Source organism: Camellia sinensis, chromosome 4 (genome assembly GCF_055761805.1).
Source record: "Camellia sinensis isolate YWXY chromosome 4, ASM5576180v1, whole genome shotgun sequence".
NCBI classification, from domain to species: domain Eukaryota; kingdom Viridiplantae; phylum Streptophyta; class Magnoliopsida; order Ericales; family Theaceae; genus Camellia; species Camellia sinensis.
In genome coordinates, this window is record NC_138964.1 from 174,564,911 (window position 1) to 174,636,999 (window position 72,089).

Here is a 72,089-nt window from a genome sequence, read left to right on the forward strand (position 1 = left end):
TTAACTAAGTTAGAACCTTTTTATTGTAGGATGCCGGGGTCATCAGACATTAACTCTAACGAGGAAAATTCGGTGGAAAACTATGACATAGAATCTGACCCAAGTGAAAAAGTGGAGATACCTATAGAAGACTATGAATCCATAGAATCTGACCCAAGTGAAGAAGTGGAGATGCCTATAGAAGACTATGAATTTGAGCTTGAGCTTGACCCTGAACCTGATCCTGAACTTGAGCCTGAGTCTGAGTCTGATGAAGTTGAAGAAGTTGTACCAATATACAACCCCCCGGAGGTTATTATGATTGAGTCAGACACTGAAGATGAGTCTATGGAAGGCAATACCGAGGAGAACACTGGAGATACAGGAGCCACGTTTGAGGGTTGGGATGTGCGAAACGGGTTGCAGATTGGCTCTTTTGTATATGTCAGACTTTATCCCCTAGGAGGTTGTGCTTGGAAAGCTGAGAGTTGGGTGGGTACCTATATCGGACCTGTCCAAATTCTAGGACAAAAGACTCCCTGGGTATATCAATTAGGCCCTTTCCGAATGGTTTCACCGATAAGGTGGGCGACCTTTTTGACTTTTGGAGCCTTCAGTGTATCATGCCCGACCCAAGCAGAATTGTGAGGAGGGATGGGTCAGTGGACTTCAGAGACTGGAGGACCTATCGGGAGGAGCCGGTGCTGCTGCTGGGGCATCGTGTGTGTGAAACTGCTATCTTCGTAAGGGTGCTGTGGCGATTCATGGGACTTTTTCAAGCCCCATGGGAGCCGGAAGCCCTGGTGTGGAGAGACTTTCCTTGGCTATTTTAAGGGGTCTTAAGGGAACTATAAACTAGGCTAACTGATTGTTTTGTATGCTCACATGTAAAAAAAAAATTGCCTAGTTTAGAATTGTGAGTGTAGGAGTTAACTCCGATTGTAGGGGCTATCTCTTGCCCGTAGTATGTTATTTAATCTTTTCCTTTGTTTTATTTGTATTTTGCTAATTGTAGCTTATCTAATCTAATTAACGAAGTCTTTTTTTTTAACTATCCTTGCACATAAATATAATAATAATAATAATAAATAAATGAATAAATCACAAGAAAATCCCATCATGCAGAATGGCTGGACGAACAAAAAATAATAACAACGGTAATGGTGATGGAGTGCCTGATGGCGATGTCGCTCGAATTATACGCGCGATTGTTGATAGGGTAGGCAATATACCACCCCGAAACCAAGATCAAAACAAATCGGAGATGATAGCAAAATTTGAAAAGCTACGTCCCCACAAATTCCTTGGTGGATCAAACCCCCATGAAGCTGAAGCTTGGTTAAGACAAATTAAGAAGTTGCTAGATACTTCTGACATCCGAAATGAACAAGATAGAGTGACCATGGCAGCATTTCAAATGGAAGAGAAGCAGATCATTGGTGGGAAATGATCAAAAGTACTCGACAAGTAGAGACATTAACTTGGAGACAGTTCGAAGACCTGTTCATGGAAAGGTATTTTCCTAACTCGCTAAAACAAGAAATGATTCAAGAGTTCCTCCCACTGAAACAAGGAAAAATGTCAGTCGCTCAATATGCGAACCGTTTTGAAGCTCTTTCACGGTACGCTTCAGCCATAGTAGCAAATGAAGAGGATAAGGTTAGGCGATTTGAATGGGGCTTGGACACAGACATTAGAGGAAGATTGATCGCAGTGCAACTCTCCACCTATGCCCAAATGGTGGATCGAGCTTTAATTGTGGAACGAGAGTTAGCAGATTCCGAACGCATTCCAAATCAGCGATCAAGGAACAACAACCAACCACGCGGAGGAGGCCCAGTCCGCAACACCAGAAACCATCCTGTGCCAGCACCCTATGCCGGAGGAATGCAACAGCAACAAAGGCAGAATCGAGGAAACCAGCAAGGAGGAAACTTTGTAAATAAGTGGAAAGAAAGATGTTTCAGATGTGGTCAACAGGGGCATCGTCGAAGTGAGTGTCCTCAAGGTGGAGAGTATTTTATGGATCAGCGAGGGGCACAACAATACAACAAATGCCAACCTGGGCAAGGTTCTAAGCCTACTCAAAATGCTCAGACCAACAAGGGGCAGCCACAAGCCTCTAGGAATGCAGACCGACCAAGAACACAACCACAAGGAGCTGGAAATGGGAAGAAACCAGGAGAGACTAACCAACAAGCAGTAGGGAGAATGTATGCTCTCCAAGAAGAAGAAGATGTTGATAACCCATCAGTAATTCAAGGTATGTTAATCCTTATGAATTCTTGGGTTAAAGTATTATTTGATTCTGGAGCTTCGCATTCTTTTATATCCACTGCATGTGTGACAAGTTTGGGTTTAGAACTAGAAGCGTTAGAGATAGCTATGAGTGTCGCTTCACCCTTAGGAGGTCAAACCCGAGTAAATCTAGTATGTAAATCTTGCGAGCTAGAAATCTCCGGTTCACATTTGATCTGTGATCTAAGAGTTATGGATATGTCTGATTTTGACGTCATCCTAGGAATGGACTGGTTGTCAGTTCATCGAGCCATTATTGATTGTTACTGTAAGACAGTGACAGCATCCTCCCTTAACGGCACGAAAGTTCAATTTAAAGGAGATAGACAAGATTCTCTAACTCCAACATGTCGCAAGTCGCGAGGGCATGATCAACTAACCGAATGGTTGGCGAGCCTTATTTTGGAAGATGAAAATCGAGAGGATCCAGGATTACCCCATGTGGTGTGCGAGTACGTTGACGTTTTCCCTGATGAATTACCGGGATTACCCCCAAAATGAGACGTAGATTTCATGATTGAGCTTCAACCTGGGACTTCGCCAATTTCAATAGCACCACATCGTATGGCGCCAGCTGAACTTCGAGAATTGAAGGAGCAGTTGCAAGAACTGTTGAATAAAAAGTTCATCAGACCAAGTATGTCTCCTTAGGGAGCGCCAGCATTATTCGCGAAGAAGAAGGATGGAACCTTAAGATTGTGCATCGATTATCGACAACTAAATCGAGCCACCATTAAAAATCAATATCCTTTACCCAGAATTGATGACTTGTTCGATCAATTAAGAGGTTCAAAATGTTTTTCCAAAATTAACCTTAGGTCGGGATATCACCAACTTCGTGTCAGAGGAGAAGATATACCCAAAACTGCGTTTCGAACCCGTTATGGCCACTATGAGTTTGTGGTAATGCCATTTGGTTTGACAAATGCTCCTGGGGTATTCATGAGTTTAATGAACAAAATTTTTACCCCCTATTTAGACCAATTTGTGGTAGTATTCATTGATGATATTTTGATATACTCACGATCGGAGGAAGACCACGAGCAACATCTGAGAACCGTTTTGCAAATTCTAAGAGAAAACCAATTGTATGCTAAAGCTAGCAAATGTGAATTTTGGTTGAAGGAAGTAAAGCTCTTAGGTCATGTTGTGTCTGAATCAGGGATATCAGTGGATCCTGCTAAAGTAGAAGCAGTAATGGGGTGGAAACAACCTAAGAATACGTTTGAGATTCGTAGTTTCTTGGGATTAGCAGGTTATTATAGGAGATTCATTCAGGATTTCTCCAAATTAGCCAAGCCGATGACACGCCTAACGCAAAAAGGAGTAAAGTTTGAATGGAACGAAGCGTGTGAGCAGTCATTTCAAGAACTCAAGAAGAGACTGACAAGCGCTCCCATATTAATCATACCCGAACGCGACGTTGGGTACACTGTTTACTGTGATGCCTCTAAAGAAGGGTTAGGTAGTGTGTTAATGCAAAACGGGAAGGTAGTGGCTTACAGATCAAGACAATTGAAGAATCATGAGAAAAATTATTCTACTAACGATCTGGAGTTGGCAGCTGTGGTCTATGCACTTAAGACTTGGCGACATTACCTTTATGGCGAAAAATTTGAGATATTTACTGATCACAAAAGCTTGAAGTACTTGTTCACACAAAGAGATTTGAACATGAGGTAGAGACGCTGGATGGAGTACCTTGAAGATTACCAATTTACCTTGTCTTATCATCCCGGAAAGGCTAATGTTGTAGCAGATGCACTAAGTCGAAAGAAAAGGGAGATTGTAGCCAACATATCAATTAAAGAATGGGAAATGGTAAGCACTATGAATGGGTTTAAGTTACAACCAGAGACTCAGAATGGGAAGGGTAGGTTGTTTACAATAGTTACAACACCCCAACTTCTTACCAAAGTGTTGGAAGCCCAAAGATTTGATCAGGAGACCGACTTCATCAAGGCCCAATTAGTGACCGAGGAATCTTCACCGGATTGGACACTCCATCAAGATGGTAGTTTAAGGTATTTAGGTAGAATTTTTGTGCCAAACATCGAACAATTAAGAGAGGAAGTACTTAAAGAATTTCACCATTCGATTTTTGCGGTTCATCCGGGAGGAAATAAGATGTACCAGGATCTTAAGTGACAGTATTGGTATGGCACCGTATGAAGCTTTGTACGGACGGCCTTGCCGATCACCAATATATTGGACAGAAGTCGGAGAAGCACCTCTTTTAGGGCCAGAGTTAGTTCAAGAAACTACCGAGAAGGTGAAACTAATTAGGCAAAGGCATGAGACCGCTCAGAGTAGGCAGAAAAGCTATGCAGATCAAAGGAGAAGACCTTTAGCATTTAAAGTTGGAGATCATGTGTTTCAGAATATACAGCCTCGCCGAGGAGTTGTTCGTTTCGGAAAGAAGGGAAAGTTGTCACCTCGCTTCATAGGGCCTTTCGAAATTTTGGACAAAATAGGAGAAGTGGCGTACCGTTTGGCTCTACCGCCTCAACTGGCTGGAGTACATAATGTTTTCCACGTCTCTATGCTACAGAAATACGAGCCACACCCTTCTCACATCATCAATTGGGAGGAAATTAATCTTGATGAAGACGTGACATTTGAAGAAAAGTCTGTCAAGATTTTAGATCGTCGCGAGAAGAAATTACGAGGCAAAACTATACCATTGGTTCGAGTTCTCTGGAGACATCGTGGGACGGAAGAGTCAACGTGGGAGCGAGAAGATATGATACGTGTCAATTACCCTCAACTTTTCGAGTCTAAAGGTACGAATTAATTTCGAGGACGAAATTTTTTTTTACGAGGGTAGATTGTGAAAACCCATATTTAAATTATTCTTGAAAGAAAATAAATAAATAAATTAATTAATTAATTTTGTCTACAGTCTATCTGAATTGTATATTAGTGTAAAAGCTAGTTTTAAATTGACTCAATTCAATCACTAACAAAGACCTTATTAAGAATAAAAATGTTGTGGATGTTTAATAACTATTGTTATAATTTATTAGTTAAAAAAAAAAGGGAGGAATCTGATTCGGTGGCAATATATGCCACATGCAAGCTTGCATGTAAGCTTGGTAACTTCCATCCCATTATCATTCTTGGGTTAAGGAGAAGTGTAGTGGGGAGTATAATGAGAAAGAGAAAAAAAAAGAGAGAGAGAGAGAGTGGGGGAGCTCAGTATATATACACCATGAATGGCTGAGCAAAATCTCATGCAAAGAGAGGCTTGGTCTGCTCTTTCGTACAAGTGAGGGAAAATTAGAAAAAAAAAAAAAAAAAATCTCAGCTAACGGTAGAAGGAGAAGAAGAGAGGAAGGTTAAGGAAGCAAAAATTTTCTACCATTTTATCAACCATTTGAATCCTACTATTAGGTAAGAAAATTCTCTCAATCCTCTCATTTTTTTTACATAATTGAAATTTTCAGATTGTGTACATATGATACATTGTCTAGATTGTGTTGAAGATAATCTATGTTGAATCTGCCAGCATGTTGCTCGAATTTTTAGACAATTTTATACTCAGAATTTCGAGATGATTTCTTCTACAAAGTTGTTGATAATGATGTCTAGTTTATCTAGAAATTTTTGGAAACAATTTTTGAGCTTTCTACGAATTTATACAAATTTTTAACTAAATCTGAAACTGTGTTGACAATAATATGTTTTTAATCTGCCAGCATGTTATCCGAATTTTTAGATAATTTTATACTCAGAATTTTTAGATGATTTCTTCTACAAAGTTGTTGATAATGATGTCTAGTTTATCTAGAAATGTTTTGAAACAATTTTTGAGCTTTCTACGAATTTATACAAATTTTTAACTAAATCTGAACTGTGTTGAGAATAATCTGTTTTGAATCTGCCAGCATGTTACCCGAATTTTTAGATAATTTTATACTTAGAATTTTGAGATGATTTCTTGTACAAAGTTGTTGATAATGATGTCTCGTTTATCCAGAAAGTTTTGGAAATAATTTTTGAACTTTCTACGAATTTATACAAATTTCTAACTAAATCTGAAACTGTGAGACAGATTTTACCATGTATTTGAAATTTTATTTAAAATTCTATACTAAGCCAAATCTGGTAATTTCTAACTAAAAGATGAAATTTGAGAAGTCTAGTTTCATGATAAATTTTTAGATTATGGGTTTGATCTATAAATTTAAGCATGGAATTAATGTAAGGAAATATGACAAATCTGTGTCATAAACACCCTTGGAATTTGTTTAGAATTATTTATAAGTTATTTTTGGAAAATTCTTTCTAAACAATAACCATAACATGTTTATTGAGTATCCTGTAAATTGATATGAATTTTAGAGTTGTATAAGTAATGTATTTATAATTTTATTTGCAAGATATATACTCTGAAAATATTTCTAGACAGGATAAAATCAACACTTTAATATTATGCTAGTCTAATTTTGTAAATCAAAAATTTGTGCATGTGTGTATTTATGGTTTAATTCTTGTATCTAAGTTATTATTTCATACCATAGTTTAAATAAATTGTTTATTTAAATTCTGTACTTTTATTTAGTATTGTGTGACACATGCAATATTTTATGATTGGGAATTTTAATGAGTTGGTATAACATTACTTGTGGTTAAAAATTTAGAATTATTTTTGATTAATATCAAAATTAACTGAAATGATTACTGGCATATACAAAGTTAACAATTGACGGTTAATACCAGTTGTTCGGGGTAAGTCTTGGTTTAAAGACTGTACGGAATTAAGAGTTGACGGTTAACACCAGTTGTTCAGGGTGAGCCCTGATTTTGAGAATTCTCACATAAATTGTGTTGCGAAACTCTAAGATGGCACGGGACTTATTTGACCCCTTTTCGGTATTCGGTTTTTGAATAAGGGTGGATGTGCAGGTGGCACACAGGGAGGTTACTTACCCCTGGCAGACCGTTTCCTTGGGGCAGACCACGGATGCCACTACTTGGGTATATAACTCCGGATGTGGGCATCCCTGGTAGTTACAGTTGGTAACACTTAAATATTTGACCAAGGGAGGGTTTCAAATTAACCGTTGCCATGCTTAGTGGTTGGTAAGTTAAATCTCTTTGGTGAGATTTCAAATGTCACCTAATTTATAAAAATTACTGAAATTATTCTAATAGTTGTAATTTCTGTGTATAATTATATTGTTATCTCATGTTTAGAATATTATTTTTCTCTTAAAAAGAATGGTAGGTTGGTTACGTTTTCTTGTTGTGTTGCAAAACTCATGGCATATATTTTGTTGCCCTGGCGTTTAATGCCAGATTATGTTGAAGAAGGGACTGAGGCTGAAATTGGAGCTACTGCCAATATCGAACCTTAGCTGACTTAGAGTCAAGATTTTATCGAAATAAAATCTTGTTATCCCTTGTATTAGGATTTAACTATGTTGTGACGTTGGGTGTGAATTTGTAGTTTTATTTTGTTGTTGGACTTTGACTATGTAAGAACTTAAAAGTTCCTAATTAGTAGTTAAAACTTTATTTAGCTAGTTATCGTTATTTAAATCTTATGACGTTTCAAAAAAAAATTTGAGGCGTCACAGTGATCTAGTTTCCAAACTCAAGTTAGTTGATGCCTACCCACCTTGAGTTTGAGGGGGGCTGTTAATGTATATATTAGATGTAGATTTATATTTATCTCCTTATATTGTAGATATAGTTTATCTTTATCTTTCTCTCTCCCTCTATCTCTATCTCCTTGTATCTCTATCTCTTTCTGTCTCTATCTCTTTCTATACTTATCTAGGTTTGTAGACAACCTATAAATACAGGCTCTCATATTATATTCAATTCATTCAATATAATATAAATACACAATTCTCATATCTCTTTTAACCATTTCAACACTTTCGTTTGCACCTCTCAGCCTAATCAACTCTTCACACCCTTCTCTAGCTCATAACTAGACTCCTATTCCTTCCTCACCCCACTCTAGCGATCTTTCAACCTTTTCAACTCCACTCCGACGATTCTCACTCTCCTTTCCTTTATCTAGATTTCTTTTTCCACAATCTTACCTAATTTCCATTGTCTCCATCCACATAACTAACCTAGTGCCCTTCTCACCCCACTCCTGGTAGAGGATAGGCTAGCAAAGGTGGAGGGGTTGCGAATGGGTGTAGAAGGCATGTATTAAAGGCTTGAGGGCTATCGAAGGAGAGTAGTAGTGTCATGACCCGAACCTGCTCCCGTGACTTAAGGACATAACCGGCCAGTAATCATGAGATTACCTACGGCCTCAATCCAAAACAAATGTATTTTAACAGAGTTAATAGAGGCCAAACGGAAGCAGTTCAAAACTTTGTCCATAGAGCTGTGCTTACATGGCACATCCAAACAACCAAACATATATACATTAATAACTCACAACAGAAATACAGTAGCATAAGTTCTGTACAAACAGGATCATCCAAAAACTAAGTCAACCCATGAAAACTATATACAGACATATGCAAAGTCCTCACCAACATGACAAAAATAACATAGCATAGCAGAAAGGCGAAGACGAGTCTTGCGCGTGAGACATTAGGGCCGACTCTCCAAAACTCGGTTGTTCCACACAGACTTCACTGGGGCTAGGTCTGGACCTCTCTTGGCTCACCTACAAACACATGAATGAGCGTGAGCGATAGCCCAGTGAATAATATCAAATAAGAAAATACAAACGATATGTAGAACAACATACTCCGAACGGCCTTGGGCCCAATTCACATTTTTATTTAACATTTATATACGCAATTTAAGTCAAGTGACTGTGGTTTCAAACATACTGGCCTTTGGCCCATTTATCTTTCATTCCTGTCAAAATGGCCTCTGGCCTACTCATTTATGTCAAAACGGCCTCTAGCCCACTCATTTATGTCAAAACGGCCTTTGGCCCATCTATTCATGTCAAAACGGTCTTTGGCCTATCTATTCATATCAAAACGGCCTTTGGCCCTTCCATTCATGTCAAAACGGCATTTGGCCCATCCATTCTTTCTTGTCAAAACGGCCTCTGGCCCATTCATTTTTATCAGACATTTGTCCACAATTCAAACTAGCAAATCATAAGGCATAAGGCTTATAAGAAAATAAGCAATTGGACAAATGACAAGCTTCTAAATATCAATATTACTCACAGTGATCGGTTGGTTGGTTTGCCTTGGAGCTCAACCCTACACAGTCCATGAACACAAAAGGATCACCAACAATTCAATCCGTTCTTAAATTCACATTTTCCTTTTTAGGCTTTATTCTTATCTCTTTAACTCAATTACAATGCTCAATGCATGCTTAAGAGTATTTAGAAGTGAAGGAGAATGGAAAACGAAACACAGACGCATAAACAAAATTTCAGAAAACATAGTCCCTGCTCGATCGCGGACTTCCCCGCTCGAGCGGACCCAATTGGTCTGCAAAAGTGCTGGTTGCATCAAATTCACGCTCGAGCGTGAACTCGGGCGCTCGAGCAGAAGGTCTGTCCACATAGCTCCTCGCTCGAGCATGGACTTCCCCGCTCGAGCGGACCAATGCCTGCAAAAAAATACTAGGAGCATGAATTCCCCGCTCGAGCGTCGGTTCCCCCGCTCGAGCGGACATCATAAATTCTGGGTTTTCCAGAATGGTTTCTTGAGTTCAATTTCGACATTTCAACCACATTTCTTGCATATTATGGCTCCAATTTCACACATACGTGTACCCACATGATACCAACACCAAATCATAACACAATGAAGCTCCATTTCTTGAATTACATATATGCATGCCCCAAATTAACCCAAACTCATCACCAATACATCAAATTCAAATATGCAAAGCTCATACCTCCATGATCTACTCTTGCATGTGAGAAATATTCATTCATATCAACTTAATTGGTGAAGAGATGATCAAATACATGGATTTCAAACAAGATTCAACATAGATTATACACATTGTGTTCAAATATGAAAATTCATAGTAATTTCCTACATGCATGCATCTATTGACTTTAAATTCAACACATACAACTCAAATTATGTCAATTCTCACTCTTGATTACCCAACTAGCTTGAATACACAAAATCACAAGTCCAAACTTATGAATCAAGGGATAATTACTCACCTAGGAGCTTAATCCTTACAATCTATGGTAAATTCTTGAGTGTGCCTTCAAGATCACCAAGCTTTGAGGCCAAAACTTCAATTTTCCTTCACCCTCTCTCCCTCTAGCCGACCCTCTCCTTTTCTTAGTGTTTATGATTAGCCAAGTAAAGCTTAAAGGAGAGAAATTGGGTGTGTAGTGCCCATATTAAAAGCCTCTCTTGTTATATTATTTTAATATCAAATAATAAAGCACTAAGTCACTAATTAAATCAATTTAATTTGATCCGAATCAGTTTTCAATTAAATTTCACCGTAGGCTCTAAAAATTATGTCAATCACAATGGCGCAATCAATTCCGGGTTCTGTGGCCAATAAGGCCTTCAATTTAATTTCTCAAGTAGACAATTAAACAAATATTCCTACGATGAACAGATAGAAATTCAAAACCACATATTTTCACCTAATGACATATGAAATCATATTAAAACACGTAATCACATTTATATTAAGAACCAATTAACATAATAAGGGACAAGATTATCACAAGTAGGGCTTCCAAATAAAGTATTGGTGGGAGGTAAGGGTCCACAGAACAAGGGGTATAGTTGAAATTAAGTTGGGGGTTCAAAGAAGTTGACTTAGGAATTGATTTAGCTAGGTGCAGATCTAAAGAAGTGTAGGTCTAAAGAAATTCGGTGGGAACTATTAGCAAGGTCCATTCTCTTTTGAATAAACTATTTTGTCTTATCTAATTTTTTAACTCATGTTATTAATAGGACTAAATTGATACAAAGTGCGAATTAAAAGGGGAAATTGATAAAAGTGAAATTATGAACAATACAACATATAAGAGTTTTAAAGACCAAATGTTTGTCGTCTCGAAAAGTAAAAAATAAAGTTTTTAGCGACAAAATTTTGAAAATGTCACTAATAAATAGTTTTTTAGGGACAAAATAATTTAGTCTCAAAATGATTTTTTTTTAGACAAAAAATTTGGTCCTAAAAGGATAATAATTCATCACTAATGTCTAATTTTCGTTGCTAAAAATATAATAATGACAATTTTCACAATAAAAATATTTGGTCCCTAAAAAATAATTTTATCTCTAAATTTTGATTTTTATAACCTTAATTTCTTGTAGTGGAAACTAAATTGATACAATACAAGAAACAAATCGTAAAGAGCATGAATATAATTTGCCTCTTTTTATTGGAAATTCATTCACCTTTGACAATTAGAATCTTGCACGAGCTAGTGAGAGGAAGTAATTTTTGTCATTTAAAAAAGGTTTTGTAGATATATATTTGTTATATTGGTCATGTCGCAATTCTTAACTCACTATGAAGATTTGCACTGCAAATTCACGACTAGAAAACAAAAAAACCGAGGAAAAAACTTTTGCTTTTCGGCTTTAGTTCATTCATTATTATTTTGGTTTTTTAGATTTCACATTTATAACTTTATATATAATAAAGAAAGAGATTAAGAAGTGGGTTGGCTTTTTAGCTTTTTGGCTTTTTTGGCTATTTTAGCCTGGGCTAAAAAGCTTGGTTTGGGAAGGGCTTTTTGACTTTTTTGACTTTTTTTGTGAGAGAAGAATGTAATGATTATAGGTTGGATGTGATGTTTTGTTTGTTATGGCTAAAATAGCCTATTTTGTTTTTTGTGGCTAAAATAGCCAAAAAAGCCTGAAAAAGCCCTTGCCAAACACAGGCTAAATGATTTTCCAAAAGAAACGCAAGGACCATTACTCTACATTTAAAACACCCCATTGTCATAGTTTTTCTTTGCTTACATATTTGGTAATCCTTGAAAAACAAGAAGAAGAAAAGTGCCCTCCATTTTCACTCACCATAAGAAGTTCACCTCTTGTTCCCATTAGAGCAATTACAAAAAAACTCTTTACCTTCCCTGGCCATAAGATAAAGGCCATTAAGGCATGGCATCCAAGTATTACAAATTTGGAAGCATGATGAATGCGTTCTTCTTCTATGGGGTAATGCTTATTGTAGCATTTACTACTCAAGAGCCAACTATCACAGTAGCTACAAAGGAACCACTAGTTAAGATGAATCCCTCAGATCCACCTGCATCACCATTTACAATAGATGAACAAATCAAGACTGAGCCTTTAGGTTCGCTTGAACCATCAAGTTCACCTACATTGCCAGTTACAACACACCAGTTGGCTGAGGCTAGGCTCTCAGATCCACCTGTATCACCAATACTTGAAACTGAATCCCCAACTCCACGTGTATCTCCACCTGCATCACCATTTACAATAGATGAACAAATCAAGACTGAGCCTTTAGGTTCGCTTGAACCATCAAGTTCACCTACATTGCCAGTTACAACACACCAGTTGGCTGAGGCTAGGCTCTCAGATCCACCTGTATCACCAATACTTGAAACTGAATCCCCAACTCCACTTGTATCTCCACATGCATCACCATTTACAATAGATGAACAAATCAAGACTGAGCCTTTAGGTTCGCTTGAACCATCAAGTTCACCTACATTGCCAGTTACAATACACCAGTTGGCTGAGGCTAGGCTCTCAGATCCACCTGTATCACCAATACTTGAAACTGAATCCCCAACTCCACTTGTATCTCCACCTGCATCACCATTTACAATAGATGAACAAATCAAGACTGAGCCTTTAGGTTCGCTTGAACCATCAAGTTCACCTACATTGCCAGTTACAACACACCAGTTGGCTGAGGCTAGGCTCTCAGATCCACCTGTATCACCAATACTTGAAACTGAATCCCCAACTCCACTTGTATCTCCAATTGTAACGAACCAACTAGTTGATGCTAAGCCTTCTGCTTCTCCTGTATCACTAGAATTTGAAATTGCGCATTCAATGCCTCTTGCATCACCACCAATTAAAATGTATCAACCGATTAAGACAGATAAAGATGAGGATGAAGAAGAAACGGAAGAGGAGGAGGAGGAGGAGGAGGATGATGAGGATGAAGAGAAAGAGAAAGAAGAAAAACACAATAATGGAAAAAAGTGTGCTCATGGTAGAAAGATGGTAATGCTCGGTTATTAGATCGTACTAAACATAGAAATGGCATTGACAGAAGTGAAAGAATAAGAATTGTGGATTCAAATGTTTTTAGTTCTTAACATACGAAGAAATTTGTGTAAAGCAAGAAACAAGAGAAAAAAAGAGAAAAGAGTAAATAGATAGACTACTAGAAAAAAATATATATATACATCTATACTATTATAAAGTGAACAGGAACTTTGGTGTCTTGAAGCTTTACTCTCTTCATGCCATGTGGCAGTATTTTTTATTTTTTAAAAAAAACTTAAACAAAGAGATGGGCAAGGCTTGAACCCATGACCATGGGTTTAAGTACGAGAACTCATACCACTTAAGCTAAGTACACATTATAATATTAATTTCATTATTATTGTTTTTTATTCCTACTTATTTAAATTGCACACACATCGTGTGTGCCACCCACTAGTATATATAAGGTGTGGATATTTAATATTTAAGTTTTATTTTAAAATTGTTAAATTAACTCTTTTGCCCTCACTTTGTCGATGTGGTTAATAGAAAGTGAAATAAATAGAAGTCATTGCAAAATTTTTGAAACCTTCTGCCATTTTCACGTCATGGGAAGTAGGTGAAATTAACTCTAATAATAAAAATAAAATAAATAAATAACACTCATGGTTGGTTGGCTCATGTCTTTAACAGTCTAGGTCGGGAATTCTATTTGCACCAAAAAAATTATTCAGTACGCCTAATTTCTCATTACTCTTTATTAAATTATTTAAGATTATAATTTTTATGTTTTTTTCCACAAATTACCTTCAATAAAAAATCATAATTTGCGGTACACCTAAATAATAAAAAAATCAACATTAGGTACCACACAAGCTTGAAGATCAACAAAAGAAGCCTCGCATAGCTTTTAACCGCTGATACTATTTCCTCTTCGGATTGAATCAATTTTTTGTAGGTTTAAGATATAAGATTTATTGTAAAGATTGTTTCTCATTGGTTTACCTTTTTATTTTCTAATTCTCTTTCTATAATACATACGAAACCCAATCGTGGTAAACATGTTTTTTTCTCTATTTTTTCTCTAAGAAAACGCTCTGCGTCAATTGTTTGTTGTAGCTCTGGAGGCGATCAAATGCATTTTCTTCTCTTAATTAATTTATTTAAATCTTTATGAAGTACGTCATTGGGATTGAATGAGTGTTGATTTAGAGTAGTTTCAAATGATGATGATGTTGAAAAGGGATAGATTCGAGTGAAATAAAAATTGTGGTAGATTGGTGAAGAAACTCTAACAAGAACAGATCTTATATGGTGTAATGTTTTGTAGATTAAACAAGACATTGACTGGAATTTTAGCCAAAGGAAAAAGAACTTACCTGTTCGTCAAAGTTTTGAAATTTCGTTACTTTAAACCCAGTTCTTCCATAAATTCTAAAACTTTTTCAATTGAATACATATAAATAATTAGAATATACTATGAGGAAAAATATAATATTTTATTTTAAAATTTAATATATATTATCCATATTAATAAATTTATATTATGATATAATAGAAATTAAAATTTCAAAAGTTTAGTTGAGTATATTGAGTTACCATTTGAGTACAAAGAGAATCACCCGTCTAGGCCATGTGAACAGTTGTGGGCCTTATGTCATATGCCCATTTTAAAAAGTGGCACAAAAGGATCATACGGCCCATGTCACACTGACCATACTATAAATAGCTAAAAAGGCTTTTCATATTAATTGTCATAAAACAAAGGAAATTGACGAGATTATAAAGGCGTACTTTAAGAAATGGGTTAAAATTCTCTTCTTAATTTTTAATTTATTTTTTTTATAAAAAAAAATGTTAAAAAAATTAAAAAATTAACTTTTAACTATCTTCCTAAAATATCTCAAATTATAATATGTTAAACATAAGTTGGTTCTTCAAGAATTATAAGGACAGAATTGATCTTGAGGATCAAAATTTTAAAGAAAAATTATTTATAAGTCCTATTAGGGAGACTTATGCTACACATAGTTCTACTAAAAAACTTATGTTCTTATAAGTTCTATGGAAAGTTTGTTGACACATTTACCCTCAATATTAATTGTTAATATCATAAATAATAGTAAAACCATATATAGAAAATTGAATGTTACTATAGATAATATCTATATAAACGTAACGTAACGTGACACCTATGATCTATGGTAACATGCAATTTTCTCATATCTACATAAACGTAACGTAACGTGACACCTACATAAACATAACATGACACCTATGATCTATGGCAACATTCAATTTCCTATGCATAGATCATATTTAGATGAAATGTAACGTGACACCAACATAAATCAGTAACATTTTCACATTCAATTTAAAAAAATAAAAACTCATTAAGTTTGCGAAACGTAACGTGACATATTACGTTACGTTTATGTAGGTGTCACGTTACGTTACGTTTATGTAAGTGTCACGTCACGTTACGTTTATGTAGGATCTTGTGGAACACATTCCTATCTAAATAGGACTTGAGACTCTATAAGAAATTACACAAGATTTAACCTACCATAAGTATCTGAAAAATGACTTATAAATAAGGCTCCCAAATTTTAATGCATAAATTTATTTATGCAATTCTTTTAGTTCTCTTTTACAGGATGGTGCAAAATATTAGAAATCACTCTTCAACTATTAAATAATAAAAATATGTATTTGATCGCTATAGTCACACCTTTCTCCATTATGTTGGATAATAGATTTCAGTCAATTACATTTTTGACTTACTTAGCCATCTCCAACATTTATTTAAATTTATCATCAAATTTAAATTTAATGAAAAAAATCTTAAAAAGTGAGTTATAACGTTTTCATCAAATCAAATAAAGGGAGAGTTACTTTTTTCATCAAATTAAGAAAGTTTTATCATTTCATCAAATTTGTAGGTGACAGTTAGGCCGGATATCAGCCCTAACGTCCTACCGGACAATCGATTTTGAGATGAATTTAATGAAATTTACTCTAAATTGGACGACTGTCCAAATTTGATAAAATCATTAGAGTGCATCATATCAGATTAAACTTTTCATTAAATTTCTACTCAAATTTAACAAAGTATTGGAGATGCTTTATAAATTATATGTATCTAATTTGAAAAAGTGACAATCAAATTCTATACGATAGATTGTCAAGATATAATAATAGTACTACCATGGGTAAAAAAAATCCTATTTGTAACTGGACTTTATGTGGAGTAGAAAATTAATTGGCCTATACATATAGACATATGTTGTAATTTCGATTCATTCAATTATAATGAATTCGTATAAGTTATTCAACAGAGAAAAATTAAATAAATAAATAAATATATTTTAATTTTTAATTTTCATAGATATAGATGTTTAATTTTTATCAAAATTTAATTTTAGAAATAAATTTAAAAAAATTTAAATTATGAAAGATAAAAAAAATAAAAATAAATAAATACATTTTAAAAGTCAAAATAAAAAAATGACGAGACCGAGTGAAATTTATCGAAAATTTTATAATTTGTGTCATAGTTTAACATGGAGTCAACAAAAACAGGCCTGTGGTAGGCCTTTACAATAACAGCCCACTAGGTTCTGTTCTGTGGTAAGCTTTAAAATCGCAATTTAATAAAATCACAGGCCGAAAAGCGTTCTATTCTAGGGTTTATACATCCACTCTTTCTCTCTCGTCAAAATTCGAAGCCAGCTTCGAGCTTCGTTGCTGCTTCTCTTTCTCTCTCTCTCTCTCTGAGGCATTGATTAACAATTCAACAAGGTAAGAGTTCCTAATTTTGTATATTCCACTGTTTGATTGATTTTCACGGCTTTGACCGCCATTTGTGTCCCAATCGAGAGCTCACTGCTTTAATGGTGATAGGGTTATGAATGTACAAGCAAAAGATTTTTTTTTAAAGTTCCATTGTTGTTCTACTTCAATAATTGGCTGATTGGATACATATATACGTGTATATATGTATATATATATATATATATTTGTACTAGCGGCCGGGCACTGTCGTTTGAAATTATGATATGAAATTCATATTTTTCTCTAATAGAAAAGCACCAGAAATTATTTATTCTGAAAAGCAAAAATCGTAAAGTAACCTAAACCAAAGCAAACCAAGCCTTAACTCCCATTAAATGGGATTGGGTGCATGAATCATTCTTCGCTACTTGACTCTATGCAAAGCCATTTTGTTAGTTAAATTAAGGAGATGTATATCTCTATTTACTATACTAGTCTACGTCAATCTAGGTCTATGTAACACTTTATCTACCGTCACTGCATCACATCTCTATATTACTGCGGCTCTGTAGGTCTCCTTTGTATATGACCAAACCATCTCAATCTATTATTCTTCAATTTATTTTCTATCGATACTACTCTTATCATTCTCAAATATATTCATTCTTAACTCTGTCTTTTTTAGTCTTGTCACACATTTACCATAGCATCTTCATCTTAGTAACATTCATCTTATTTACTTGTTGTTTCTTAGTTGCCTAACCTTCCGTCCCATACAACATCGTTGGTCTAATAACCGTTCTATAGAACTTCCTTTGTAGTCTAATGGGTACTCGTTTATCGCATAATACTCATCCACTTAACCCATCCCGCCTTAATTCTGTGGACTACATCCGCTCCAATCTCCCCAGTCGTTGAGATAATCGATCTTAAATAACAAAAATGTTCACTTTTAAGTAGTTCTTGGTTCTCAATTTTCACTTCATCTCTACTTCCATTGTGATTGTTATTAAAATTACACTCCATATACTCTATCTTTGTTTTGCTTATCCTAAGTCCTTTAGATTCAAGTGTTTTTCTTTAAATCTCCAATTTAGTGTTAATTCATTCTCTACTCTCATCCATTAACACGATATCATCTGCAAAAAGTATACACCATGGTACATCATCTTGAATATTGCGTGTCAACTCATTCATAATTACAGCAAAAAGATAAGAATTTAAGGTTGATCATTGGTGTAATCCTATAATAATTGGAGTATTTTTATTTTTTGTGTGTAAAATGTGGTTAAGCATAAAAACACTAATCCCAGTCTCTTAATCACTTACAATCAAAACAAATTTGAAGAACACTAAATTTTTTCTTGAAAAAACACACACAAAAAAAATTAAGAAAATAAACAAACAAATTTAAAAAAAGAAGAAAAACAAACAAAAAAAAGATGAAATTTCTTTTTAAGAACATTGAATTTTTTTTTTAAAAAAAAAAACACACACACACACACCAAAAAAATAAAGAAAATAAACAAACAAATTTTATTAAAAAAAATATTTATACACAAAAAACAAACAAAAGCTCAAAAAGTGAATAACCAAAAAAATGAATATAAAAATACAAAAGTACACAATAGAAAAATACAAACCCAGGACTCTTAAAATATTATAATCAAAGAGACATGATATACGCAAAAAAATAATAATAATAGTGAAATCTATTAACATTAAAAAAAAAATAAAACCAAAAGAAAAAACTATTTTTTTAAAGAAAAATTCTTTCTTTAAAAAAACACACAGCCAAAAAAAAAAAAAAACCAAACAAACAAACAAACAAATTTTTAAAAAATTACAAATTCAAAATTCTTAGAACACTTATTTTCAAAGAGATTTAATATACACAAAAGAAAACAAACAAACAACTTTTTAACAAATTACAAACCTAAGACTCATATACTATCAAAGAGATTTTAATATAAAAAAACCCAAAAAAACTAATTTTAAACAAATAAATTTATTTTAAGAAATACATAATTATTTCTTATATTCTTCCTTCTTTCTTTTTTTTCTTTCTTTCTTTCTTTCTTTCTTTCTTTCTTTCCAAAGAACTTGATAACATAATGGAACTTTTCAATGAAGAAATAAAAAATATAAGGACAATTCTTAGGTACTACACTTACAGTATAGGATAAGATTGCAATATTCTTAAATAGAAAAGTGATATTTTATTGTGAATAGAGAGAAGTGAAGATGGTGAAGATTGCAATATTCTTGAGTAGAAAAGTGATATTTTATTGTGAATGGAGAGAAGTGAAGATGGTGAAAGTGAATTAATTAAAACTGCACAATAACGCACACAAAATAGAAAAATATAAACCCAAGACTCTTAGAACACTCATAAAGAAAAATAAATAGTAACATTGAAACATATTTGATATATGTAAAGAAAACTAACAATTTAAAAATAAAATCGCAACAATTAAATGCACTTATATACAAAACATACCCAATAGAATAGGAGAAACAAAAACAAGTGAATAGAAAAAATTGACAACTTGAAGTTTGTAGGAACACTTCTTCAAATGCGATGAGTGAGATCAGAAAGCATAGCCACCATCTCTCATGTAACAATCATAATTTCCGAAGCATGGGCAAGGATGTTGCTTTATAAAATTAAAATATCTTCTAATAGGAGAAACCAAAACAAAAAGTGAAAAACATACCAAATAGAAACATACAAAAGAAAACTTATGAAATAGAAATATACAACCAATCATATATCCGTAGGATGCTTTCAGAAAAGAACTTTTCAATGAACTTTTCATCATTTCATCAAAACAAATGCAAAATGCAGTCCACGAAAAGCATGCTTCAGAACTTTTCAGTGAAGATGTTCTAACTGCTTTAGAACTATGTTACCTGGAACATGGATCGTTCCGGTAGGGGGAATAGAAATGGGAACGAGGTACGCCACATGCTCTAAAATGTGGTACGATAGGGGTGGACTTGTATATATTATATTTACGAATTTAAGGTAATTTTAGAGTAATTTTCTTTTAACTATTAGGCATATAATAAAGTTTAGTTTTTTTTCTTCATATAGCAAAACTTTTCTATGAGTATTATGACTCATTTTTTATGTTTTGTCTTAACAAAAATTAACTTACCTTATATTTTAATTCATTATATTTGATTTTTTCCTCCTAAGGAAACATTTAAGGAAATTTATTGGAAAAAACTTTTGGGATTGTTTTCAATCTTGAAATTTATCATTTTGGAACGTAAGTGTACCATATTTTGAAACGTGCATACCAATACATAATTCGTTAGGGTATTAGTGTTTTCTGGTGACATAGCTTTAGAACTGTGTAGTAATAAGGAGACGTGGGAAAGTGGAATTGATTGTTTTAATTTATTAGTTTACTCTTAATTAAAAATTGATATAAGTGTAAGAAGTTAAGGTCATTTTAGGAAAAATTGGAAAAATTTTCTAAGGCAATCGCTTCAATACTCCAAAGTTGTTGTTCCCTTTTAATAATAGAATAGATTTACGATTGAATTTGTTGTTTGTGTGCACGCCTTTTTTTTTAAATTTTTAATTTTGGCTTTATTGGTTTTGCAACTGCTAAATCTCTTCTGTGTATTTCACACCAAATGTGAATTTGCTTTCAATTGTGCTTCTAACATTGCCTTTCTTCATTTTTGAATTACCGGTTTGTCTTGACTAAGGCTAGTTTGGTTCAAAGTAAAATGTTTTCCTAAAAGTATTTTACACAATTTCCATTTCAGTTGAACTAAAAGCAAGTGAAACATTTTCAGGAAAGTATGTTTCATTGGAGTCTGGAAAATGACTTACCATTGAAAATGGCGTAAGTCAATTTTCATGAAGTTCACTCCCTGCATGCTTTGACCCTTTTGGCACATTTCACTTTTACTAGTAGGTATCCTCTAGCTCACTAACTGTTTGATAAAAGGGCATAATGGAAACTTTATTGAACTAGAATTCCGATTCCATAATTGATGATAGAAATTTTTGTTTCAAGTATCAACTAAATGTAGAGCAACAAAAATTTTTTTTGTTGTTTGTGCAAAATTAGTTTAGATGAAAATTATTTTCTGGTATAAAATATTTTACGTCAAAACAAACAGAGCCTAAGTGTTTTTGAAAGTTTTTATTTGGGTTTGGTATCCTTGCATTCACTGTTCACTTATTGTGTATTCTTAATATATTAGCAGATGAAATATGGATTTTTTTTTAATGGAAGGTGAATATGGTTGGATTTCTCTGACGGGTTCATTGCTGTTGCTGCAGGAATAGGCTCTGACTCTTTATAAATTTTTTGTTCTTCACCAATTTTAAATACAGAGTGCAAGGCATTTGCATTTTACGACAAATTATGGAGGTACAAACTTCGGGGAAACCAATTGATCAGCTGTTGGAGAAGGTTCTTTGTATGAACATTCTCTCTTCTGATTACTTCAAAGAGCTTTATAGATTGAAAACTTACCATGAAGTTATAGACGAGATTTACAATCAAGTTGATCACGTGGAGCCATGGATGACTGGGAACTGTCGAGGTCCTTCAACTTCATTTTGTCTTTTGTACAAGTTTTTCACTATGAAGCTCACTGTCAAACAAATGCATGGCCTGTTAAAGCATCAAGATTCTCCTTACATAAGATGTGTGAGTAGTTCCTCCTTTAGATTGTATGATGCTTTTGATGCTTATTACATTTCCCGTTGGTAACTTGCTTCTGTGCATGGATTAATAATGTTTGGGAAGCCATTGATATTTACATGGAGATGTGACCTCAAATATTTTCTTGCTTGAAGTAATGCCATTGTGGTTAACTCATAATTGTTGACCTTGTTCTATCGACGTCTGGATTTATTGGGATCCAGTCAACATGGTATATATGCTCAAATGAGCAAAAATTGCCCTATAGGTATGATGAAATTTTGCTGCTTATAGCATGGAAGACTTGAAACCTTACTTCTGCTTTTCTTGGGATGGGTTAGAAGAGGCAATTTAAATTTGTTGCTAACTGAGCAGACCCATGAATCATTATTGGGAGGGACAAACCATATGCTTTCAAAAACTAACAACAAAGTACTAATTATTCCATTTTTAGTGAAGTTATTGTACGGTAGTTGTACCAAAAGATCCACGTCTATATGCATAATAACCAAAAAATAATTAAATCGGCCAATAAATTTCCAACATTGAGAAAGACACGGACAAAAAAAAAATAAAAAATACTTAAGTTCCTTTTTCACATTGATAAAAAAATAATAATAATAAATAAATAATTATTTTTTTGAATGGGAAATAAAAAATTATTGCATTATAGTATTTTTTTTTTTGGGTATATTGTAGTTTTGCGTGGGGAGGGATGAGTCTTGTCTCTGACAAGACTTGAACCCTTGAACTCCTAGTGAGGTGGCTAGCCCTGCTTAGTTCACATTATAATATAAATCCACTTTATTATAATATAAATCTAATTGAAAGGGAAACAAAAGCCACCATCATATAAATTCATAAACGTGAAAATACACTTTGATAAGAGATACAATAATTTCCTTCAAACTTTAATTACTCTAGAATTTAAAAGTTACATAAAATAAAGTACTGTAAAATTTTGGAAGAACAATAAGAAGAATGAGTATAAGGTTTGGGTGCTTTTCAGAATAAGGTTTTCTGTTTATATTGGATACTAGCACGATGGATTATCTTATATTTAAGGAGAATGTCTGGCCCACCAACATGCTATCCTTATACTTCTATGAATATATTCCTTTACTTTTAAGACTTCTCAAAATCATCATTTGAATTCTTGGCAATAGAGGCAGGAGAGCTGGCAGGGCTAATGCGTTGTGCTCAAGCTTATTTGGTTGGAAGCTTGATATTTATGAGGTCTTTACTTTTGTTTTCTTTGCAAAGACAACCATCATCACATTGTTTTTAGTTTTAAGTAAATGAGAAACCATCAAGAGACCATAAGAGCATGAGGTTAATACAACTGCCCAAACTTTGCTAAAATTTAGATGTGGAATTTTAGATGGAGACATTTTAATTTTGGTTCACCAAATTTTGATAATGGAAACACATCGAAAGCAACTAGTAAAGCTTTGGGTGGCATTTATTTTATCTGTATGTTGGTTATTGAGTTATGAGATTTCATATTCTTCAGGAGTGTTCACACTGGTTTGTTGATTGTCCACAAATTAAGAAGTTTGGAGTATGTGATTTTGTTAAAATTGATGTATTATTGATTGATATTATGTTGATATTAATTACAATGATTCATGATTCCTATATATAGAAGAGGGTGAGTGTGTAGTAGGTAAGGAGTAGGTGAAGTGGAGGTGGTAGTGGTGTAGTGGGTTAGGTTTAGTGGAGTAGGTGAGGTGGTAGTGGTGTAGTGGGTTAGGTTTAGTGGAGTAGGTTTAAGTGGGTGAAGTAGGTGGAGAGTAGGTGAATTTTAACAGCCCCCCGCAAACTCAAGGGGGATAGGAACTAACCAACTTGAGTTTGGAGAGAGTAACAAAACAAGAAAATACATAAAAATAAAAGAGGATAAGAGACACTGTATGGTCGTGTCAGACCATTGGTGAAGACACTGGATGGTGGTGTCATAACGTTGTAGAGGACACTGTATGGGGGTGTCATAACCATGTAGAGGACACTGTATGGTGGTGTCATAACGGTGTAGAGGACACTGGATGGTGGTGTCATAACGTTGTAGAGGACACTGTATGGAGGTGTCATAACGGTGTAGAGGACACTGGATGGCGGTGTCAGACCGATGTAGAAGACAGTTTATGGGGTCATGTCGGACCGTTGTAGAAGACAGTTTATGGGGTCATGTCGGACCGTTGTAGTAGACAATGTTGTGACAGTTTACGGAGTCTTGCTGGACCCTTGTAGAAACTAACCGGAATCAATGTCGGGACAGTTTACAAAGTCTTGTCGGACCCATGAAGGAGCTAACCGGAATCAATGTCGGGACAGTTTACAGAGTCTTGTCGGACCCTTGAAGGAGCTAACCGGAATCAATGTCGGGACAGTTTATAGAGTCTTGTCGGACCCTTGTAGAAACTAACCGGAATCTATGTCGGGACAGTTTATAGAGTCTTGTCGGACCCTTAAAAAATACACTGTATGATGGTGTATATAGGCTGCCCAAATATATATATATCGAGCCCTCAAAAGTCCCAAATATATATATATCGAGCCCTCAAAAGTCGCGCCCTCGAAAGGTGTGCCCAATCTGTCAAAAGGCGTGCCATCAAAAGGCGTGCCCAATCCATAAAAAGACGTGCCATCAAAAGGCGCGCCAGACACGCGGCGATGCACGTGATCGACAGTGCGCGTGTCGGCCTCTTCGTCATGTGCTATATAAATGAAGGCGGAGGCTGAGAGAACATGTGGAAATCAAACCAGTCTGAAACCTCTGAAAAACTCTTCGTGGGCTGAGAGAGATACACTGGTAACACTCTGTAACCAACCCATCTCTGAAACACTCAGCAACCATAACATGGCCTCTTCTTCCCGTCCAGCTACCCAGAACATGGCCTCCTCTTCCCGTGGTCTGCTTACGCTCTTTCCAGAACTGAACGAGTCCACAAGAGAAATAACTGGTGCGGTGGCCAGTAAACCTCAACCAAACACCTCTGGTTTTGCTCCGTTGAACTTTCCGATGCGGTCGGTGGAGCAAAAAATGGCGGTACAAACTGATATTGAGGCCAATCAGTATACGCTGAAGTCATGTGTGGAAACCATGACTGCGGTCACAAACCTCTCGCACCGGCTGCAGAGCAGGACAAATGAGGTGCAACAGTTAAACTCCCAGCTGGCTCTGCTCCAACGCATGTATAAGGATGCGCGAGCAGAGATAAGTGTGCTAAAGACAGAAAACAAGGAGCTGAAGCGGAAGGCTACCGTGATGTTCCGTTTTGGAGGTCCGCCATATGCTGCAGTGGAGGAGCAGGGAGTAGTGATCATGCCCAGTGGAGTGGGAAACACGGAGGCAACACCAGCAAGGGCCGCCCAGGACGGAGGCAAGAAGAAAAGACCGGCGGCAGAGTAGAGAAGAAAAATCCCACTGTTCCGATTTGTGTTGGTTTTGTTTTTTTTTTTTTTTTTTTTTTTTTTTGGTGGAAAATGGTGATCGGGGTGAGCCCCGACATAAATAAAATGAGTTTGGTGTGCAGTTCAGCTTCTTCCTTTGTTGTTGTTGTTGTTTTTTTTTTTTTTTTTTTATATAAATAAAAAATAATAATAATAATAATAATAATAAAAAAATTAAAAATGAATTGAAGAAAAGAAATAAAAATAATAAAGTTTGAAATCAAATGAGAGAGAGAGAGGGGACAATCCATGTGATAAAGTGGAGAAAGAAAGAGCCCATGTACATAAGTCTACCCGAGAGGGAGAGAAGAAATGCATGTCGAGAACTTTATAATAAAAAAATAAAATTTGGGCGGTGGATTGTTTTTTTTTTTTTTTTTTTTAATAAAATATATATATATATAACTAACGAATTGTTTGAACCTCACCCACTGGAAAAAGAATGGAGGGCCCCACGTTGAGAACAAATTCCCACGGACTAGACATCTTTGCAGAAGACACAAAACAATCTTTTGAACAACTTTCGGCTGGAAAGTTCAATACCATACAACAAAACCAGTTGTACACATACCTACACGGTATTGCACAACCACCCATGAAACAAAGCCCACCGCAGATAACATCTTCCATAACCATCCAAAACTCAAATGTTACAGAACCACCACATAATGCTCGTAACCACCATGGACAACGTTCAACAACTCCGGCGAGCAGCCCACTGCAGCGAAGCAGACCGATGTGTTGACGAAGAAGTTACCCCTAGCCGGGAACGCGATCCCGAAGCTGAACCCGTCGGACTTCTGGATCGTGGTGTCCGCGCACGGCATGTACACCGGGTTTGAGTCGCTTCTTGACTCGGCCAAATACATCAGCAACGAGAGGATTAGAGCTGCGAAGACGATCGAGACTCTCGGAGCAGCCATTGTTGAGAGCTTCGCTGCTGCAGACAGCGGTGGTTTCAGGAGAGTGAAGGTACGTGTAGAAAATTCTAGCGGACGAGGTTGAGGTCCGGCGGGCGGCCAAGGCGAGGTTGCCGCCCGCCGGTGAAGCGAAAAATACTAGATTCTTAATCTTGCTCTGATACCATGTTAAAATTGATGTATTATTGATTGATATTATGTTGATATTAATTACAATGATTCATGATTCCTATATATAGAAGAGGGTGAGTGTGTAGTAGGTAAGGAGTAGGTGAAGTGGAGGTGGTAGTGGTGTAGTGGGTTAGGTTTAGTGGAGTAGGTGAGGTGGTAGTGGTGTAGTGGGTTAGGTTTAGTGGAGTAGGTTTAAGTGGGTGAAGTAGGTGGAGAGTAGGTGGAGAGTAGGTGAATTTTAACAGATTTAAACTTGAATTTATTATGGTAAAGAAAGATCTAACCTGCGTGTGCAATGTGCCTTGCTTTGCTCAGTAATATTAAGGATAAACAAACACTAAAATACTATTGTTCTGCTCCAGATGGCATCTTGATCATATCCTCATGTTGCTTCAAACTTTAATAACTCTGCTTTTGCCACTAGTGTCATGACATTCAAGATGCTTGGAAAGCTATAACCCCATTTTATTTCCATTTCCTTTTCCCTTTTGGAAGCTCTATTTTATTCTTTAGTGAAAATTTGAAAAGAATGTTTGCAAATCTGGTACTTGTAAACAAATGCAAATCTGGCATGGAATCTGGATTAACATCTATCTGTTTACTTATCCACAAATAAAAATATAAAAACACATATCCGTTTGACCAGAGTCTTACACTTATCTGCAGATATTGACAACTCAAAATTTATTTTGCAGGTTGGATTCCTCTATTTGAGATATGCTGCAGATCCAAAAACATTGTGGAATTGGTTTGAACCATATGTCAAAGATGAAGAGGTATATCTAGATATTTTGGCTATCTTTTCTTACTGAAACCTGTTTTTGTATGTTAGTATTTGTATTCTTAGAAAGCTTCACTTGCTCATCGTGGCCATTTGGAATGGATATGAAGAAAAGCATCTATCCCTTGTTAATCAAATAATGGAAAATAATGGATTGTTAAGATCCTGTCCCAAATATGTGTCTAAGAAAATCTGCCCTAAGTAGTGAACAATAATTCTCCACCTCCTCATCTAGAATACCATCTCCCCCCCCCCCCCCCCCAAATGTTGTGTTTGTGAACTTGCATGTCATATCATCTCATTAAGGCTACTTCACCAAGCTTTCTAATAAATCTATACCCTAAATTACTTGGGCTGATGAACCTTAAAACGACTCGTCAACAACTAGAAAGCCATCAAATTTTGAGGTGCGAGAATCACACATAATACAAGTTGGTAGAATTGGAGAAGGTGCTGTAAACTTAAGATCAACCTAGCCCAACTAGATATCCAGATCCCTTTTTTTAAGCTGCATGAATCTTTTTCACAACTTGTCTTGGAGTCAAATTGAACTTTCAGTAACGTACTTATTTATCAAGAAGGAAACAACCATCTAATCAACCTATGTTTCTTATAAACTTATGACATCTTGACTCTTGTCATGAGGAATTCAATGTAATATCCAAGAAAAAGAGAAAGAGGAGGTAGAAGGTTTGGAAATGAGGAGTAGGGAGTGAGGAAAATGGGGAGAGAAAGGGTAGGGTGGGGAATTCAATGGAGAAAACCCAAGAGAGATGAAGAGTGGAGAGATGAAATATGAAATTGCTTAAATTTAAGTGGTTTAATGTATCATGGTTGTGGAAGTAGAGGTTGGTTATTAATTGTGCTTAGTATAAATACACATGTATTCATATTTTGAGGTTAAGTGCCAGTGGGCCCTTGAGATAGTATAAAATGTTTTAAAAAGGACAAGACTTTCAACTACCTTTACTTGAGATCCATTGCAAAAGCTTGCAAACAAATAAATATCCCAAAAAAATTTAGCGATATCTATAACAAGAGACATATGGTAAGATGCAAGTCTCAGACATGTTGAAAACATTGTTTTGGACAAGAGTTTCTCACAAATCATGGAGACCAAAAACCTATCTTGCGTGCCTTGTGCAGGCCTGCCTTGGTTATTTGGCCTAGTCTAAGGTGTACAATTTGATAACTGATAAAATGGTTAACTTGTTGTCATTGTCCTCTCAGTCTATATTTGCAAGACCTTTCTTCTTTTTTCCCTCTGGAGGAGGGACTGTCCTTTTTTCAACGTTTAGTTGAGCCATTGTTAGTCCCTTTTAACCCATGGTATTCTATATTTGAGTTGTGCCTTAAAGGTTAGCGGATGTATCTTTTAGCATTTGTAAAGAGGGCCCCTATTGATGTCATTTTTATTTTACTGGTCTTCGGATTGGTGAGAATGACTAAGACATATTGAACAACATTAAACCCTGGAACGTGTAGCCTTGAATTCCTTTTTTTGTTTTTTTTTTTGGGGATCATATAGACTTGACTTACCTGTTACTCTGCTATTGCATGACGATCTTGATCCAGATGGTTTGCCTGTCTAGTTTTAGGTTTAACTTCAAGGTTAAAAATTTTAAAGATGCATCATCTTCTGGATTAGGCAGTTCGAGTTCAACCAAGACTGCTCATATAATTCCAAACCATTTCTCGACAGTTGCATCATTTAGTTTTTAAATGTGTAAATATAGTTGTATTTAGTGGTATGCACTTTTTATTTGTTTAACAATCATGATTTGCTGTTTCAGGAATTCTCTCCTGGATCTAATGGCCAAATGACCACTATGGGCGTGTATGTGCGTGATTTACTTCTTGGACAGGTCAGTCGCCATAATATATGAATTGCACAATGCTCACTCAGTTATGATGTTTTGCCTATTCAAATGCTTTTCTATTACACCTCAGTCAGTCATTGTGACAGTTTGGTACAGGAAGCATACTTCAGCATAACTGCGTTATTCTCCTCTGTTGAATTTGTTTGGGTAATGCTTTTCTTAAACAAATACTGGATATAGAAACATTTATGGCTTAATATTTTCTACAAATTGATACTTGATTTTTTGTTTTGATAAGTGAAATTTTTTGAGGATGATGCTTGAAACATTTTAAAGAAAGTCTTTGAAAATACAGTGTTAAATGCATCCCCTGCGTCATTTCACTGACGGTTCTGTTTACAACATCAAATAAGCCCCTTAGAAACCCAAGCTCCATCAAAGTCTTGAGTTTCATTTCAGGAACTGACTTGGCGGGGACAACAAAAGGATACCATAATGTCTACAGGCAGTCACCAGTGAAATCAGTCAAGGGTTCCACACCCTCAGGTTATCCTGTTTTCTCCTTATCTTGTATGTCTGTCCTCTTGGCATACCAATTCTTTAAGGGTCTTCAAGTTTTTGGAGTATAAAATGTTCCTAAATTTGAGTAAATTTCTCGCCAGATTGAGCTGGTGAGGAAAAAAATGGGACTGCCAACATTTGTGCATGAGGCACGTGGTAACAGCTATCCAAGTTTTTACCATATTCAGTTGTGCATTTTTGGAATCTTGTGTCAAGTCAATATCTAAACCTTGAAGTATACATCCTTCTCAGAATAACCTGGCTAGAGAGAGAGGAAGGATAACTTTTCGTAAGAATGATGCTGAAAATGATCGATTTGTAATTGCAACATCATAGTTTTGCCTAATTTGTTTATTGATTTTTGGTAAACACCATATTCTTTTCATTAGTTTATTTAGATGATAATTTTTGTTAGTGGACTTGGTGGACTTAGATTTCATGTGACAAATGGCTTGGATGTCAGTATTTGCGAAGAATTGTGTCATTGATCATAAGAAATAGTCACATGTTGCACCTTTGTCAATGCATTATGATGTGTACCTGTGTAAATGACATCTCAGACCAAATTTTTTATAACAATCAATAGGCGGGTAATAAGGGAAGGGTATGCTGCATCTTGCAGCAGTAAGACTTGGACCCAAATCTCACAGTAGTAAGAGTAATCTCAATCACGCTAATAAGAGTTATCTCAACCATTAGGTCAATCCTTTGGTCCTTTTGCATCCAAATTAAAAGGGTGCACTTTTTTTCTCGTATAATTATGTCAGCAAAAAACCTGCCCTTTGGATATCAAACTTTCTAAAAAAAAATTCTCCAGTTCAAACTGCCGGAATAATTTATTGCTTTTTTCTTTCTTCCCAGAGAGAATAAGTCAGTCACTATTCAGAAACTTGTGATGCGATCAAGTGTGCCTCTTTTGCCTGTTGCTTTGAATTGTTTTAACACATTCTCTTTAGTGGAGTGGGAAACCTCTGTTCTTTACTGAAATCTAGTAAGCTTACAAGTTACTGAAATCTAGTAAGCTTACAAGTTACAAGTCCCATTCAGTGGATGCTCTAAATAGGTGTAATTTCTGATTTGGCTCCACCGTTCATATCTGAAAACCTACTTTTGACGTTTATGAGCCACGATTGGAGGTTTTTAGCCAATATATGTGAAATGATTTCTACTTGTGCACCATTGATTAATTGGTTGAACATCATTTAGGTGTCCCTGCCTGGTTTTTATTTACAATCTTCCAATCATACTATTTTTGTTTTCAGAACTTCTGTTGCTTCTATTTAGTGGTCAGATTTAATAAGTACCGACATGCTTCGTAGGTTTCATTACTGTATAAATAATATGATTGATGTCTTTATTTGTCATTCATTCATTTTGATATGAAATTCCCACGATTTGATGCCTTTATTATTGTGTTTTGGAGCTAAAGGGGGGCTCTTACAATGTGGCCTTCTCTTGCAGTACTATTTTGATACTCTCTTTCCCCGCATCCCTGTTCCTGTAATGCGGCAGATTGTATCCAACCTTGAAAAGATGAATCTCCCTACTAAACATTGTGGAGTGACTGGAGAATCCACCCGTGGATCTGATGACACTGCCCGTCGGCCACCATCTGTAAAAGCTGCCCTTTCAGTCTCTTTTGGTCAACGTGCTCCTCATCGTGCATCAACTAGGGATTCATCCCCTGTTCGCCGTACAATGCGACCACCTTCTAGTGATAGAAATGGTGAAGATGATTATTCACGAAGATCTCCCAGCAACCGTCGCAGCCAGAGTCGTGATTTGTCTGATCGAGATTATCCAGACCGTGACCGAGTCCGGGAACGGGACAGGAACAGGGATAGAGAAAAAGACAGGGATAGGGATAGAGGGAGAGACAGAGACAGAAGCGGAGATAGAGTTAGGGAGCGAGACAGGGACAGGGACAGGGACAGGGACAGGGGCAGGGACAGGGCGCGAGAAAGGGACAGAGATAGGCGGTATGATTATGAAAGAAGGTCCGGAGAAAGCAGCAGAAGGGATTATGATAAAAGCAGCCATGATCGTAGAAGCAGGAGCAGGAGCAGGAGCAGGAGCAGAAGTCAAAGCAACCAAACTCATAGTGCACATCCTGATCATCATTCCAGCCCACATAGAGATGGCAACAAGGAAAAGACTTCTGCATCTAGCAATCTGGCCAAGCTTAGAGACTTGTACGGCGACTTGAGCAGTCAGAAAGAGGATGCTGGAAGAAATAGGCTGCCTAATAGGGATAGTGGTGCGGAAGAGGTTATCAAGCTTGGAGGTTCCACTTGGAAGTAGTGCATGAAAAGGCCATCACGATCATGTGCAGTGGCTGCCCATCTAATGTGTCTTTCAGGCAAGATCGACTTCTTCATTTTGATTGAACAGTTGCAATTTCTTGTGAGCAATCTTTCCTTCCATAATCTTCTTCTATTGATGAATGAATTGAATGATATACTCATACAAACACATACAGTGCGTCTGCAGTTGGGCTGCATGTATTATGTATATTTGTTGTCTGTTTAACATTTTGTATTTCTCCTAAATTCAGTGGATTGTTTTTGATCAATTGTTTCAGAATGTTTTTGGTTAATTTTTTCAGAAGAGTTTTGTATAACAGGTTCTGCTAATCAGTTGGTAGAACCTGTTATACAATCGGTTTGAACTAATTAAATTAAATAATCAAGACGGAGTTTGAACTGAAGTTCGATACAATTGGTTAAAATAATCAAAAAGTAACTATTTCAACCAAATCCAAACGGGTTTTGAACTGAAGTTGGATACAATCGGTTGGCAGAAACCAATCACAGACGGACGGTTTGAAGCCTTTACATTCATTATTAGAGAGAGAGAGAGAGAGAGAGAGAGAGAGAGATCGGGATCTAGATGGTTTGATCTATTTGTTCAAAAATGATGTAACTTTTTGTTCAAAAGTTTTTTTTGTTATTAGTGATTTTTTAAATATTTTTAATAGGGTAAATTGCATTTACCTCCCTTGAGGTTTCTGACAAATACAGGGACCTCTCCTATGGTTTGAATAATTACAGTAACCTCCCCTACTTTACCTGACAATGTCAAGATTCTCCCAATTCGTTAATTTTGCACAAACCACGTTACTTGATTATACAAAATGACCATATTACCCTTTCATTTGAACACAAAAAGACCAAAATACCTTTTAATTCTTATATCTCTTATTCATACCTCACTAACATCATGCTTTGTCCCCATCTCTCTTTCATCTTATCTCCTCTCTCTTACCTATAATCTCTCCGACCAATACAACTGCCTCCGGCGATCCCAAAGCCCATTGGCGGTTATTCTCCTCAATAGCTTGTGCAAAAATTAGTATGTACTTTCAATTTCTTCCATTCTAGTTCTAGGGTTTTGAAGCTCCCATACCAGTTAGGGTTTTCAGAGAGAGAGAAATGGTTAGTCACCGACAACCTCCTCCTCTGCAACGACTGCGACTGGGACGCCCACGGCAGCTGCTTCGTCTCTGCCTCACACACGATCGCAACCCTGTCGAAGGTCTCTCAGCATCTCCCTTTCCTCTCGAGCTCGCTTCAGCTTGGGGTGTCGTCTCCGCCTCCTCCTCCAATATTGAAGTCGACGCCGCTGCGCTAGGCCGTTTCTCCTCCTTCTCCTCTGAACATTCCCTCAAAATCGTATATTTAATCTTTAAACGCGTCAATTTTCTGGTTTCCGTCGCTCGATTTTCGCTTCCTTTCCGCCGACGACGGTGACTTCTCAAACTCCTCCCTCCAACGCGGCGTGATCAAACCCTATCTATATATATATATATATATATCAAACATAAAACAGAGAATTGAATCAAACTCTATGCATATATATACATAAATATCTTACATAGATATACCTTTATATATATATATTTGATTGAATAAATAAAAGAAAGAAAGAGAATTGAATCAATATATATATTACACACACACACACACACACATATACATGTATACATAAATATCTTACATATATATACCTTTATGTATATTTCTGATTTTGTGGGAGGTGCTACAATGGTGAATGGGTTGGTGTTTGGCGATGACAGGAGTAGAAGGTGAATTAGAAGGCAGTGAGGCTGTAGAAGTTGGATGAATTAGAATGCAGTGAGGGTATTTTGGACATTTTATAATTTATAATAAGTGACATTAGCACTTTCTGTTAGATCTTCTAACAACAGTCACAGTTTGAGGGAATCTTGACATTGTCAAGTAAAGTAGGAGAGGTTACTGTAATTATTCAAATTACAGGGGAGGTCCCTGTATTTGTCAGAAACCTCAGGGGAGGTAAACGTAATTTACCCTTTTTAATAAATTTGTTTTATTTGTTAGATGTATCTTGATTAAGTGCATTTAAGAAGTACAAAAAAATTATTAAAATATAAAATAAAAAATCAATAAAAATAAATGAGAATTAATTTAAAAGTAGTCTATAAAAAAATCAAACTAAAGGCAGAAAAATTTTGTATAGATTACGGTTATTTGTGGTGGTATTTAAAAATGACTAATGTTAGAAATCATGAAAAAAATAGCATGAAAATAATCATGAAAAATTTTTTACTTTTAGATTACACCTATAATAAAACATCACACATTAATTAAATGATAAAAAATCTTTATGATACTGTGGGGATATATTTTCTGAGTCCCAACACATGGCCAAGGTGATGCCGACGTATCAGCCAAGGTGCCACGTGTCCAAGACATGGCGCCGAGGTTATCTCCGAAGATATCGGAATTCGAGATAAGCGGATGAGGCACAAGAGTCCTAGAATGAGGATGGACTATAGCATGGATAAGGATAACACTCTTAGGGAGTTTATCTTTATCTCTTAAAAAGTCTAGGATAAACACTGAACAAGAGTCCATTGAAGCTAGGTTTCTGTTGGGATAAGGATTGAGTTGAACTATAAAAGAGAGACACCCCCGTGGGTCTAAGGTATGCAATTTATATTCTGAACAGTAAGTTTAGCACTATTGATTATCTTTGAGAGATATACTGACTTGATTGTCAGAGTACCCCCGGGTGGACGAACCACCGCCGGAATCTTCTCTTTCTGTTGCAGGTCAGTCAGGTGTCATCTACTCTGCCAGTGCTCTTCAGCTGAATACTAAGTTGGGTAATGTGATCAGAAAATCACCCACATAATTTGGCGCCATCTGTGGAAAAGAAAGAAGAATAGATGGCCGGTGACGGACAGAAGGAAAAGATTGGGGACGACACTCCTGCTAGGAGTGGCAGACCTATCGACCTTGACATCGAATGAGACAACCGCAACGTAGAAACTCGTGACCAGAATCACAGCAAGAAAGACGTCGGCCAGGATGACGACGTACCAAAGAAGCCAAATCAAAGTGGGTACTACAATGAGGATGACCTCCAGGTATGGAATGATAGATGCCTGAGGAGAGATGAAGAGATAAATGAGATGGCAAACAAATTGGCAAACCTGCAATCGGTCGTCAATTTTATGATGCAAAACAATGTCATGCAACCACCGTTCCCGCTGTAGGGCACGCCGATTCCAACGGCCAATGCCCAAAAGGGAGGACAGGAGCAAATCCCAATAACCCCTCCGCATACCAGGAGTGAAAAACACTCTCACCGGCCTTCAAAAGAGGTCGGACGAAGAGAGTCAATGAGAAAAGAATCGCGAAGGACGCATCGCGCGAAGGAGGCAGACCCCAAAGAACATCGGCATGTTCAGGGGCAGGCACTCTGCTTTGACACAACTCACGGAGAAAGATCGAAAAGGACCCACCATGAAGCTGAGAGTAGTATGCCGAAAGGACTGAAGTCAGGAGATAGTCGAGCTCCTGGATGAAGCAAAGAAGACTTGAGAGACTACCTCAAGAGGAAGCAGCAAAATGCCGATGCCGATGCCGAGATAACTTCCCCTGAAAAGCCGAGAACACCATTCTCGGTGGAGCTAGACAAATATGAGGCACCAAAGAGATTCAGTATGCCAAGGTTCCAAATTTACGATGGTAAGTCAAACCCCAACTTTCACGTTGGATTATACTTGAACTCGATGGCATTATATAGTGGGAACGAGCCGTTGCTCTGCAAAGTATTCCCCTCATCCTTCGGGGAGATTGCATTAGATTGGTTTCACAAACTACCAAAGGGAAGTGTGAAGACCTGAGAAGGCCTGGCCGAGATGTTTGTGGCCAGGTTCGTGACAAACAAGCTGCAACCATTAAGGGTGGACGCATTGATGGCTCTAAAGATCAGTAAGGAAGAAGGCCTTAAGGCCTATGCAAAAAGGTACTATGAGGTGTTCAACTGAATACCAGAGTGCAATCAAGAGGTGGCGGTCATATCTTTCAAGAACGGCCTGAAAAACAGCTGTCCACTACGAAAATCTTTGGCAAAGACATTGCCAAAAAGCATGGAAGAGCTCATGGCAAGGATCGAGAAGTACGCCAGAGCCGGAGAAGATACATCGGGGACCAAGGAGGCAAAGCAAGAAAAGGGAAACGGCTCGCCGAATCGAGGCCGAGGTAACAATGGATCCAGCAAACATGAGATAGAATTGAGGGCAACACAGGCAGTGACAACTGTGTTCCGAATCCCAATTCACAAAGTTCTGGATCAAATTCGGAATCAACCCTATTTCAGAACACCAGCAAAAGCATCAGGAGAATTCATGGGAAGAAACCTTGGCAAGCATTGTGCTTACCACAATGAAAACGGGCATATAACTCAGGGCTGCAGAGCCCTGAAAACACATTTGGAAGACCTAGTGAGACAAGGCCGTCTGAGAGACCTTGTTGATGAGACCAGAACAAGGGAAGAACAGGCAAGATTGCCTCAGGCAACAACAGCTCCACCTCCTCTAGCACAGTAACCACAAATAGGAGGACCTCAGGTAATTAATGTAATTCACTCGAAGGTCAACGAAAACGAGATTCGTGGGGAGACCCAGAAGGTAAAACATCTGCAGCATGTCTACCAAGTCAGGGAGAAGAGACATCGGGCAGAGGAGTGCTACGGACCAGGAGTGTCACGGACCAGTAGTGCCCTTTTCTAAAGCCGACCTTGAGATGGTGCAGCATCCGCATAATGATGCCTTGGTAGTATCCCTCCAAATTGGGGAATGCCAAGTAAAGCGCATCCTGATTGACCAAGGCAGCTCTTGTGACATCATGTACGTCCGATGTTACAAGGAGCTCGGCCTTCACCCCGACGACATGGAGCAATCCAATAGCCTAATGGTCGGGTTCAACGGAATGCCGACATGGCCACTGGGAATAACCAGCTTGGAGGTACAGGCAGGCACCAGGAAGATAACAACAGAGTTCACCGTAATTGACACACCTTTCCCTTACAACATCATTTTGGGAAGGCCATGGTTGCATGCAATGAGGGTTGTTCCCTCAACTTTGCATCAACTATTACGGTTCCCAACAGAGTATGGGATTGCGGAGGTCAGATGAGATCAGCTGCAGGCAAAGAATTGCTCCATGGCAGCAATGAAATCCACCTGTAGCATTCAAAAACCAGAGAATGTAGAAATTAAAGACGATGACGTGGAGGTCCTAGAGGATGTCGGCAAGGAGCTGGTCGAAAAAAGTGAAGAAACACTGAAGAAAATCCTCGTCCAAGAGGGGGATGAGAAACGCTTCTTTCTTCTCGGCTCGAGCCTAGCCAAGGAAGAAGAAAGAGAGATAGAAGCTTTTCTGAGAACAAATATTGAGGTGTTCGCGTGGACGCCCTACAAAATGAAAAAACATTGACCCCGAGGTCACTTGCCATAAGCTGAACGTTGACAGGTCGGCCAAACCAGTAGTCCAACGAGCAAGAAGACCGACGTTGATACACGTCGAAGCAGTAGAGGAGAAAGTAAACAGACTTCTCGAGGCCAGGGCCATTCAAGAAATAGATTACCCGACATGGCTATCAAACACAGTGGTAGTGAAGAAAAAGAATGGTAAATGGAGGGTCTGCGTGGACTTTACCAGCTTGAACAAAACCTGTCCCAAAGACAGTTTTCCTCTACTCAAGATTGACCAGCTGGTAGACGCCACTTCGGGACATGGAAGGATGAGCTTCCTAGATGCCTACAGGGGATACCATCAGATAGCCATGTATCCCCCAGATGAGGAGAAGACTGCATTTATCACCCTAAAAGGTCTGTACTGCTACAGAGTGATGCCTTTTGGGTTGAAAAACGCAGGAGCAACTTACCAAAGACTGGTAACCAAGATGTTCAAACACCTGATTGGCAGAACGGTGGAAGTTTACATTGATGACATGGTCGTGAAGACCAAGGAACCTAAAGGTCATCTGGCCGACCTAAAAGCAGTCTTTGACATCCTTAAAACATATCGGCTCTGACTCAATGCAGCAAAGTGTGCATTTGGAGTAAGATCTGGTAAGTTTTTAGGATACCTGGTGACTAGAAAGGGCATTGAGGCCAGCCCAGATCAGATTAAGGCCATCCGGGAATTGAAGAGCCCGACGTCAGCAAAACAGGTACAAATGTTGACTGGAAGGGCCGCAGCCCTGAACAGGTTCATAAGCAGAAGCTCAGACAAGTGCAAACCTTTCCTCAACCTAGTGAAGAAAGCCACAAATTTTTTATGGACAGAAGAATGCGAGGTCGCCCTGACCGACCTGAAGAAATATCTGGCCACAGCTCCAGTTCTTTCAAATCCAGAACCTGGGGAGGAGTTATTTTTGTACTTAGCAGTCTCAGAACACACAGTAAACGCAGTGGTAATCCGAGAAGAAAAAAGAGAGCAAAGGGCTGTTTACTACGTAAACAAAACCCTGGCCGATGCAGAAACAAGGTATCTATCCTTAGAGAAATTGGCACTAGCTTTAGTAATGACTTCAAAGAAGCTGAACCATTACTTCCAGGCCCATAAAATTGTGGTGCTAACAGAACACCTCTTGAAGACTTTGCTACAAACAAGGAGACTTAACAGGAAGAATAGCCAGATGGGCAGTGGCCTTGGGACAGTATGACTTGGAGTACAGACCCAGAACAACAATCAAAGGCCAAGGTTTGGCCGACTTCGTAGCCGAGCTCACACCAGAATCCATCGTACATCGGACTCCATCGAGCCAAGGTGAACGATGTCCAAACAAGCAAGGAGAAGCCCAGCCGAATGCAACAGAACAAAGGAAAAAGGAAAAACTCAGACCGTGCAGCATTTACGTCGGCGACTCCTTTCGAATGTTTGTTGATGGGAGTTCTGTGACGCCCCAAATTTTTTTTGAACAACAAAGGAAATTAAATAAACAAAATGACTTAATAAACTAAAAATTTGACATCTTAATAGGGTAATCCAACTCTCGTACATAACCAAACGTCCAAATAACAATAGATAAAAGCTTAAAATTATCCAAATACAACATCAAATGAAATTATAAAGTCCTTAATAGCTATTATATAAAATAATATTATTTATTCGGCTCTACTCGGGGTTTCAGGTCAGCCAAGGCTCTACGTTAGCGTCGACTCCATTTCAGCTTCAGTTATTTTCTCGCCAAGACCTGGCATAAAACGCCAGGGCAACAAAAATATATGCCATGAGTTTTGCAACACAGTAAGAAAACATAACCAACCTACCATTCTTTTTAAGAGAAAAATAATGAGATTATAAACACGAGGTAACAATATAATTGTAAGCATAAATTACAACCATTAAAATAATTTTAATAAATTAGGTGACACTCGAAATCTCACCAAAGAGATTTAACTTACCAACCACTAAGCATAGCAACGGTTAATTTGAAACCCTCCCTTGGTCAAATATTCAAGTGTTACCAACCGTAACTACTAGGGATGCCCACGTCCGGAGTGATATACCCAAGTAGTGGCATCCGTGGTCTGCCCCAAGGAAACGGTCTGCCAGGGGTACGTAACCTCCCTGTGTGCCACCAGCACATCCACCCTTATTCCAAAACCAATACCGAAAAGGGTTCAAATAAGTCCCGTGCCATCTTAGAGTTTCGCAACACAATTTACATGAGAATTCTCAAAACCAGGGCTCACCCTGAACAACCGGTTTTAACCGTCAATCCCTTGATTTCATACACTCTTTAAAATCAGGACTCACCCTGAACAACCGGTATTAACCGTCAACCCTTAATTTCGTACACTCTTTAAAACCAAGACTCACTCTGAACAACTGGTATTAACCGTCAATTTTTAACTTTGTTTATGCCGTTAATCATTTCAGTTAATTTTGATATTACTCACAAATAATTCCAAATTTTAATCACAATTGAGGTTATATGAACTCATTAAAATTCCCAACATAAAATATTACATATGTCACACAATAATAACTAAATGTACAGCATTTAAATAAACAATTTATTTAAACCATGGTATGAAATAATAATTTAGATACAGAGAAAATAAACCAAAGTCACACACGTGCATGGATCTTTAATTTACAAGATTAGACTACCACAATATTAAATAAACCACAATACACCCATACATGGATTACTAATTTACTATATTTGATGAATTGGACCAATACAATAACTGATTTTTATCCGAATAAATAATTGAAGTCATGATCTTAAACTTGTCTAGAAATTTTCAGGTTATACCTTAGGTAATAAAAATTATAAATAAATTATTTATGCAGTTCTAAAATTCGTGGAAATGTACAGAATATTCAATAAATATGTTTGGGTCAATTTTCAGGAATAAATTCCCAAAGATAAGTTATAAATAATTCTGTAAAATTCTAAGAAATTTTATGACACAGATTTATCACATTTTCTTAAATTAATTCCATACTTAAATTTATAAATCAAACCCACAATCTCAAAATTTAGTATGAAATTAGACTTCTCAAATTTCATATTTTAGTTAGAAATTTCCAGATTTGGATTAATATGGAATTTTTAATAAGCTTTTAAACATATACTAAAATCTGTCTTACAGTAGCAGATTTAATTATAAATTTGTATAAATTCGTACCAAGCTCAATAATTGTTAAGAAAATTCCTGGGTGAACTAGACATCATTCTCAACAACTTTGTAGAAGAAATCATTTCAAAATTTTGAGCATAAAATTGTCTAAAAATTCGTACAAGTTTCTAGCAGATTGAAGAGTTATATAATCAAACCAAATAAAATCTTTAATCATCTCTTTAATGGCACAAATTACACATGCAAGTCTAAATCTAAGATTATATCATGATTTTAAGGCTACTAATAAAGAAATGACCTTCAAATATTTAACATACCAATCACAAATTCACATACAACTATAAACAAAATTTTATCTAAAGTTTTAGCTATGTTAACATATGAACACAAATCTAAATATTTAACAATTAAAAAGAATGAGACGGTTATGAGAGTTTTCTTACTATGTTAGGTTGTTAACGATTTATCGTCCGAATTTGATTTATGATTCTGATCATAAGATATGATTGTCCTGGCTCCATGATCGTCTTGCTAAAATTTCACATCAATCGGACGCGATCTCACCGTTGATCTGCCATTGGATTCTCTTAGAACTTTTAGTTGTTGATCTTCATCTTAGACTCAAAATTTGCAAGATCTAACCCCAAAAATGGATTCTACACGTCGAAAAACCTAAGGGTGGTCATCCCCAAAGTCATAGGACCACTCGATTAACCTAAAGGTACTAGGGTGCACCGTAGCAGCATGGGCCGAGAAACATAGGATAAAATTTAAGCTCATCTTCTCCAAAGCCGTAGCATGCACGAACAGAAGAGACCCAGAAATTTGGTTTCAATGTCCCCAGTTCAAATACTTGTATCTTCTTCATCGTAACTCCGTTTTATCTTATTTTTCTGTCATTGGATTCACCTCACGGCCTAGTTTTTGGTTCACTACTCACACGCCTCGTTCCGTCTCTTTTTGCATGCCGTCGGACCTCCAAAATTTGACCAAAAATAAGATTATTTTCCTACCGTCTCGGACATTTCTTCGAACCATCTTTCGGACTCCATAACTTTCTTAATTCTTAACGGTTTTACTTCATTCTTTCGCCAATCTCTTCAACTTACTCCATACTTCATCTTACATGATCCATTTTTCTCAATTCTTCCCGGAATGGGTGGTTTTGGCATGCCGAAAGTAAGCCGAAAACCAACTTTTGAAATTCAAAATAAATTTCTCTAACTTTATTTCTTTCTCCTCCATCTTCTTTCTTCTTCTCTTTCTTCACCTACAACACTTTGTGGATGGTGGTTCTAGATGATAATAGAAATAGGTGATGGTGGTGGTGCCGGTCCGACGGTGCGCCAATGGTGGTGAAATTCGCGGGTTGGCGATAGTGTGGGTTGAGGCCATGGCTATGGAGGTTGGGGAAGGAGGAAAAACATGGATAAAGGGGAAAGAGAGTTTTGAGAATGAGAGATGGAGGGAGAGAGAGAACCGAGAGAGAGAGATATATGAAATGGATAGACAGAGATATCAAATTAGAAGGGAAGCAAAGTGAGGAAGATGAAAAGAAATAAAATAAAAAAATGAGAAATTGAACACCTGGAGGTATGGAATGGCATGTTCACCACGTTCTCTTTTGATGTAGGAAGTGATTGCACGTGGAAGGCGGGATGTGAGAAAACATGGGGAGCAAGCCCATGGTTTCTGGTTGGATTTTAGTGCAGAAAATATTAGGTTTCAGTGTAATTTGATTACAAAAAAATATAGAGAAAAATATAATAAAAATATCATACGGTTCAGAAATTTATATTGAGTAATAATATAAAGTCAAAAATATTTTATTTTATTTTGTTTTGAATAAATTTTCAGTATAAAAATATACAGACTATTAAATTCAAAATATTGTGAATAATTATTTAAGAAAATTAAAAATATACATATTATTTTTATTATATAAAAATACGGGGTTTCACAAGTTCAAACCGGCAAGGAGCGGGGGCAGGAGTAGTACTGGTATCTCCAGATGGAGAAGTATTGGAACAGTCCATTCGATTGGGGTTCAAGGCCTCAAACAATGAAGTAGAATATGAAGCATTGATTGCAGGACTAAAACTGGCAGTAGCAGCAGAAGCAGATGAAGTGATAGTCTTCTGTGACTTCCAGCTCATAGCCAACCAGACAACGGGCGAATTTGCAGCTCGAGATGAAAGGATGTTAGCCTACGCAAAGGAAGTCAATAGGTTAGTAGCTTTGTTTCATAATTGCCGACTACATCAGGTCAGCCGAGATGATAACAGTCACGCCGATGCACTAGCTAATCTGGCCAGTGCAATACAACCTGGAAAAGTAAGGACTATAATGGTCGAATACTTGTCGGGCCCAAGCATCGAACCACTGATCACAGAGCGTGAAGCAATATGTGTGGATATGGGACCAAGCTGGATAAATACAATTGTGGCATTCTTAAAGGAAGGAAAGCTATCAGATGACCACAAAGAGGCACACAAGATCAGATTGAAGTCGGCGAGATTCAGTCTGACAGCAGAAGGACATCTCTACAGAAGATCTTTCACTGGACCCCTTTTAAGGTGTGTACACCCGTCGCAAGTTGAAGATTTTTTATATGAAATACATGAAGGAATCTGTGGAAGCCACACTGGGGGCAGATCACTTGCCCACAGGGCCATTACTCAGGGGTATTGGTGGCCCTACATGCAGAAAGATACAGAAGCCTATGTGAAGAAATGTGAAAAATGCCAAAGGTTTGCACCATTGATACATCAACCAGTAGCAGACCTAAACCCAGTATCCAGTCCTTGGCCGTTTGCCCAATGGGGCATGGATCTCGTTAGGTAACTGCCCTAAGCAACTGGACAAAGGAAGTACCTGCTGGTAACAACAGATTACTTCACTAAGTGGATAGAAGCTAAGCCCCTAGCCAAGATCCGAGATGTAGACGTGAAGAACTTCTTATGGAGGAACATCATCACCAGATTTGGAATTTCGAAAGCAATAGTTACTGACAATGGAACACAATTTGACAGCAAGCTAATCAAGAACTTCTGTGCAAAGTTCAAGATTAAGAACTACTTTTTAACCTCAAGTTTTCCTCAAAGCAATGAACCGGCAGAAGCATCCAACAAAGTTATCCTAGATGGGACAAAGAAGAGGCTGCAAGTAGTAAAAGGAAAGTGGGTGGATGAACTACCAAATGTGCTCTGGGCATATCGGACTACACCGAAAAGATCAACATGGGAATCCCCCTTTACCATGACCTATGGCACAGAAGCCGTCATTCCGCTTGAAGTCAGCATTCCTGGGATCAGAACCCAGTGAGTAGAAAATGAGACTAATGATGTACTCTTAGCCCGAGATCTGGACCTACTAGAAGAAAGAAGAGAGAAAGCTGCAATTCAGCTCGCAGCCTACCAACAGCAGCTTGCCAGAGCTTATAATAAAAGAGTCAACCCAAGGGAGTTCCAAGTCGGCGACCTAGTCTTGAGAAAAGTCATCGGCAACAAGAAGGATCCCAAGGAGGGCAAGCTTGGCCCAAACTGGGAAGGACCCTACAGAATCACTTCGGTATTGGGCAACGGGGCATATCGGCTTGAAGATAGTGAGGGCAAAGAGTTGCCAAGACACTGGAATACTTGTAATCTGAAGTTTTTCTATCATTAGATTTTCCTTGTTATTTGCCGACGTAATGAATAAAATTTTAGCAGAATTCTTCTATATTTGTGACTGATGAAGATACATAACATTGTTTCGGATTACATGCATAATGAGACCCCAAGTAGAACTTAGGTTCACATTAGGGGGTAGAGAGAAGAAATGATGTTTAACACTTGTTGAAACTTGAGAAAAGCTTACAAGTTGATGTTAAACCGAGATAATGTTTAACACTTGTTGAAACTTGAAAAGTTTACAAGTTAAAGTTAAAACCCAGATGATGTTAAACACTTGTTAAAATTTGAGAAAAATTTACAAGTTGAAATCGAGGTCGCACCAAGAAAAATGCTTGGATATTTGCCGAAGTAAATCATCATAACCGAGGTATGTCACCCAGAGAAGGTTGCACAAAGATTGAAGTATATATTAAAGATATGTAAATTATTCTAAGTATGAAAGTCATACAAGAGCAATAAAGGGAAGACAAAGATACAAGCATTCAAGAAAGAAGGAAGTTTTATTCATTAAAAGGCACGTCGGCCATATGGAAAGCTTACATTGTCTTAAAAACAAAGAAGTACAAAAGACAAAAGAAAAAGACATAGAATCAAGAGTCTTCAGCGTCATTAACAGGCTGAGTCTGGATCTCAGAAGACTGATGGAAGGATATCTCGGCTACCTTCTCGGCCGCAAGCTCAGCATCAATCTCTTGCAGGGTCTGATCAAGGCTCTTGTTGGCGAGGAGCACGTCCGATATCGTCTTTTGAGGCGCGGCATCTTTGGGAACCTCCTCAACCTCTTCATCCTAAGTCAAGTCCAGGACTTGCTCATTTTGAGTAAGTGACTTGGCCCCAGCAGCTTCCTTGGGCTTCCTCACCAAAACCTCCTCCTTGGACTCAGAGTCGTCGTCGACGGGTTGGCTTGGAGTTGGGGGGGAATGGCAGAGGAAGGACATCGGCATTCCTGAGGGGGGAGTCCTTGGGGACATCAAGCCTTTTCAGCAAGGTTATCCAGCCAAGGGTGAAACCCTTGTTGCATGCCTGCTTCACTTGCTTTTCGTAATCCGCCGTGACATCGGCCACCCCTTCGTTGTAGCCCTTTTCATCGGCTGCTTTCACTTCGGCCTCTTTGGTGGCCAGAGCATCTTGTAGTTCTTTTTGGGCTTGGGCCATCTTTTCTTCGGCCTCTCTCTTCTAGGCCTCAAGAACCTTCTTGATGGCCTCAACAGACTCTGTCTTTTCTTCGACATCATTTTGGGCCTTGATGGCAGCCTCGGCCTGGTCTTCTAGTTTTTTCATTTTTGATTGTAAACTTTTGTTGGCCTTTTGAAGACTGGAGACCTCCCTCTTCATTTCAGCTAGTTTCTCCCGATTCTCAAAAAATTGGATTGAGAAAGAATGGGCATGTTAGATGGCCTGAAAGTAAACAGAACAGAAGTTGTTAGAAAAAAATTACAAGTATGGAATGAACAGAAAGAAAGAAAAAGTTGCCAGACAAAGACAATTACTTGAACGGAGCGTTGAAGCATCAAAGCGTAGTTTTCATACTCGCTCAACTCGGCGTTTCGGTCAAGGTTGCCGGGGAGAAGCAGAGCAGTACTGAGGGCTACGCCGACGCTGATATCATCAGCGCTATCATTAGCCATAACTGGCTTATCTTCCAGAGTAATTTTGGCGGCCCAAGGGGCATCATGTTTTTTGGACCCCGAGGCGGTTGCAAATGATGACCTCGGCCTCTTTGATTTCGAAGAATCGGATGGTTGGGCCTCGGCACGCCTCTTCCCAGCAGCAGATTGAGACTTGTCGCTCTCATGTAATTTAGAAATCGGCAAGGTGTCCTCAGTGTCAACCTGAGTCACCTTGGCCTTTGGTTGAGCCTTTTTAATTCTTTTTTGTTTTGGTGGATGCTGGGTTTGCGTTGGCTGAGCATCAACGGTTGATGGGATGCTGGCCAGGAGATCTTTTGCAACAGCTTTTTGACGGCCCATCTCAGCAGAGAAAATGGTTCGTTGCCGGCGTTGTCGTTGGGATATCGGGATCAGGTATAGAGCCGAGGTTGACGGCTGCTCAACTGGATCAGAGGTTGATCCTTGGTCTGTCCGAGATGTGGACGCGACTTGTAGAGTTGTGGCAGAAGGTGGAGAAAGGCTTTTCTTCTTCTTTTTTGGGACGTTAGGAAGAGCCGACTTATACGTGGGGATAAAGTTGAGAAGCAGAGGGGCCTTTCGCTTGTGAACTGGCAAATTCAGTAATTTCCTCAAGTCTTTGCTGGGAAAGAAAGACTGACGAAAACCCTTTGGAGGCTGAGGAAGAGCTGCAAGAAAAAACAGACATTAGAAACAAATAAAAGTATCGAAGACTTTGAAACAAACAAGTAAAATGTGGACACAGGGCTCTTACCATTGCCCTCTACAAAAACTGATTGAGGAAGAGGGTAGAAATGGAGGTCCTCGTCTGGAGCAAATTCGTAGTTTCCCGAGGTAATGAAGTAATCATCTCCAGCTCCCTTGTTGGAGTCTGGAAGGTCGGCTACGATTTTGTATTCAGTGGACCTTGGCTTAAGGTAGTAAATATAGCCCGTATCTTTTTTGAGGCCACACATGGTGTAGCAATATTGGATGCCGGCTAAGGTGATCCTAGCATTTTCTTGTTTTGCTAAGGCAATTATACCGTTGACAACTCGATAGGAATTGATGGCAAGTTGCATAGGGTTCAGCTTATAGTAATGAAGTATTTCACGAATAAGGATGTTTAGTGGGAACCGAAGTCCGCACTCGATAAAGGCCACTACAGGGAAGGGCATAGAATCAGTGGTGGGCATGATGGAGTCGTCATCCCCAGCCAACCTCGGATGGACGTCAGCAGGGATGGAAAACTCTCGTCTAAAATAGTTTAATTTTATCAAGGTGTCTACCATATGCTTCCACATACCCATGATATCGGCTTAGCTGGGAGGAACTGGATTTCGGAATGAAAGTGTTTTAGAGGGGTATTAGGACCTCGGCAAAAAACCTAAAGAATGTGCTGGGTAAAGATTTATGGAAATAGTTTCAGTTTTTCCTAAAAATCAAGGGTTCTACAAACAAAACCCAAACCTAAATCTATGGAAACGAAGATTGAAGGCGCAAAAATCTGGAAAACAGAAAAGCAAGAATGTGCTTCAGAATCAAGAACAAAGATGGACTATGAAGAACAGTGGCAAAAGTACAGAAGAGTTGTGAACAGTGTGTGCATTCAAGACGTGAGCAAGAGCAAAATCGTGAAATAAACACACTCAGACACATGATTCATAAATCAATTGCTTGAGTAAAATAGCAATGGCAACTAATGATGAAGCAGAATTTCTTGAAAAGTAACAAGAAAAAAAGAACCAGGAGGAACAATGGCTTACCAGAAAGAAGGAAGCCGGAATGGGATTTGCCGAAGTCTGACGACGGTTGCAAAGGTGGAAGATCGGTGGAAATCACGCTGGAGGTGGTAAACGAAGCAAGTTGCAAAACGCAGAAAGCTTGAGCAATGGCGAATTTGAGGAAAAGAGCTAGAGAGAGAAAAAGCTAAAGGATTGAACAAAAAATGAAAAGACGAAAGGGGGAAACATTTTGTTAAAAACCTAAAACGGCGGCAACACATAATTGATGAGCCTAGAAAAATAGATTTGTCAGACAGCGCACGCAGGCGTAAGACGACTTACAAGCGCGTAACAAGTACGATCCAGTAAGGGGAAGGCACGTGGCTTAAACGATTGAGTTGTTATGTATAACAGCTCATACGCGTGAAGAAGCCCTTGTGATTCTTAATCTTTAAGAAGACATATCGGCCTATGATGATGATCTCGGCTTACGCCGATGTACTGGCAGGAAATACCGATATAGGTTTCATTACCTCAGTATGCCGAGATAATAGAACCTACGGGCAGTTGTGGGGATATATTTTCTGAGTCCCAACACGTGGCCAAGGTGATGCCGACGTGTCAGCCAAGGTGTCACGTGTCCAGGACATGACGCCGAGGTTATCTTCGAAGATATCGGAATCCGAGATAAGCAGATAAGGCACAAGAGTCCTAGAATGAGGAGGGACTATAGCATGGATAAGGATAACATTCTTAGGGAGTTTATCTTTATCTCTTAGAGAGTCTAGGATAAGCACTGAGCAAGAGTCCATTGAAGCTAGGCTTCTGTTGGGACAAGGATTGAGTTAAACTATAAAAGAGAGGCACCCCCGTGGGTCTAAGGTACGCAATTTATATTCTGAATAGTAAGTTCAGCACTATTGATTATCTTTGAGAGATATACTGACTTAATCATCGGAGTACCCCGGGTGGACGAACCACCGCCGAAATCTTCTGTTTCTGTTTCAGGTCAGTCAGGTGTCATCTACTCTGCCAGTGCTCTTCAGCTGAATACTAAGTTGGGCAGTGTGATCGGAAAATCACCCACACAGATACATTTCATAATATTTTTTTCATGATTCCTACCATTATTCTTTAAGAATAACTTGATTTGGATGTCTTGTTGATTTTCTATGTATTTTTTAAGCTAGTTTTTGCTTAGTTTAATGTATTTTGATAAGATTTTGAAAGTAGAAAACAGTTTTGGGGGCAATTACTTCTTGGTGGAGTATGGGGAGAATTTTTAGAAGGGTAAATTACGCCATGTCCGTTTAAAGTTTTATCCATTTTTTATTTTGGTCTTTTAAATTTGATTTTTTTTTTTTAATTTTGATCTTTCATATTTGTAATTTTTTTTATTTTGGCCCTTTATGTTTGCAATTATTTCCAATTTGGCCTTTCATGTTTAATTTTTTCCACTTTGACCCTTCATATTTGCAATTCTTCCCATTTTGATCCATCATATTTGTAATCCTTTTCACTTTAACCCTTCATGTTTGCAATCCTTCTCACTTTACTCCTAGATTAACTTTCATCCAAAAAATTGACAGAATCTGCCACATCACCAACACATCAACTCCATGTGATGTAGAAAATTCACTTAAGATGCAAAAAATGAAAAATAGAAAACAAAAAAAGTTGGAAATTTTTTTTTTTAGTTTTTAGTGAACTATTTTTTAAATTTATTCATAAACATTGTTACATTGTAGATACATCTAGCTTAGATGCACCTAAAAAAATAAAAATAAATTTAAGTAGAAAAATAAAAAAAGTTCACTAAAGACTGGGAAAAAAAAAACGATAGTAAACTTTTTAATTCAGAATTGATAATACATGTATTTTAGTCAGTATATTTTCATTTTTTTTTTTGTATTTAGTAAACTTTTTTTTTCTTGTTTTAGTTAAATTTGTTTTTATTTTTTTTAGGTGCATCTAATTTAGACGCATCTATAATGTAATAATGTTTATGACTAAATTTTTTTTTTAAAAAAAAAAAAACTTCACCAAAGATTTAAAAAAAAAAATTCTAATTTTTTTATTTTCTGTTTTTCTATTTTTTTATCTTTAGTGAATTTTTTACATCAGACATGAAGCTAATGTGTTGGTGATGTGGAAAATTCTGTTAATTTTTTAGATGGAAGTTAGTTTAGGAGTAAAGTGAGAATGATTGCAATCATTAATGGCCAAAGTGAGAAAAATCGAATTTAAAAGGCCAAAGTGATAAATGAATGAAACTTTATGAGGCAAAGTGTAATTTACCCTTTTTAAAAATCCCTGAGAAAGTATAATATATTTTAATTATTAAAAGAATAAACTATCAATATATCATAATAATCTGACTTAATTATCATAAAGTCCTATTGAAAACCCGTTCTAGTAAAATCATCATTAAAAATAATTTTTTGCAACAATTTTTTATAAGTCACTAAAAATTGATAAATAGTGACTTTTCTTGTTACAATTTTTATAAATTATCTCTAAATCTTACAATTAATGATGTTTTTCTGTGATAAATTTTTTAAACTATCGCTAAAAGTTAAAAATTAGTAATGCTTTTTTGTAACGATTTTTTTAAACTGTCGCTAAAATTTATAATTAGTGATATTTTTGTGATAAAATTTTCAAACTAACTCTGAAAATTAATAATTAATGATTTTTTTTGATAATATTTGATGAAAAATACCATTAATTACTATAAGATTATTGGATAATAAATTCACCAATTAAGATGTACATGTAAATTCTCCAAATTAAAATGTATAAATTTTAACATTAATTTATATATTTTTTTCCTGTAGTTATTTTTCCAACAGTTTTTGCATGATGATGCAAGCCAATACTGTTGGAGATTGTAATCGGTTCGGTACGGTCAGTATTTAGGCAAAAAATTACGCCGAATCGATAATGTTGGTTTTATTATTTTGAACACTGATACAAGTCGCTTTTCTTATCAAATCGCACCAAACCGAACCGATTGAAACGGTTTGGTTTGGTGTGGTTCACTCGGTTTACGATTTTTTAAACTTAAACTACTTTTAAATATAATCATTAATTTATATAAAAACATTAAATTAGTTATTTGTCTACCATTTTAAATATATCCAATCCATCCATTTAATACATACTTTTCAATTCCTAAATTAACAAAAATAAAAACCAAAAAAAAAATTAAAATTAAAATACTAAGGTTTCAAGAATAATGAGTTAGAGTTAAGATTATATATAATAAAAGTTTACAAACTTAGGTTATAAAGATGAGTTAAAGTTAAGATTATATATAATAAGAGTTTACAAACTTAAATTATAAAGATAATAAGGTTAATTAATTAAGGTTAATAATTTATTATACTTATTAATGTCATCATATTATTAGATTATATATATATATTATAAATACAATATATGTTGAAACGGTCGGTTTCGCTTTAGATCGGTGCACAATGTGTTTAAATCGATACTGAATTGAAAACTAAAAAAAATCAAATTTAAAAACCGTACATACCAATTCTTATTAAAAAACATACTAAATATAACCAATTTAGTCCAATTCAATCAAATTTGTCAATTTTTTCGATTTTTCTTACCTCTCTAAACACCACACTTATGTTCCACATGAGAGGTCCATTAATATTCATTCTCAAACTAAGTACATAAAAATTAAAATGTATGTATACCATAATACTAAGGGTGGGAAGAAGATAAGTTCTCTCCCGTTTATGTGTATGGTTAGGTTTACGAGGTTCACCACGAGTTTTATTTCGATAATTCAAATCGTGCAATGTGTAAAATTCGTCGAATATTTTATGGTTGTAAAACATCACGTTAATTAGATATCGATAGCTCCTTGATCGAAACATATTTTTGTTAACAATTTATTTTTAAAATCATATTTACCATTGACAAGAATATATTTCGATGAAATGACTAACGATATCCAATCAATGTAATATTTTGTAGGCATTAAATAATTGACGAGATCTACACATTGAACAGTTTAGATCATTAAAATGAGACCTGTGGCAGGCCCTACGAGCCCAACAATACGCTCTAGTCTCTCCCGTGCATGAAATTGAAACATAAAAAAGGACAAATATATTGTATAGTTGAGGTTTATCTTAAATATGATGTGAGCTACATTTGAAATAATATCTCACTCAAATAATAAATTTTATATATTCTTTGTTTTTTTTTTTTTATAAACAAAAGTCAATTATTAAGTATTAAATTAGAACTTATACAAATTAATCTCTTCGCTATTACAAAGTACCAAGTACTTTTTCAAATTCTTAAAAAAAAGTTCAACTAATTACCCCCTCTTAAATAATAACCCTCGGCAAAGTCATGATAACCGATATTAATCAGCTGGTTTATTTTTATTTTTCAGAAAAATACTTTTCAAAAGATTTTACTTTTTTATTTTTCGTATTTTTTTGTTTTTACAGAATTTTTTTAATATTTTAAGCAATTTTTTTACTTTTTAGACACACTTAACATAAATACACCTGAAAAGTAAAAAAATTGTAAAAAAAATCTTTTAAAAATTTACTAAATACCAAAAATACAAAAAAATACAAGAATTCAGTAATTTTTTTTATTTTTATGTATTTATTAATTTTTTAAAATATTTTTTTACAAAATTTTTACTTTTTAGATACATCTAACTAAGGTGCATCTAAAAAAATTAAAAAAAAATATTTAAAATTTAAAAAATATTGACTAAAACAAAAGTATATGAAAATCAAAAAACTCAATTTTTAAAAAACTTAATCTAAAAAACTAAAACCAAACACACTTATTTGTGTTGGCATTACTGTTTGTTCGTGACTCATCATAATTCTTTTCAAAAAAAGGTGCATTTTTACATATCTTACTTCTCAAGTTGTTAACTTCTTAGAAAAATAGATAATATATATATAAACCAATCAAATATATTCAAAAAATAAATTTATTTGTACTTACCAGTGTGTTTGGTTTTAGTTTCTTGAAAATTGAGCGCTTTTTTTTTTAATCTTTAGTAAATATTTTTAAAATTTTAAGTTTTTTTTTTTTAACTTTTTTAGATGTATCTTACTTACATATATCTAAATAGTAAAATATTTTAAAAAATTTAATAAATAAATAAAAATATAAAATAAAAAAATGTATTGAATTTTCAATTTTATTTTTTATTTTTTTAGTATTTTTGGTATTTAGTGAATTTTTTTTTAAAAAAAAATCGCAAATATTATACTCTCTAAAGGTATTTTATGTTAGGTGTGTTTTACTTAAAATATTAAAAAAAAATCACTGAAAATAAAAAAATATGAAAAACAAAAAAGTATAATTTTTTGAAAAGTTAATTTTGAAAGCTGAAACCAAACAAAGTGTATAGTTTTCGTTACAATTTTGTCTCTCCAATCCAATCACAAAAAAGGAAAAGGCTAGTGGTGACATGATATAACAAAAAATCAAAACTTGCCACATATAGAGTTATTTTGGAAAGATAGTTAAAAATTATTTTTTAAATTTTTTTTTGGTTTTTTTGAAAAAAAATTATGTAAAAAATGTGAGAAATGATATGATCTAAAATATGTTAAAAGCTGAAAGACAACTTTTAATCATCTTTGCCAAAATATCCCAAAATAAAATGACCTTTTATTCGAGAAAACATTATTGAGAGCCTGACCCATTTAGAAAGTTGGATATTTTAAAAAGTTATTTTATTAGGTCAAAATAGATATGCTTGAAGTGATTATTGAATTTTTTTTATAATTGAATGTGATATCTGTGAGAAAAAAAAAAGTAAAATAATTATAAATTTGAAGTAATTTTTTATCTAATTGATTATTTTAATTTATTTTATCTTTTAATATTATTTTAGCCCAAAAAATAAAAAAAAATTCTTCTTAAACACCCTTGTCTCACACTCATCACAATTCATTAGGGCTTCGTTTGAAAAGTTAGATTGGCGTTTTGGCTTTCTAACTATTTTAACCCAGGTTAAAAAATTCGTTTGAGTTTATTTTTTTGAATTGTGTGAGAAAAAATAAAATAATTATAATTTAAATGTGACATTTTATTTTATTAAAATTTTAATATATTTTATCTTTTTATGACTAATTTGACCCCAAAAAAAATTATTTTAGCCCAATTGACTATATCATATCCTCTTATGTTTTTTAATCACCAATCATTAGGATGTAAGAAAAATCGAAAAAATTGAAAAAATCGACCAAACCGATTGAATTGGACCAAACCGGCTATATTTGGTCTGTTTTTAACAAGAATCGGTCTGTGCGATTTTTAAATTTGATTTTTTTCGATTTTCGGTTCGGTATCGATTTAAGCACATTGTGCACCGACCTAAATCGAAACCGACCGTTTCAACATATATTGTATTCATAATATATATAATGATATATTGTATTCATAATATATATATATATATATATATATATAATATAATGATATTAATAAGTATAATAAATTATTAACTTTAATTAATGAATTAACCTTGTCATCTTTATAACCTAAGTTTGTAAACTCTTATTATATATAATCTTAATTCTAATTCATTATTCTTGATTAGTATTTAAAAAAAAATTATTTTTTGTTTTTATTTTTGTTAATTTAGGAATCAAAAAGTATGTATTAAATGGATGGATTGGGTATGTTTAAATTTAATGTTTTTATATAAATTAATAATTATATTTAAAAGCAGCTCAAGTTTAAAAAATCCTAAACCGATTGAACCGCATCAAATCGAACCATTTTAATCGATTCAGTTCGGTTTAATGAGAAAAGCTGCGTGTACCAATGTTCAAAATAATAAAACTGATATTTTCAATTCGATGTAATTTTTTACTTAAATACTGACCGTACTGAACCGATTACATCTCCACAAATCACCATCATTTCCGTCAATAACAACACGATTGGAACACAACCTCCTTATTTGTGAGGAGTTTCTTCTCCCATGGTGGAAGTTTGCTGGGTTGTTCTTTATTCGTCTTGTTGGTGTCGGATCCGTCATGTTCTTGTTCGTTGCTCGCTATAGCCGGCATCTCCATTCCGTTGCTAGATCTGCTTCGGATCTGACCGCCTTTACGGATCCAGTCAATTTCTCCAGATATGAGATTGTGTCTTCTAATTTTTTCTTTGTTTTTTTGGTTTGGAAGTATTTTTTGAAATTCATCGATACTAAGGCATCGTTTGGCAAGGTTGGTGGAGGCTAAATTAGCCACTAAATAACAAAAGAGGCTTATTTAGCCACTAAAGGACAAAAAAGCCACAACTGCTTGGCAAGAAGAAATGCTAAGGAAAATTTACAAAACTGCCCCTCATGAAAGAGGGGCATGCGGCAGCACAAAAAAAATAAAAAATAAAAAATAAATCCCAAAAAACACATTTTCTCAAAAAAAACAAAGAAAGTTGAAAAAACAAAAATTAAAAACATTTTTTTTGTTTTTTGTTAAAATATTTTATAAAAATAAATTCAAACTCTATTTCATAAAAATAGTTTTAAATATTTGAATTTTTTTGTTATGTATTTAGTTATGATTTGAGTGTAGAGTTGTGAAAGTAGTATGGAGTTTCAAGTTATGTGTTTGGTTATGAGTTTTAAAAATAATTTATTACTTGAGTTTTACTTTATGTGTTTAGTTACGATTTGAGTGTAGAGTTGTTTTTAAATTTAAAATATTAACATTTTAAATTATTTAAATTTTTTGAATATTTAAATTATTTAAATTTTTTTGTTAAAATAATTTTTTGAATATTTAAATTTTTACAAATAAATTTTTACCATTTGCCACGTAATTTACAAATAAATAAAAAAATTAATGTGTACAAATAAAAAAATGACAAAAACGTAAATTAAAAAAAAATAAGGACAAAAATACGGCTCATTCAAAAATATTTATAAAAAAAAAACATAAAAACTTAAATTTACCATTCGTCACGTAATTTACAAATAAATATAACACATGAAAACTCATTTTTGAAAATAAAATGAAAAAAAATTAAAATACACAGGACAATAAAATAAAACTAAAAATTAAAATTATTAGCAGTATTATTATTTTAAAATTCAAATTTAAAATTAAAATTAAAATTATTATTATTATTTTAAAATTATAATTTAAAATTAAAATACAAAACACATGAAAAAACCATTTGCAAAAAAAAAAAATAAATAAATTAAAATATACAGGATAATAAAATAAAACCTCACTTTTTATCATTTTACAGAAAATGAAAAAAAAATTAAAATTAAAATGAAAATAAAAATAAAAAACCCCTTGAAAAAACCATTTAAAAAAAAAAAAATCGGTCCATTCATGGCTAATCTGACGTGGAGGACAAAAGAGGCAATCAGGTCCATTCCACAAAAAATAGTAGAAGGGCAGTTTTGTAGTTTAACATGAAGCCACCTCACCAAAAAGTCAAAAAGTCAAAAAAGCTCTTCCCAAACAAAAATGCTAGAGGCCCCAAAAATTCTACCAAAAGTTTTACCAAATGTCTCACATGAGTGTGTGTGAGACATTTGGTAAAATTTTTGGTAGAATTTTTGGGGTCTCCAGCATTGCTCCTTCCCAAATTAAACTTTTTAGCCTTAGGTTAAAATAGCTAAAAAAATTAAAAAGTCAAAAAGCCAACTTACTTTCTAAACGGATGCTAAATTGTGATTTACTCACTTTATGATTATAATTATAATTTATTTCAGACATACTTTATGACCAATTGTGTTGGCCTCTACTTTACAGTATCAGTCGGAGCACAAGTTATGCGTATGAATTTTTCGTAATTTTTATACCTAAATGTTTTTTAATATAATTTTTTCTTTCCTTAGCGTAAGTTTGTCTATTGAAAGAATTTCTCTTTGTAAATGCTGTTCGACTTTCGTTCTGATAAAAAAGAAAAAGAAAAAGAAAAATTGGAACACGACGTGGTGCCGCCAAAGACCCACCAATAACTTCCCCTATTCTAGAGTTTATACTCTCTTTCTCTCTCTGTCTCTGTCTATCCGTCGTCAAAATTCGAAACCAGTCTCGAGCTTCGTTGCTGTTTTTTCTCTCTCTCTCTCTCTTTCTCTCTTTCTCTTTCTGAGGCATTGATTAACAAATCAACAAGGTAAGAGTTCCTAATTTTCTATATTCCACTGTTTACCTCCATTTGTGTCCCAATCGAGAGCTCACTGCTTTTATATTTCCTGTTGTTCTGTTTAATGTTGCTAGGGTTCTGAATGTACCACCAAAAGGCCTTTTTTTTTTTTTTTTCTTTCTTGAGTTCCGTTGTTCTACTTCAATAATTGGTTGATTGATTACATATATACGTGGATGTATATATGTGTTTTTACTGTAGAATTCGAAACAAGTACCTCCTTTCGATGAATGCCCAAAAGAATCACTTCAAGTAATGAATATTATTCAGATTTTGAGACAAAAACTCCCTTTTTGGTTGTCTTTTCTTACTGTAACTTGTTTTTGTATGATCTAATATTTGTATTTTTAGAAACTTTCACTTGCTCACCGTGCTCGTGTGGAATGGATTATGGATATGAAGAAAAGCAGCTATCCCTTGTTAATCAAACAATGGATTGTTATGATCCTGTCCCAAATGCATTTCCAAGAAAATCTACCCTAAGCAGTGAACAATAATTCTTCACCAATCAACTAGAATACCATCTTTTTTTCCCCGTGTTGTGTTTGTGAACTTGCATGTCATATCATCCCAATAAGGCTACTTAACCAAGCGTTCTATTAGATCTATTCCCTAAATTACTTGGGCTGATGAAACTTAAAATCACTCATCAACAACTAGAAAGCCATCAAAATTGGAGGTGCAAAAATCATACATAATCCAATTTGGTACAATTGGAGAAAGTGCTATAAAATGAAGATCGACCTTGCCAATTAGATAACCAGATCCCTTTTTTAAGCTGCATGAATCTTTTTCACAACTTGTCTTGGAGTTAAATTGACCTCTCAGTAATGTTTATAAATCAAGAAGGAAACATCCATCTAATCAACTTATGTGTCTTATAACCTTTTGACATCCTAACTCTCGTCATGAGGAATATGGTGTGATATCCAAGAAAAAGAGAAAAAGGAGGTAGAAGGGTTGGAAATGAGGATTAGGGAGTGAGGCAAATGGAGAGAAAAAGGGGTGAGGTGGGGAATTCAAAGGAGGAAAGCCAAGAGGAAATATAAAATGGCTTAAATTCAAGTGGTTTAATTTATCATGGGTGTGGAAGTAGAAGGTTGGTTATTAATCGTGCTTAGTATAAATACACATACATTTTTTTGAGGTTAAGTGCTAATGGGACCTTGAGATAGTATAAAAAGGTTTTAAGAAGGACAAGACTTTCAACTACCTTTACTTGAGATCAATTTCAAAAGCTTGCAAATAAGTAAATATCCCAAAAAAATTTAGTGATATCTATAAAAAGAGACATATGGTAAGATGCAAGTCTCAGAAAAGTTGAAAACATTGTTTTGGACAAGAGTTCCTCACAAATTATGGAGTCCAAAAACCTATCTGGTGTGCCTTGTGCAGGCATTCCTTTGTTTATTTTGCCTAGCCTAAGGTGTACAATGTGATAACTGATTAAAGGGTTAACTTGTCATTGTTCTCTCACTCTACATTTGCAAGACCTTTCTTCTTCTTCTTTGCCCCCTCTGGAGGAGGGAGGGACTTTGTGGAGCCCTTTTTCAACATTTAGTTGAGCCATTGTTAGTCCCTTTTAACCCCTGGTATTCTATATTTGAGTTGTGCCTTAAAGTTTAGTGGATGTATCTTTTAGCACTTGTAGAGAGGGCCCCTATTGATGTCATTTTTATTTCACTGCTAGAACACATCTGACTTGAATTTCTGTGAAGGAAGAAGAGTAGCTGGTCTTCGGATTGGTGGGGATGATTCAGACATATTGAACAACATTAAAACCTGGAATGCATAGACTTGACTTCCCTTTTTTTTTGGGATCACATTGACTGACTTTCCTGTTACTCTGCTATTGCATAACGATCTTGATCCAGATGGTTTGCTTGTCTAGTTTTAGCCCTAATGTCAAGTTTAAAAATTTTAAAGATGCTTCATCTTCTGGATTAGGCAGTTCGAGTTCAACCAAGACTGCTCATGTAATTCCAAACCATTTCTTGACAGGTGCATCATTTTTTCCTTAAATGTGTAAATATAGCTGTATACAATACTCATGTTAATTTTCTTTATTTTTTTACCTTCATCATAGCTGTATATGACTAGGCATTCCCGTGTGTTTTGAATGAATTGCTGACATAAACTTCACTAAAATGGTATGCACTTTTTATTTGTTTAACAATCATGATTTTCTGTTTCAGGAATTCTCTCCTGGATCTAGTGGCCAAATGACCACTATGGGTGTGTATGTGTGTGATTTACTTCTTGGACAGGTCAGTCAGCATAATATATGAATTGCACAATGCTCACATAGCCATGAATCTATGATGTTTTTCCTATTCAAATGCTTTTCTATTACTCCTCTGTCAGTCATTGTAACAGTTGGGTAGCGGAAGCATACTTCAGCATAACTGCATTGTTCACCTCTTTTGAATTTGTTTGGGTCATGCTTTTCAACTTCCATAATAGGTAATCACTAAACATTATAAATTCAAGTGCTGAATCTTCTGATGCTTAATCTCAGGTTTAGAAAGCACAGCTGAGACCTAGAAATTTTGATGAAGTTTTTCTGATAAATTTGATTCTTCTACATGGCATTGCTGAATCTGATGATTCCATCCACTGAAATTTCTGCTGACAAGTCTCTTGGTTGAACACTGGCTATTCTAGTCATGTTGGTTCAAGACTAGTTCATTGTTTCAGGAAAACAATAATTTCTTGTTAGAAAAAGAAATATTATTTCGCAGATTCTCTCTTTATTTTTTTTATAGGGTATGTTATTTTGTTGACAAAAAGTGTATCAATCATGACCCGGGTTAGCAATAAAGTTGCCGTCTGTTTTTGGGGTTTAACAGTTCTCTTTAAAATGGTTTACGACTGTATAAATTGAGAAAAACTTTTTTTTTCTTATTTCGTCTTTCTTAAACAAATACTGGATATAGAAACATTTATGACTTAAATTTTCTACAATTGATACTTGATTTTTTGTTTTGATAAGTAAATTTTTTTGAGGATGACGCTTGAAACATTTTGAAGAGTGTCTTTGAAAGCGCGGTGTCAAATGTGTCCCCTCATCATTTCACTGCCTGTTCTGTTTACAACATCAAACAAGCCCTTAGAAACCCAAGCTCCATCAAAGTCTTGAGTTTCATGTCAGGAACTGACTTGGCGGGACAACAAAAGGATATCATAATGTCTACAAGCAGAGTCACAAGTGAAATCAATCAAGGGGTTGCACACCCTTAGGTTATCCGGTTTTCTCCTTATCTTGTATGTCTGTCCTCTTGGCATACCAATTCTTTAAGCCTGTGTTTGGTTTATGGATTTGAGAAGGGATTTGTAAAGGGAAAGAGAAAAGATGTGTAAAATGTAGTTATATTTCATGCACATTTCTACATTTCACCTACCTTTTCTCTTTCTCTACCCAAATCTATGAATCAAACACAGCATAAGGGTCTTCAAGTTTTTTTGGAGTATAAAATGTTCCTAAATTTGTGTAAATTTCTCACCAGATAGAACTGGTGAGGAAAAAAATGGCACTGCCAACAGTTGTGCATGAGGCACGTGGTAAGCACCATTCAAGTTTTTACCATATTCAGTTGTGCATTTTTAGAATCTCGTCTTGAGTCAATATCTAAGCCTTGAAGTATATATCCTTCTCAGAATAACCTGGTTAGAGAGAGAGGATAACTTCTCCCTAGAATGATGGTGAAAATGATCAACTGAAAGATTGCCTTGTGTAATTGCAACATCATATTTTTGCTTAATTTGTTTATTGATTTTTGCTAAACACCATATTCTTTTCATTAAGTTTATTTTGATAATAATTTTTGTTAGTGAACTTGGTGGACTTAGATTTCAGGTGACAAGTGGCTTGGACGTCAGTATTTGGGAAGAATTGTGTCATTTATGATAACAAATAATCACATATTGCACCTTTGTCAATGCATTATGATGTTTTGTCCGTGTAAATTTCATCTCATACCAAATTCTTATTGCATCCAGCATTTTTTATAACAATCAACAGGAGGGTAATAGGGGATGGATCGCAGCAATAAGAATTGAACCCAGACATCGCGCTATAATGAGAGTTATCTCAACCACTAGGTCAATCCTGTGGTCCTACTGCATCCAACTTAATTTTTTCTCTTATAATTATGTCAGCTAAAACCCCGCCCCTTGAATATCGGACTTCTGAAAAAAAATTCCCCAGTTCAAACTGCCATAATAATTCATTGGTTTTTTCTTTCTCCCCGTAAAGAATAAGTCTTCCACGATTCAGGAACTTGTGATGCGATCAAATTTGCCTGTTGCTTTGAGTTGTTTTTAACACATTCTCTTTACTGAAATCTATGTTCTTTACTGAAATCTAGCAAGCTTACAAGTTACACTCAGTGGTTGCCCTAAGTAGGTATAGTTTCAGATTTGGCTCCACATCCCATATCTGAAAGCCTGCTTTTGTGTGAGAGTAAAGTTTGGGAGCTACAATTCGAGGTTTTAGCCAATATATGCGAAATGATTTCTATTTGCGCACCATATGATCAATTGGCTGAACATCCTTTTGATGTTGCTGTCTGGTTTTTATTTACAAACTTCCAATCATACTAATTTTGTTTGCAGAACTTCTGTTGCATCTATTTAGTGGTCGGATTTAATAATTACTGACATGCTTTTTAGGTTTCATTACTAAATAAATAACATGATTGATGCCTTTATTTGCTATTCATTCCATTTCTCATGAATTTCCCACAATTTGATGCCTTTATTATTGTGTTTTGGATCTAAAGGGGAGCTCTTACAATCTGGCCTTCTCTTGCAGTACTATTTTGATACTCTCTTTTCCCGCATCCCTGTTCCTGTAATGCGACAGATTGTATCCAACCTTGAAAAGATGAATCTCCCCACTAAACATTGTGGAGTGACTGGTGAGTCTACCCGTGGATCTGATGACACTGCTCGTCGGCCACCATCTGTAAAAGCTGCCCTTTCAGTCTCTTTTGGTCAACATGCTCCTCATCGCACATCAACTAGGGATTCATCCCCTGTTCGCCGTACAATGGCACCACCTTCTTATGATAGAAATGGCAAAGATGATTATTCACGAAGATCTCCCAGCAACCGTCGCCGCCAGAGTCGTGATTTGTCTGATCAAGATTATCCAGGCCGAGACCAAGACCAAGACCAAGACCAAGACCAAGACCAAGACCAAGACTGGGAATGGGACAGGAACAGGGATAGGGATAGAGGAAGAGACAGCGACTGAAAGGGAGATGGAGTTGGGGAGCGAGAAAGGGACAGGGACAGGGGGCAAGAAAGGGACAGAGATAGGCAGTATGATTATGAAAGAAGGTCCAGAGAAAGCAGCAGAAGGGAATACGATAAGAGCATCCATGATCGTAGAAGCAGGAGCAGGAATAGGAGCAGAAGTCAAAGCAACCAAAGTCATAGTGCACATCCTGATCATCATCCAAGTCCACATAGAGATGACAACAAAGAAAAGACTTCTGCATCTAGCAATCTGGCCAAGCTTAGAGACTTGTACGGAAACTTGAGCAGTCAGAAAGAGGATTCTGCGAAAGATAGGCTGCCTAATAGGGATAGTGGTGCGGAAGAGGTTATCAGGCTTGGAGGTTCTAAGTGGAAGTAATGCATGCCCATCCAATTTCTCTTTCAGGGAAGATCAACTTCTTCCTCCCAATTGAACAATTCCAATTTTTTGTGAGCTCTCTTTCTTCCCATTATCAACTTCTCCGATTTTTCCTTATGAAGTAGAGACACGAATTGAATGATATTCACAGAAACACGTACAGTGCATCTGCAGTTGGGCTGCATGTATATTTGTTGTTTATTTAACATTTTGTATTTCTCCTAAATTCAGTGGATTGTTTTTGATCAATTGTTTCAGAAGATTGTTTTTGGTTAATTGTTTCGGAAGAGTTTGTGAAACAGGTTCTGCTTAGAAAACTCATTGCCGAAAAGAAGTTGAAATAGATTCTTTTTGGTTATTTTAGCCAAAAAAAAATTTGCCCATTTAACTACTTTAGGCAGTCGAAGTCTCAATCATTTTTTTCCTATTCGGACCAAAGAACACTGCAATGACCAGGGAATTTTTTTAACTTTAATTAGTTATAATTGAGACCCTAAATGTCGTGACTGTAGGCATATGTTACACACCTAAAAGGAGTGGGTATAGTACAATTTTTCTAAAAAAAATAATAATAATAAAAATGAGAGATATGAATGTGAAAATGGAACATATATAAATATTTTGATGTTTTAATCATATTGTATTTAACAAATTAAATTAGCTATATAGTGCATTTTCCTACCTTCGAAGGATAAGGAAAATGGGTGGGAGCACTAATTAGTGCTACCACTAATGATGTGGCAATGGGTAACCCACAATTTTGTTGTGTCTATTTTTTTTTTTTTTATTATTTTTTTTTTTATTTTTTTTCTCTGAAAAAGTGAGTGCCCATCATTAGTGGTTGCTTTACAGCACCACTTTCAGTGGTCGCTTTAGAGCACCACTTTTAGTGGTCTTTAGCATTGCCCGAAGGATAAAATGGTAAATGCAAACATGCTAGTAATGATTGAATAATCCTTGTAACTTTAAATTCAAGACAAACAAAAACGAAGCAAATATGTTTTAAGGATTTTTTTTACCTCAATGAAAACGAATTTAATATTTAACATTAAATGTCAAAAAATGAGAGTCAATTGAGGAGAACTTGAAGTATGAAGCAATAAATAACTAAATGAAAAATGCAATTGAGTAATATATCTCTGAAGTGCAAGAAATGCACTACATTACCTTGTTACTCCTTTGAAGCAAAATTACTAGTAAGATAAAAATGTACTCCTACTTGAGTTATGATTATGGCTACTCCTATGGAATGGAAAGACAAGACTGGAAATAAGAGAGATACAATTTTGGTTTGACAGAGTTTGATATGAGGGCTATCTCTTTGTTTGAACTTCTACTACATACTGCCCTTCTTTTTTTAATTTAAATTCCTTTCATCAACTATTGGGCTGCAATTGCTCAACTGCAAACACCTAATCTACTTGTTTTTTATTTTTTATATTTTGAGAAATGGTGATAACTTCATTAATAAGAAAGAAATATAGTTCACTGGAAGGAGAAGACACCAAGCAATAACATAAGACTACAAAAAATACTAATAAATGTACACACTGCAAAAATGATGAGAGTTGCAAAAATCTAAAGGAGAAATTCTATCAACATCTACAAGCACCTGCACGATTGACAAATTAAAACAAATGGCCATTTCTCGAAGATCACGTCACCAATAGAGGACTACGCTTGAAAGGGACTCAAAAGAGGCTTAGGTTTGTTCAACTATCTTCAATACCATTCTCTCTTTTTTGTTTTTTTTTTTTTATCATTGTCTTGAGAGAATTGATTAGCATCCCGTATAAAAGAATTGTCCATTGGTTTCTCTTAGAACCACTTCCACCGTATGATGTGACACTACGCGTTTCACATAATGTTGGACAGCATTTTGACTTGTGCATGAAAACATTGGACAAATTAATCTAGCATTGGGACATCCTTGATGGGCTGGTAAGTTTGTACACCTAAAGCAGCCTTTAGGCTACGAGATTCAGAAAATTTACCAATAGAACTTATCTCTAGGTTCGATTTAAAGGTAACTTGGGATTACTTGAATTTGTTGGAAAATTGGGTTTTATAAGGTTTATTTTGTGTCAACTTTAAGTCCAAAATTGAGTGGACCCCGAACATTTTTTGGGTTGAGTCCGAAAATGTGACATGTTCCTTGCCACATGACAAGTCACACGGTGAAGACAGTTCGTCAAAACCATTTATGAGTGAATGAGAACTTGACGTTGTTTTCAGGTTCGTGGAATGGACAATTAAATAAATAAATGTAGGTTTCCTTGAATTAGGTTGTCCCACATTGAAATTTTAATAGAACTTTTGTATGTATATAAGCTCTTAGTGTACTAACTTGGGATGGGCCTCAAGAGGCACCCCAAGTTTGTAGAATTGAGGAGTTATATTCAAAGTGAATCTTAGTCCAAACTATCACACGCGCGCAAGTGTGGATCAAGTTAGTTCTTATATTAATTTTTTGGACAAAATTCATTTGAATTTTTTCAAAATTACTAGCAAGAAAATTTAATTTAATTAAATTCAAATTTGAATTTAATTTTTTTGTCCTAATTTCTTTCTTTATTCGGTCGATGTCCAACAGATTCAAAAAGACCATAACAGATTCGGTTGTTGGGCAGTTTCTAAACAGATATATAACTGCAGCAGTTACCAGCAGTTATCTATCTGAAACAGTGCTATATCTGTTAAGTTTTTCTTTGCATCTATTCATTCAAAATTTGCATTTGTTCGATTCAAATATATACCTAGTCAGACAGGACTTTTTTGCCTATAAATACCTACATTTCCAGCAGTGTTGGGGATCCAAAACAGTCTGAAAATTCATTTTTTGCTGTCTTATTTTCTGCACTATTGCATATATTCTTCATATTAGTTTTTAAGAATTTTTATAGAGAATATAGAACACAAGGTTCTAGTTCGCCGGACAAATTTGTTTGGAGTGTTACTACAAATTTGTGAAGATCATTGTATCTTGGGAGATAGACGCCACTTAACCGTAAGCACCGTAGCGGGGCGAATCTGTCTTAAGGACAGAGTAACACACACTCGACTTGATCTTTTATTTTTCATTCAGTTCGATAAAATAAATTCTGTAAGTTATTTATTTTATTTTGTTTCAATTTATTTTTTGTACACAGAAGATTGTTCCAACAATCTTAAGACAGACTCGAATTATTCTATTTACAGAATTTTTCGTTTATTTCCTTTATTCTTTCTTCTTTTTACAAAAATTATTTTTTGTGATTTTACAAAATAATATTTTGGTTGGAAAACAATTACTAATAATATACTGTCTATTTTCTTTGACAACTAGTAGTAATATACTGGTATTATTAACAATTCAAAATATTTATTTGTGGAATTTTGTCAGAAATTATTTTTGGTTTTCTTAATTTATTTCTGAGTGTTCATTAATTAAAAATTCTGTTTTAGTTTTTTAATTATTGAAGTGTTACAGAAATTTCATTTTCTGTGTAGAATTAATTTGGTTAAATAAAATTTTATTTTATTTCCAACTTAATTGAAAAATAAAAGTTACATTCTTGTTTCTTTTATTTTTATAGAATTTAATTATGTGAATTTGGGTTAATTTTCTATGTAGTATAAATTCTAATTATAATTTTGTTTTATAATTTAAGATTCATGGCTACTGAAACAAATGTTCAAACGAGTACTGGAATGGTAGCTGTAATTGCATCAACCCCCTCTTCTGTTATGACAGTACCGATAAATCATGATGAGAAGGCAGAGAAGTTCTCTGGAACTAATTTTAAAAGATGGCAGTAGAAAATGTTGTTCTATCTTACTACTCTCAACCTGGCTCGTTTTCTCCGTAAGGATGCTCCTATTTTGAAAGAAGATGAAACCGACCGCAAGTGGTTGATGCGGTCGATATTTGGAAACATGCTGATTTCCTTTGCCGGAACTACATCTTGAATGAATTTAACGACACATTATATAACGTCTACAGTCCTATCAAGATAGCAAATGAACTTTGGGAGTCTCTAGAGAAAAAGTACAAAATGAAAGATGTCGGCTCAAAGAAATTTATGGTTGGCAAATTCTTGGACTTTGTAATGGTTGATTCTAAAACTGTGATCAGCCAAGTTCAAGATCTCCAACTCATTCTGCATGACATTCACGCAGAAGGCATGTCTCTTAGTGAATCCTTTCAAATTGCAACCTTAATTGAGAAATTACCACAAGGCTGGAAGGAATTCAAAAACTACTTCAAACACAAGCGCAAAGAAATGTCTTTAGAAGAATTAATTGTGCATTTGAGGATTGAAGAGGACAACTGCAATTCTGAAAAGTGGGCTGGTAAGCATCCTATGGAAATGTTGTGGAACATGTTCCAAAAGTAAAGAAACAGAAGTTTTCTAGAGAAAGTTCATCACAAGGCTCTAAAGGAGGGGAAATTAAAAAATACAAATTTAATGGCAAGTGTTACATGTGTGACAAAGAGGGGACATTGGGCCAAAGATTGCCGTAGCAAAGGCAAAAGAAGAACAAGCAAGAAGCTTGTTCAAGCCCATATGACCAAAGTGGACAATATTTCCAATGGTGTAGATGACATCAATCTTTCTGCAGTTGTTTCCAAGGCAAATCTTATCGGAAATCCTAAAGAATGGTAGGTGGACACTGGTGCTACTTGCCACATTTGTGCCGACAAAAAGATGTTCATATCTTATTCTACAGTAGACAACGGTGAACAACTTTTTATGGGCAACTCCTTAACTTCCAAAGTTGAAAGACAAGGGAAGATTGTTCTGAAGATGACATCTAGAAAGGAACTCACTCTCAACAATGTGTTGCATGTACCGAACATTCGCAAGAATCTTGTTTCCGGATCTTTGTTGAGTAAGAATGGGTTTAGGCTAGTGTTTAAGAGTGATAAATTTATACTTACTAAGACTGAGATGTATGTAGGAAAATGTTACATGTCTGATGGCCTTTTCAAGATGAATGTAATGACCGTTGTACCCTCAGTTATTAATAAAAATACATTTTCTTCTTACTTGCTTGAGTCTTCAAATTTATGGCATGGTAGACTAGGACATATCAATTATGGATCTTTGCGTAGATTAATTAATATGGAATGTTTACCTAAATTTGACATTGATTCAAATCATAAATGTGAAATTTGCGTTGAGGCAAAATTATCCAAAACTCATTTTCATTCAATTAAAAGAAGTTCGGAACCACATGAATTAATTCATAGTGACATTTGCGATTTTAAATCAATTCAAACTAGAGGTGGGAAAAAAATATTTTATCACTTTTATAGATGACTATACTAGATATAGTTATGTTTATTTAATTCGAACCAAGGATGAAGCTTTGGAAACTTTCATTCATTATAAGAATGAAGTTGAAAATCAACTTAGTAAAAAAATCAAAAAACTTAGAAGTGATAGAGGTGGTGAATATGAATCACCTTTTGGTGAATTTTGTAAAGAACATGGAATAGTTCATCAAACCACTGCTCTTTATTCACCTCAGCAAAATGGAATTGCTGAAAGGAAAAATAGGACTTTAAAAGAAATAATGAATGCCACGTTAATAAGTTCTAGATTACCTCAGAACTTGTGAGGGAAACAATACTTTCTGCAAATTATATTTTAAATAAAGTACCCCGAAAGAAAGTGAATCAAACACCTTATGAAATGTGGCATGAGAGAGTACCATCCTACAAATACTTAAAAATGTGGGGGTGTTTGGCTAAAGTGGCTATTCATAGTCCTAAAAAGACTAAGATAGGTCCTAAAACAGTTGATTGCATTTTCATTGGTTATGCCAAGAATAGTAGTGCATATCAGTTTTTAATTTATAAATCAAAACATACCGAAATGTATGTAAATACTATTATTGAGTCTCGAAATGCATCATTCTTTGAACATGTATTTCCAAATAAAACTGGACAAGAGACTAGTACTAATAAAAGATCTTTTGATGCTATTACTAGTAATGATCAAGATCAAGAGTAAGAGATAGATCAAAATGAGGAAGAGGAACTTAGGCGTAGTAAACGTGCTAGAACCTCAAAATCTTTTGGTTTAGATTTTCTAACATATTTGTTAGAAAATGAGCCTTTAACTTTTAAAGAGGCTATGTCCACTCCTGAAGCTCCTTTATGGAAAGAAGCTGTCAATAGTGAAGTTGAATCTATCTTGCAAAATCACACTTGAGAATTAGTGGACTTACCACCAGGTTGTGAACCTCTTGGATATAAATGGATTTTCAAAAGGAAATGAGATCAATTGACAAATACAAGGCAAGACTTGTGGTCAAAGGTTTTAGACAAAAAGAAGGTCTTGATTACTTTGACACATACTCATCGGTTACTAGAATAACATCCATTAGAATACTAATTGCTATTGCGTCTTTGTACAATCTAGAAATTCATCAAATGGATGTGAAAACCGTTTTCTTAAATGGTGAGTGTACGGGGAGCAGATATTCCGGCAAGCCCGTACTCCTTTCTTCCGAGCTCCGTTTATGTCCGATCACCTGCGAACAAATAACGGTGAGATACCCGGCGGTGTGTGGCCGGAAAAACGCTCCGACGATCAAGTTAGCACACACCTTTGGATAGAGAGAGAGAGAGAGGAGTACGGGCTTGCTGGAATATTTGCTCCCCGTACAATTGGCGCCGTCTGTGGGAAGCTTGACAGACAAAACCTTGTCTTCCAAGTTCATCTGATCGCCGTCCATGGCGAACAACAACGAGTTTCCGTTGTCCGTCATAGACGGAGCTACCCCGGAGTTCACCCGAAGGAGAGAAGGTCCTCCCGTCATCCATCCAATGGCGGACTTGGGGACGCCCACAGGAGGACAGTCAGTAGACGCACGGGATAAGCGCGGAAGAAGTCATGGTCATTCGCGGAGTCCAGACGGTCACTGGCGGAGGAGAGACTCACACGCCAGGCGACTGGAAAGTAAGTTGAGAGACCAAGATGCTGTCATCCGACGAATGGTGGCGGAGATGGAGGATCTGAAGCGGCATGTCAAAGGGAAGAGTGTAGCTGGAGTGGGAAACCACAGTGAGCGCACCCCATCCCGTCGTTCAGGCGGCCAGAGTCAGCGACGTACTCAGTCCATATCTATTACTAGAAGTTACCAGGTTGGTGATTCCGACGCGCATGCAGAAAAGTCTAGCGTGCAAGACAGCACCTACAAACCCTCACGTCCGGCGACGACGTCGAGATACTCTTACTCTGCTCAGTCAGAGGATTTACGGCCGGTCTTAAAGGAGCGGGCTCGTCGGCGCGAAGCCCAGAGAATACCTGTTTTCCAGCGGCTATCCTACGGGGTTCACGCCAGCGAAGAGGTCGAAATGCCTCCACCCCGCCAAGCAGTGCCACTCTTTGAAGATACGGACTTAGCTAGGCTGAGTGCCACCCCTTTTTCCCTGGATATAGAAACAACACCGCTTCCGGTAGGCTTCCACCAGCCTAAGTTCACGCTTTACGACGGAAAGACCGATCCATACATGCATGTGAGCCACTTCCGACAGGTTATGGCCGGACATAGGCGCAATGACGGACTTATGTGCCTAATCTTCCCGTCAAGTTTAGGCGAGCTGGGCTTAAAGTGATTTGAGAGGTTGCCGGAAGGGAGCATACAAAGGTGGCATCAGTTGGCCGAGGCGTTTGTTACGCGCTTCAAAACCAACACAAAGACACCAAAGGAAGTCGATCATTTGCTAAGTGTCAAGATGGAACCGAGCGACACACTGAAGGTATATAACTCAAGGTACTGGGAAACCTTCAACGAGATCTTGGACTGCCCGGTCAACCTTGCAATCACGCAATACAAGCGTGGTCTCCCGGTCGGACATAGACTGCGGGACTCGCTTACCATGCACCAGCCGACCTCCATGGGCCAGCTCATGCAGCGCATCAATGAGCACATCCGAGTTGAGGATGACGCGTCAGCTTCTACCGTGAAGGTCACTCCGGTAGCAACAGACAAGAAGACAGCAGGCAAAGTGCACGCAGTTGGGCAAGAGTCCAACCGCACAAGTGACCGAGCAGAGGAATCGGACCGTGGGTCGAATCGTAAAAATCGGGGAAGAGGACGTCGGAATGACCGGGATGACTACCCCCGAGATGACGTAGCGGACGCAAACAGAAGGATGAAGGCCAGGACTGGCATAACCACGGTCTTCAAGATTCCAATCTATCGCATACTTAGTGAAATCCGAGACGAGGAGTATGTCCAGTTTCCTGCTAAGTTTGGCGATGGACAAAAGGGCTACAATCCGCGGTATCGTTGCACATTCCACCGGGAGAGAGGCCACCGGACTGAGGATTGTTTGCCTTTGAGGCAACACTTAGAAGAGCTGGTTGCGGCCGGACATCTAGATCTTTACATTGATGGTGGCGTGAAACCGAATCAAGCTCCGGTTGATCCCAGGGGACAAGATGACCGAGATGCACCACCACAGGGAGTTATTAATGTCATCCACGGCATCGTGGAACCGGAGCGTGTTTGTGAACTCCGGGGCATGATAAAAAAGGCAGAGCATATGAGGGAAGTTTTGTCGGTACAGCCTGCCATCAAAAGGGGGAAGACTGAAGAAAAAGACATGATTAGTTTCACCTCAAGGGATCTAGAGCGTATCCAGACGCCGCACAACGATGCCCTAGTAGTAACACTACGCGTCAAAGAATTCGATGTTAGACGGATCTTGATCGATCAGGGAAGCTCGGTCGAAATCATGTATTATGATGCGTTCAAGCAGCTCAAACTCCGGGAAACAAACTTGGCTCCGGCGACTTCGCCCCTGGTTGGATTTAACTCACAACCAGAGTGGCCCTTGGGAAAGATTATCCTGCCGGTCAAAGCGGGATCCGTGGTCAAGCAAGTGGAGTTTTGGGTGCTACAAGTGCCTTCGACGTACAACCTTATCCTTGGAAGAGGATGGCTTCACGCTATGCAAGCCGTAGCGTCAACCTACCACCAGGTGATGAGATTCCCCTCGGCTATGGAGGCAATCGAGGAGATTTGGGACGATCAGGTCATGTCCAAGCAGTGCTTCGTGGCGGTCAACGGGAGTCGGGCTGCCAAAGGATTCGTTCAAATGATTGAGGGACCGGAGGGCCAGGGTGTCTTGGACGACGTGGGTACCAAGGCCGAAGACAAGGCAGTTGAGGAATTGGTTGAGGTGCGAATTGATACAGAACAGTCGGACAAGTTCTTCTTGCTCGGTTCAAGTCTCACGGCTGTAGAGAGGACCGAGATGGTTGAGTTTCTGATGGCCAACATCGAGGTCTTCGCGTGGTCGCCTTACGACATGCCCGGCCTCGACCCAAGTTTTATGTGCCATCACCTCAATGTCTTCCCTAGAGCAAAGCAGTCATCCAGCGAACAAGGAGATCGGCACTGCACCACGCCGAGGTAGTTGCAGAGGAGGTGAAAAACCTGCTTGAGGCACGAGCAATTCAGGAGGTGCACTACCCTCGGTGGATTTCCAACACAGTAATGGTGCTGAAGAAGAATGGAAAGTGGCGAGTTTGTGTCGACTATAAGACAGTCAACCGAGCTTGTCCCAAAGACAGCTTCCCTTTGCCGCGCATTGACCAACTAGTGGACTTGACGGCTGGACACAATAGGCTCAGTTTCTTGGATGCCTACCGCGGCTACCATCAGATTGCCATGCACGGGCCTGACCGGGAGATCACCTCTTTCACGACTCCAAGGGGACTCTTCTGCTACCGAGTCATGCCTTTTGGTTTGAAGAATGCCAGGGCA

The 72,089-nt window shown here is 36.4% G+C and overlaps 3 protein-coding genes and 2 long non-coding RNA genes across 9 annotated transcripts; 4 read left to right on the forward strand and 1 right to left on the reverse strand.

The window, feature by feature from the left end:
• The first annotated feature begins 1,425 nt into the window (after positions 1-1,425).
• On the forward strand, positions 1,426-2,778 carry LOC145824242 (uncharacterized). Its single transcript, XM_082923866.1, has one exon. It carries the CDS (start codon positions 1,426-1,428, stop codon positions 2,776-2,778), a length of 1,353 nt encoding a protein of 450 aa, XP_082779992.1.
• A 14,175-nt stretch (positions 2,779-16,953) lies between these two features.
• ATSRL1 (PRP38 family protein) lies at positions 16,954-32,137 on the forward strand. 5 transcript variants are annotated; one of them, XM_028231834.2, is made up of 6 exons: positions 16,973-17,213; positions 21,493-21,865; positions 27,099-27,179; positions 28,978-29,049; positions 29,161-29,211; positions 31,027-32,137. In XM_028231834.2, exons 2-6 carry the CDS (start codon positions 21,578-21,580, stop codon positions 31,864-31,866), a joined length of 1,332 nt encoding a protein of 443 aa, XP_028087635.2. In that variant the 5' UTR covers positions 16,973-17,213; positions 21,493-21,577; the 3' UTR covers positions 31,867-32,137. The 5 variants fall into 5 exon arrangements, with proteins under 5 accessions (XP_028087637.2, XP_028087635.2, XP_028087636.2 ...); XM_028231835.2 differs by having other exon boundaries at positions 17,040-17,213; positions 21,547-21,865; XM_082866968.1 differs by lacking the exon at positions 29,161-29,211 and adding an exon at positions 21,000-21,117 and having other exon boundaries at positions 17,081-17,213; positions 21,547-21,865.
• On the forward strand, positions 23,728-24,059 carry LOC145789697 (uncharacterized). Its single transcript, XR_014327926.1, has 2 exons — positions 23,728-23,844; positions 23,944-24,059. It is a non-coding gene; the product is annotated as an uncharacterized LOC145789697 (long non-coding RNA).
• A 6,696-nt stretch (positions 32,138-38,833) lies between the features above and the next one.
• Positions 38,834-42,012, reverse strand: LOC145789694 (uncharacterized). Its single transcript, XR_014327922.1, has 2 exons — positions 40,939-42,012; positions 38,834-39,096 (listed from the first exon to the last, which is right to left on the reverse strand). It is a non-coding gene; the product is annotated as an uncharacterized LOC145789694 (long non-coding RNA).
• Positions 42,013-56,659: 14,647 nt separating this feature from the next.
• LOC114288330 (pre-mRNA splicing factor SR-like 1) lies at positions 56,660-62,570 on the forward strand. Its single transcript, XM_082866969.1, is given in 3 exon segments — positions 56,660-58,681; positions 58,876-58,947; positions 60,702-62,570. A coding segment is annotated over 1 exon segment (891 nt). The 5' UTR covers positions 56,660-58,681; positions 58,876-58,947; positions 60,702-61,430; the 3' UTR covers positions 62,322-62,570.
• The last annotated feature ends 9,519 nt before the right edge of the window (positions 62,571-72,089 follow it).

Excerpts from the sequence above, each read along its gene's own strand:
- LOC145824242 (XM_082923866.1), top strand. The coding sequence starts at position 1,426 with ATGATCAAAAGTACTCGACAAGTAGAGACATTAACTTGGAGACAGTTC.
- ATSRL1 (XM_028231834.2), top strand. The coding sequence starts at position 21,578 with ATGGAGGTACAAACTTCGGGGAAACCAATTGATCAGCTGTTGGAGAAG. Across the intron at positions 27,180-28,977 it reads CATATGTCAAAGATGAAGAG|GAATTCTCTCCTGGATCTAA; the intron begins GTATATCTAGAT and ends TTGCTGTTTCAG. Across the intron at positions 29,212-31,026 it reads CCTCTGTTGAATTTGTTTGG|TACTATTTTGATACTCTCTT; the intron begins GTAATGCTTTTC and ends CTTCTCTTGCAG.